Source organism: Pteronotus mesoamericanus, unplaced genomic scaffold (genome assembly GCF_021234165.1).
Source record: "Pteronotus mesoamericanus isolate MK-2021 breed Mesoamerican mustached bat unplaced genomic scaffold, CSHL_Meso_final scaffold_99, whole genome shotgun sequence".
Taxonomy (NCBI): Eukaryota; Metazoa; Chordata; class Mammalia; order Chiroptera; family Mormoopidae; genus Pteronotus; species Pteronotus mesoamericanus.
Window position 1 is genome coordinate 7,895,871 of NW_026555330.1, and position 65,903 is coordinate 7,961,773.

The following is a 65,903-nucleotide window of genomic DNA, read 5'->3' on the forward strand; positions in this document are numbered from 1 at the left end:
CAGAAAGTCATCTCTCTTTTTCCTCAGGAAAGAGAAAACAGGTGAGCCCCTTAGGGTCTGACTGCCAAAGGCAAATGTTAATCAGAAAAGTAAATTTCTTGGGACGGGGACAGGAGATATTAACCCATTGTCCCCTGGGCTTCATGCAGCTAAAGGAGCCCTAGAAGCAAAGGAACCTTCTGGGACCAGGAATAAAAGTGGTTTAGCGTGGTGCTCCCCAGGTCTCTCAGCAAAGGCGGAAATAAGGTGAGGGACTGTCCAAGTTCAGTGGCACCAACACAAGCTGTGCCATCAGGCAGATCCAGCTTTGAGTTCCAGGCGGCAGCCCGTGAGGACTTGAGGCTTTGGAAAGGCAATTCACCCAACTGCTCCAGGCCTCCCTCACCTCCTTCCATAAAAAGGGCAGAAAATCTACTTCGCAAAGTTGTGAAGTTCAAATTGGAATAAAGTAGCTAACATTGACAGCCGGGCTCAGCATAGGTGTTCAATGAATGTTAGTCTTACGGGAGAGGGGTAAAGGCGAGGGGAGGGGGGGATTGAGACAACTGTCATAGCATAAACAATAAAAAAGGTTAACTTTCAAAAAAAAATGTTAGTCTTATACTTCAGGTTAATTTGTGGCGGGCCTTTTGCTATCTTGGAAGGAGAGATTGAGGGATTATTAATTTCTCGGTCCCTGTGCATTGCACTTTTTCCCTTTCTTCTTTTCAGTAAAATGTTCTTTTAAAAAGTCCCAACTGCGCCGGCTGGGTGGCTCAGTGGATTGAGTGCCAGCCTGCAAACCATAGGGTCGCTGGTTCAATTCCAAGTCAGGGCACGTGCCTGGGTTGCCAGCCAGGTCCCTAGTTGGAGTAAACATTTATAGCGTGACTCTCACTTTGTCTATTAGGGGTGCTTTTCCAGCTCTCACTGGCACCACTGACGGAGTGCAGCTCCGACCCACGCAGAGCGCAGAGTCCCAGCCCCATGTCCCCCAGCGCACGCAGGGCCCCTCGCGGGTGAAGCCTCGGGGTCGCCCGACCCCGACTCCCAGGGATTGCAGAAGTCGCGCCTGCGCGTGGCCCAGCGGACCCTCGCGTTAGGAAGGGGACCAGGGTGGTGGGGGCGGAGCGAGGGCTCTCACGTTGGCCCCGCCCCCTCACTTCGGCTATAAAGCCCCACCCGTTGGCATAGAACTACCAGTCCAAAGACCCTGGAACGAGCGCAGCATGTCGTCGTCTAAGTCGGGTGTGGTTCTGGGTTACTGGGATATCCGCGGGGTGAGTGCTGTCTCCGTGGCCGAGCCGCAGGGTCAGGGAGACGGATGTAGAGGCAGCCAGAGGCGGCCGGGGACTCAGGGCCCGCCGTGCCCCAAAGGAGCTCTCCTCGGAGCCAGGCTTCCCTCGCCGCGACGCGGGTTTCCCGGCCGCGGAGGCCGACCCCCACCCAGCCCCCGGGATCCCGGGGCCCGCGGAGAGGGGCTGAGGACTGCCGGCCGCCGGGGCCGCTTCCGAGGGTGGCTTAACGACTAACTCGGCGGCAAGGGTCTCGGCAGCCCCGGGTGCGGGATGATGGCGGGTGGGGGACGATGGCGGGTGGGGGACGATGGCGGGTGGGGGACGATGGCGGGTGGGGGGTGCTGGGGTCGGTGGGAGCTGCGCAGGCGCTGACGGGGGTTGTCTTCCCCAGCTCGCGCACGCCATCCGCATGCTCCTGGAGTTCACGGATACATCCTACGAGGAGAAACGGTACACGTGCGGGGGAGGTAAGGCCGCTCTGGGTGCCGGGGGGCCGCCGCCGCCGAGCTCAGCCAAGCCGGCCCTCCAACGGTTCTTGTCTTTTGTGCCCCGAAGGTGGCATCACTGCAGAGTCGAGTGGGACTAGTGTCCCAATCACTGCGATGTCCTCTGTTGGGAGAAAGGCATCCTTTATCTGGAGCTGAGATTCGCCCTCTGGCGTAGCCCAGCCTCACCTTCCCAGTTAACCATATAGGCCCCAGAGATGAAACGGTTAAGCTTTGGGGGCCTGGGGATGTGAGCTCCCTGGGCTAGGTTATTTCTTTAGATCTTTCCACTGTCCTCAGGGGGGATGTTAAGGAGGTTGGGCCCCACTTCATTCTGTCTTACAGCTCCTGACTATGATAGAAGCCAATGGCTGGATGTGAAATTCAAGCTAGACCTGGACTTTCCTAACGTAGGTGCTTCAGCAGAGGAGGGGGCAGCAGGAAATGCTGTGAAATGTATCCTTGCTTCTTCCCTCTCTGGTCTCTGGGGATCGAGAATAGGGGCTCTTCGCCTGGATAGGATAAGTAGAATTCAGGGGTTCTGGAACTTCAGTGGAGAAAAAAAATGACATTTTCATTTCCACTAACCACTAACTGAAAGTTCACAATTTCTTGTGAGTATAGGCAATATATTGTGACTTTGCGACTAGGAGAAATCAGGCGTATTTCATATTGGATGTGTTGTAGATATTGTAAATAAATATTTACATTCACCATACTTTGAAATTGTGGTAGCTGTTACACCTGCTTGTTATTCACTGATAGCCACTTATTACTGTTATAATTTGTTTCTTAAGGTTTTTATAAATTGCATAAACATGTAATTTACTTTATGCATTTAAAAACCTTATTGTGCAAAAGGGTCCATGGCTGGCACACACACATATGGAGAGAAAGAGAGACAGAGAGAGATATTAAGGTCCCCTGTCTAAATTTGGGTGGGGACCCAGTTGCCACGTTCTACTAACTTTCCTCTTCCTCCTAACACAGCATCTTCTCTCTGCTGTTCACTTCCCTGCAAGTGTCACCTTCCCCAGGAGAGAGAGTCAAGTTGACCATTCACCCTGTCCTTTCCCTTCCAGCTGCCCTACCTCCTGGATGGTAAGAACAAGCTTACCCAGAGCAATGCCATCTTGCGCTACATCGCTCGCAAGCACAACATGTGTGAGTGGGGTAGGGCTGGGAGGGAGACGAAGCTGCCTGTTCACCTGGCAGTAGATATGCCAAGAGTGATTTCTTGTTGTTTGGCCTGTAGGCGGCGAGACCGAAGAAGAAAAGATTCGAGTGGACATCATGGAGAACCAAATAATGGATTTCCGCATGCAGCTGGTTCGAATCTGCTACAACTCTGACCACGTGAGTGTCCTTAGCAGGCAGGCATCGAGGAAAAGGAGCTCTTAGGAGTCCAAGGTTAAGTCTCCATTCTCCCGCTGCCGCCTTCCCACCAACCCAGCCTATCAGAACGCTTATCTTGTGGGGGTTGGTTTGGTGCGGAACCCTGGCGTCGGCCCCTCTTCCTCTCCACACCCGCCCTTTCCATCCCGCACCCCTGCCTGGAGGCAGTGAGAGGAAGGCGCCCGGAGGAGGGACACGCAGTGTCCATCACCGGCCCTTGCCCTGAACGTGATGGCTGCTCTTCTCATTCTCTCCCAGGAAAAATTGAAGCCTCAGTACTTGGAGCAGCTGCCTGGACACCTGAAACAGTTCTCCTTATTCCTGGGGAAATTCTCATGGTTTGCAGGAGAAAAGGTAGGAAGGAGGGAAGGAAAGGGAGAGCATGCCTTTCTCTCTGTGCAGGGGCTCAGGAGCCCCCAGAGCTCACCGTCATCTTGTCCCTCTAGCTCACCTTCGTGGATTTCCTCGCGTACGATGTCTTAGATCAGAACCGTATGTTTGAACCCAAGTGCCTGGAGGAATTTCCAAATCTGAAGGCTTTCATGTGCCGTTTTGAGGTAATGGATGTTCCCTGCAGCTTCCTCTTACAGAGACACAGGCTCCCCTGGGCCTAAAGGGATCAGTGATTGGACACCTCCAAACCTTTAAGACTTGGGAAGGGCCTGGCTTCTATACCCAACAGGTGCTGTCCACAGGAAGGGTGGGAAGGACAGGCAGCTTGTCAATGTCGCTCGTTTGAAATGGGTCTGCTGGGCTGTGCTAGTCTTTGTAAGGCTCGGTGTGCTTCCGCTTCAGGCTTTGGAGAAGATTGCTGCCTACATGCAGTCCGACCGCTTCTTCAAGATGCCCATCAACAACAAGATGGCCCTGTGGGGCAACAAGAGAGTTTGCTGAGCAGGAGGCCAGCGCACGCTGCTCCTTCTGTGCCGCCCTGCCTGCAGGGCCTGTGTGCTCCCTTCCCTGCTCTTTTCAATAAATAGCGCTTGGGCTGCTGGTGTCCCGCTGGATTTCTCTGGGGTGTAAAGGCCGGAGGAGAATGAGGTCGTGTGGGGAGTTACCAAGACGTGCTTCAGTCCCTGCAACACAGACACCCCCGCCCTCTCACGGTGTCCAGTGGGCCTTGCCCAGGCCTTGAGGGGAGCGCTAGAAATGAAGGTGAGGTTGCCCGGTTGTAGAGAAGGGGTGTGTTACACGGGACTGGAGCCCCCGTGAAGACTTGGTGACGACGTTGAGTGGAACTGTGTGGCAGTGTGGCCATTAACAGGACTGGAGTTCAGAAGCAGACCCTTCTCTAGGAATTCAGTGTGACGGAGACAGTATTTCAAACCAGTGGGCTAACCCATAGTCACGATTGGGACAACTGCTTAGCAATTAAAAGTAAAAGAGCCCTACCTCACACCGCCCACTACCATTAATGCTTCTGGAATCGAGGGCCCCGTATTAAAGCTGGAGAAGAATGAATGTGTAAGAATGTTGTGGTCAAAAGGTGAGAAAAATTCCAATAAGACCCAAAAAAAGCCGTAAAAGGAAAAGCTTAAAGAGTATCAAATTTTTAACACTTTTTATGATAGTGCACAAATAAGCAAAATGACAAGTGAGATAAAAACAAAGAACCAATGTAAATACTATATAAAGGACTCCTAGGAATCATTACGACAATTTGGTTTCCAAAAATGGACAAACATCTATGAATAATTTACAGGAATAGAGATATTGATGACCCCCTAAAAAGTTAGAGATGTTTATAATCCATGGAACTTCAAATTAGAACAGAGACCATTTTTCGGATGAACAAAAAGTTTACAAAGACTGGTGAGGTTTGGGAAAATGACAGGCGTTTCCTTCCGGGGAACTCACACATTGGTGCAGCTACTTTGGAGAACAATTTGTCAGTATCTTCTAAAAAATTAAGTGCCGTCCTGTGACCCAGTAATTCCATTTTATTAAAAACAAATCCCTGAGGTATACACGGGGAGTGTGAGACTGTAGTAACAAACGTGGAAATGGTGTCCATGCTCATCATAGTCTGGGATACCGGACGGCAATTAAAGGATGATACTGAACTGTACCATGGGAAGACCCGCCCCAAGGCAGTGTTGAATGTTTAAAAATTAGGTTGCATGTTAGTATGTACGATATAAAACCTTTATGTTTCAAGAAGGGAAACCTTGAGGTAAGCCTTTTCTGCAGGTACAGGATGTACATGAGATGCATAGAAAAGGCCTGGCACCCCAACCAGGCTGCAGGGACGAAGTTAAAGGAGACCTTAGAGAAAAGCGAAACACTTCTTTGTTTAGCTGGGGGAGTGCCTTCACGTGTTGCCTGGTCACAGGAACCAGAGTTAAGAAAAGAAAGCAAAGGGGAGGGAAGCTGACTGCTGAGGGGGAGGCTGAACCGGCACCACTCCACGTGCAGAGCGAAGTCTTGGAGTAGAGGGCCAGATTGTCCCCTGTGACCAGGAGCCAGGGCGCTCCCCGGGGTGGGAGGGATAGAGGGCTGAGTGGCCGGGGACCGGGGACGTCAGGAGGGAGTAGTACAGACAGGTGGGAGGCAGACAGCTCAACTCCCACCTTTCGCCAGCAGCGGTAGGATGTCCAGGGGAGGTGTGAGGCGGGGGGCTCCTGGGTCGTCTGAGGACTACTGAGGTGATCGAAACAGTGTGAGCCAGTGAAGTGTGTCTCAAGGGAAGGCCTCGTAGACCCGGGGCAGGCGGTGGGAGGGGTGGTGCAGGGAGGGCGAGGTACCTCTAAACGATAGAAGACGTGACCGGAAATCTGAAAGGGAATGCATTATTTATTGCTCTGTAACAATAGCACCACTAATCTAGCAACTTAAACCCACACCCATTAGCTCCCAGTTTCTGGGGATAGGAGTCACGGCACAGCTGCACTGGGCCCCTGCTTCAGGGTCTCATCTGAAAGCTGAGGTCAGCGTGTCAGCCAGGGCTCTGGTCTCATCTCAAGGCTCAACTGGGGAAGGATTGGCTTTCCGAGTTCGCGGGATTGTCGCTAGAGTTCAGGTCCTTGTGACCTGCTGGACAGAGGGCCTCAGGTGCAGCTGAAGGCCGCCCTCGGCTCCTTGCAAGGGGGGCTCCTTGCTTCATCCAAACCGGCAGGGGGAGGGCCTCTGGGAAGGACAGCAGAGCCCCATGCAATGGAATGGAAACGACACCCGCCACCTTTGCTGGCGTCCGTCAGGAGCGAGGCACTGGTCCTGCTCACACCCGAGGGAGCGGGTTTCACAGAGGTGTAAGGACCAGGACCTGGGCTTACGGGGGTCTGTCTGCTTGACACTGGGGAGGTGGCAGGGAAACAGGAAATCGCCCTGCACTCTTCTGTAAAAAGGACCTGGGAAAGGCAGGCGACAGAGGACAGCAACGTGGCAATTGGAAGGGAGAGTTTTAAAAAGCACATGTCTGCAGGTGAAACGTGCAGCATATAAATCCCGGCCAGACAAAAAGCAAATCGCGTGCTCCAGCTTTTTCTAGTTAATACATTTGTGAGCAAACATCCACTTAACAGTAGTATTCTAGCATTGGGTTTGTACAAACAGCATCAATGAGAGCTTAAAAGAAGAAAAAAAAAACAACTTGTGATAAAAGCAGTTCCCCAAAAAGTATTAGAGATGCTCATTTGTATTCCTTGCTGTAGGTTGAGCAACTGGATGAGGGTATTTCCAGCGCAGAAGGCAATCGTTTATGTGACTTGAGATGAATTTGTTGTAACATTATTTCACTGAAGGGGTGGGTGGAGTGGGGGCTACCAGCATATGTGGACATGGGTCTGCCTCTTGACCCAGCTTAAGGGTGCAGAAGACCAGGAGTCTGGACTTCGAACAGGAACTGCATGCCCCTCATCCTTCGGTGGCAGGAAAAGGTTGAGCGATGAGCCGCACTGATAAAAAGGAGACCGGGGAGCCCTCAAGATCAGCGCAGAATTCCTTCGCTGGAGAGTGGGTCGTATGAGTTCATGGTCTGGCTTGCTCCTGGCTTAGGCCAAATTGAAAAACAAGGAAAAAATTCTGGAATCAGCAGTATAGGCTCTCTGGGGGTTTTCAATGAAAATATTTACAGGTAACTCACATGCGAGATTTAATTCTGAACAAGAAATTAAATGGATGTGTGTGTACTTGAATTTCAAGTGAGTAGGCGCTGCTGTGTGGCCCCACACGGAAACAGAGGGCCAACCTGAGGTTATTAGAAGGGAGTGTTTCCCATGGTGCAAAGGGATGGAAATCCATCTAGCAGGATCGTGTTCGTGTTGTGTTAGAAGTCTGGGGAAAAATAGAATAGGTCCGTATTTTATTTCCTATGCTGGCAGGTTCCCATTGTATTAACAGACAGTCTTTTGAACTGTGACTGAAACCCTATCCGCTTCCTTCCAGTTTGCTTCAAGTGGATAGAGCCCCGGGAAAAGGTAGGAAACACGGGAGGCTTTCAGACAGGGCTCTGCCTTATTGGGGGATTGTTGGGGCTACCCCTAAAGCGGAGTCGGGTGGGAGCAGCCACACCTGACTATGGAGGAGGATGACAATTAGCATCGACAGGAGTTGTCCTGGAACCCACCAGGATTGGCCCCTCTTATTCTCTGTTTCCATGTCTCGAGTCACCATGTGGCAGCAGGCAGGTCCCTCTGTGTCTGTCACCAATAAAGGCTTCACTCACTGAGTCACAGGAGTTAGGAAAACATAGGCTAACGAAGTGGGGCGACAGCAAACCTGAAAGTGGGGTCACCAGAGGGACGGAGACAACAGCTAATCCAGAGACTAGCTGATAGCGATCAAAATAAAAGCCTTATTTTGCCACATCTCTTCTGAATCATCTCACCAAAGAACAGCATCCCAGGAGCATCTGAATAAACACAGAACAGCTTATCTGCAGAAGTGTATCTGCTTCCTGCTACATCACAGAGCTCAGCTAATTGTCCCCTTTTCCCACCTCCCGTTCCCTCCCCACTCTACCTAAGGTGAATGGGGAGCAGGGGGTGGGCATGGACATAATGCTTTGGTCTGTGCTTTTCAAAATATCCACCTGAATGTCACCCAGAAGTTCCCAAAGTTGGACGTCGGCGCAGTAGTTGATGACTCTTTGGCTTGTTCCTGCTTGGGGCAGTGAGGGTGGGCGTGTTTTGTTTGCACGGAGGCGGCCTCATTACCTTAGCGGTTAGATGGGAGGTTTTCTGGCGGCGGCTCTGTGGTGACTGTTCGGAAGAGCACCCGTGGAAAAAGAGTATGTCTGTGGTGGGCATCTGTCCTCTGCATCTTTGAAACGTGCTTCTCATGGGCGGGGACATTCTCTCGGGTTAAGTCCACAAGGTACCAGGCGGCTGCGACGACTCTCAGTGTTCACCTGCCCATCTCCTGATTGTCACGGCGTCTCTGTTTCTGCTGGGCATGTCACTTCCCAGGCGAAAGATGTCGTTTCCGATCTAATTAAGCTCTAGTCACTGAGATATATGTAGAAATATTACGTGTTCCAGGAAGTTGCCTTTAGAAGGGAAGAACAACCCCCCTCCCTCTTTCGGCCCCCTGCTGTTTGAAATGCAGACGCGATGGCCTCCAGCAGCCGTTTTGTGCTATGAGGTAATAGAGGATGAAGCCCTCACACTGAAGAAGAGGGAGCAGAAAGTTCAAAACCTGAGTCCTTAAGGCTCCTATGAAGCCAACATTACGGGTGCTTAACTGTCCCCCCTCCAGGTCTTTCCTTAGGAGAGACGTGAGCACCTACCCTGTTTAAGCCACTGTCATTGTTTAGTCACACCCAGAACTTAATCCTGTTCATTCACTCACTCTTCCCGGCCTCCCTGTGGCTCAGGCACTGCCAGGGACTCATGCTCTCTGAAGAACAGACAGCGGTGCGAGATTTCAGTCTTGAAGAGGCAGGCTCTGAGGGTTTGCTTTCTGGCCAGACCAGGATTTTGGAGGCAGCTGCGGTGAGACACTCGATCCAGTGTCCCAGCGTCCCCCGTCAGGGACAGGCCCGAGGCCGTCTGCGCCCAGCCAAGGCTGGGCGGCCTTCTCTGGAACAACCCCACAAGCAGTTAGGCCCATTTCCTGGCTGCCCAGCCCCCAGGGCCAACCCCCCGGCCTCCCAGGGGTTCCATGAGCTACCTAATACCTACAATAAATCCCTTCCGTTTCAGCAGGAGGAAGAACCAACCACAAATCTTGGGTGTGTATGAAAATCAAACCTTTAATGCCTTGGGCCTCTATCCTCCCTGCTTCAAACAGCTGGCTTAACCCCAGGGTTGCCTCTGGACTGGGGCTTTACTCGCCACTTTTCCGGGTGTGGGAGTGACCACCATTGACCCCTAAAATCCATTCTTTGGAAATTCGGGTGTGCTCTGTGACTAGGTAGAGCCGCATGTCTGAACTCAGGGATAGAATGTGAGCAGCTGTGCCGTAGACAGTTTCGGCCACATTTGCATGGTGGAAAGTTGCTTCCTTGGGTTTTCTCTGTTTTCCTTCTCATACTCAGGACACAGCTTCAACCAGGGGATGAGGGAGCACCCTAGCGGATGTCAGAGCCATGAGATCGGAGGCGCCTGAGTCGCTGAATGACTCCATGGAGCAGGGGCGGCCTGGACTATTTCCCATGGAACACAACAGAAGAATAAACTTCGAGTTCCTGTAAACTGCCGTCTTGGGGTCTCTCTCAGCTTTGCCTTTCTCTGCTAATACAGTAACAACGGAGGAATACTGGGCAAGGACTTAATTTTAATTAACAACAGGTGATGACACGCCGACACACAGCCCCCATGCCACGTGTTCGCGCTGGCAGGGGAAGAGACCCCCTGCACGCTGGTGCACGCTGGTGCACGCTGACACCAGGCACTGGAGAACCCCACGTCTCAGGACCTGGGCTGGGTCTGGCCACAGTCACGTCGTTGTCCTGGCCACCCCAGGTTGAAATCCATACTTTCTACTGTTTCTGCCCCAGACTTGACAACTTATGTTTTCAGCTTTTGTAATTTTGACCAATGTTTAGGAAATTGTTTTCACTTGCAACTGTCTTTGTTATCACATCTTCCCTCCTTTTAAAGATTGAGGTTTTTTTCTTTTATAATCACCTATTACATTTTACCTCTAATACTTAGGCTTTACTATAGCTATGTCTTTTTAACCTGAGCTTCTACATCAGGAGTCAGAAGTAGGCCATCTATTTTTGAAATCCTGCTGGAACAAAGCCCCACCCATCATTTGCATATTCACGCTGCACCGATGAGTGATTGACAGAGACCACATGACCCAAAAAGCCAGAAATATTTACTGACTTGGTCTCTACAGAAAGCATTAGCCAACCCGTGTTCTGGACCTGTGCCAACCTGACTCTGACTTAGTAATTTATTCTCTCTCTTTTTAATCATAGTGCCACTCCTAGTTTCCACTACTTTTGTATTCTTAACCTTCCTACCTTTAAGTTAATATTTAATAAACTTTTGACTTAACTTTTATCTTACCAGTTTCATAAACTTTACTTTGCTTTGCTTAACTTTTGTCAGTTTAATCTTTTTAATCATTTATTTCTCAATGACCTTTAACCCCATTCCCAGGGCTCCCTTTTTATTTAATAACTGCAACAAGTACAGGCGCAGGCAGAGGTCACCAGGACGGCTGCTGGACAAGACTCTTCTTCGGATCTTCTCCCGGTAGGAGCTGGGTCTCAGGCTGTGACTCAGGGGACCCAGCTCCGCTACCCAGCCACTGTTTGAGGAGCATGCTCATCAGCCAGCTATCTCGAGTCCCAAGCCTCTGCAAATGTTCTAGCACCCGATGCCCACAGCACCTCCTGTCGACACAGATCCTTGATCTCTAGCCCCGCCCACTAGGCCTGCCCAGGTCAAGTTATTAAAGCACAGCAAAAGCCTATTAAAGGCTAACGTTAGAAACGGCTAATGGCTCATCCTCCCAGACCTGTGCATTTAAAGTCATTTGAGCTTTTTGTGTCTCTGGTGGCCGATATGAAGTATATCCAGAGCTCAAAGTCCCAAGAGTGGCTGCAGAATGTGCCAGGGTCTTACCCAGGGAAAATTCAGATTTCAAACTTTTGTTGAATAAGCGTTCAGGAAGTGTGATGGATATCAGAGATAAAAAGTCCAGTAAGACATGGATCCTCTCCTCAGAGAATTTCTGATTGAGTTGGAGAGGAAAACAAGTAAAAAGGACAATCATAACACAGTGGGATGTATTTTACTGAGATGCGTTGGAAGAGCACAGGGAGCAGGGGACACGCAGCGGGGAGCCTTCCAGGAACGGCATCAGGACGGAGACCCCAGGGATCCCACAGTGGGTGGCTCAACACCCCCAGCCGCCCCAGAGAGCCCTGCGGACTGTAACTCAGATACTACAAGTTTGAGTGGGGGGGTCGGGGGGGCCTTCCACGACACTGAAATGCAGCAGAGACAGAGGCACCGAAGGCCCCTCTTCCGTAGGGACCCCACACCAAGGCATGCGTATATGAACAGACATTCACATGAGCAAGAAACCTTGTAATCCTACTTGTCACTCTCTCGGCCACTACTGCCACATACATCCCCAGGCACCCGCCGCTGCACACAGCACAGGGAAAGTGGCCAGCCCCCCAAACCTCCAACACAGTCAGTCCTGAGTCCAAGGCCAGAGGAGATGACAAGATCAGCACCGTGACTCAGCGTCACCAGGGATGAGTCAGAGGAGCAGAGCCTGCACCCTCGCACACTGGTCTTCAGGGCGCTGCGGGGAGCGCAGGGCTGAGCTCTAAGGCCCGGGATCTAATTGGACTCCTCAAAACAGGGCAGTCACTGAGGGGAAGATCAGTCTCATTGGCTTTGAGGCCAGAGGATTAAGGTGGGAAGGGCAGGAGGGCGGCTGAAGGAAAGGGGAGGCTGTAGCTGTACAGGGTGAGGACGAGAGGGGCTCGAGGCAGATCAGTAGCCAGTTAGGCATCTAGTGAGGGAAGGGGGATAATGGAAAGGAGTTAAAAGAGGAAAGAGAAAGCAGAGCAGATGGTCCTAAAAATGTAGATACGTCCAGCAGTGCTCCTATCCCCTCTCCTGCACACGCAGCCCCTACTTGTTGCCCCACATGGCAGGCTTCGAGTACACAGGTGTCGGGAGGAAGCGGCTGGACTTCATGTACGCAGAGATCTTCTTCAGGCCCTGAGGGTGGAAAAGGCAGGCCAGACATCAGGGTCGGCTGACCATCCACCCCGGGCTCCGCCACCCCACCCCAGACACCCCGAGGTCCGGACCCCGGCTAGGCTTCCTTCCGGGGTCGAGCACTGGGGAGAGGACACCGTTCACGGGCTCCCCAGCTCTCCTAAGCGGACTCCCCAGTTTCCCCTAACGGACCTGAAATCTGAGCAAGAGTTGCCACCTCGGAGGATCCACGTTGAGCTCGGTGCTTGATCTCCAGTACAGATTATCATGCGTGTTTAGAATCTCCATAGAACCCCCACAGGGTGAGTTCTACCATCACCATCTATCACAAGGGCAACGGACGCACCCAGAGCTGAAGCTCCTTCCACGTCGCCCACGGCTCATTGGTGAGAAGGGCTGGAAGGCAGCCTGGCTCTCTAATCCTTTCCTTTCTGAGGCACCTCCCTCCTCCCACACAGGAGGCCTGGACCCCCGCCCACCCCGCCCCGATTCTGCACACACAGTGTGCCGTTGAGAGGGAGGCTCCTGGCCGCCCAGGGCCACCCAAGGAGGGACCCTGCGGGAACTAAAGCGCCCAGGATGTGCCTGTGCAGCTTGCACACGAGGCCCCATCTCCCCCAGTGACTCAGCAAAACAGGGGTGAAAGCCGACAGGAGGGAATGGAGCGAGAAAGCCCGGCCAACCCAAATACACCAGCCAAACAGGAGAGTCCAGCTCCTTGGCCTGGGACCTAAGTCCACTCTCACTGGGCCCACCTACCCCATCCCCGCCCGCTGCGGCCGACCAGGCCTCACACACACAGCATGTGCGAGCGCCCTCGGCCCAAGACAGGGAGCCCGGGACATCCTACAGGGCTCAAAGGTCGCGGGGCTGCCTCTGACAAGGCCTGGCCCGGCCCAGCAGGCGGCCCACTGCAGCCCACAGCTGCCCCCAGCCCTCCCAGCCGGCCCCTCATCCCAGCCCCTGCTGACGTCCAAGGCTGACCACCCCGGACCGGAGCCAGAGCTCCTGAGAACTGGCTCACTAAGCAGGTCTCTGATGGGGACGGGAGAGGGCACAGGGCGGAGCCTGAGCAGCCCCTAGCCTCGTATCGCCTCCAATTCCCCAATCAGCCGCGCAGCGGACTCTGCTGATGCCCTGTGAGTTGACTGAGGGTGACGGGTGCAGGGCTGTGAGGCGAGGTCCAGGCCGCCCGCCCCCAGCGCCCAGGGGGAACCACGGGACCGCACAGCGGGGGACGCCTGGGCCTCTCCAGCTGCATTAAGACCCAGGAGCGGGGCTCCACACCTGGGTCCCCTTTGCGTCCCGACATCTGTGTCTGACACCGTGTCTCCCTCATACAGAGACGGACAGGACAGTGAATAGGAAAGACAATAAAAGGGAAGTCCTAAACACTCCACTGTTGTAAGAGCAATGTGTGTGAACTTGTCTCTACTGAAACAATGCTCTAAGCAATTGGGAGCAATGTGGTAAGAGTAAATTTCACCCAGTGCTGCTGCACAGAGCCGTTGACAGAGCCTGGCATACAGCCAGCGCTCAGTTAAGCTCCGTGAGCTGTAGGACTAGGGAGGCATCGGGCATGAGAGATGAGAGAGAAGAGGTAAAATGTAAGGGAACCGGTGAAATCACCTCAAAGCGGACCAAGAAGTCCTTCAGGTTCGGGAACGCATCCAGGCACTTGGGCTCGAACATACGCAGTGTATCTAGGACGTCATAAGCTAGGAAGTCCACATAGGTGAGCTGCAGACACGACAGAATGAGTGGGTGCCAAACGCTGAACCAGGAAAATGTCACCCCCGGCGCCAAAGCCAGAACCAAAGCCTTCCCCTTACCTTGTCCCCTGCAAACCAGGACCTCTTCCCCAGGAACTGGGAGAACAGCTTCATCTTTTCAGGGAGCATGGTCAAAATGTCAGGCTTCAGTTTCTCCTGAGGCGCAAAACAGCTGTCACCACCCTCAGAACAGACGACCCGCACGCGAGACAGGCTCCCCGGGCTGTTCCCGACCCCCACACCCCGCAGAGGAGCAGCCCTGGGCCCCAGTGCACTCGGGTCGGTGCCCGGGTTACAATTCAATCCAACCTGTGAGCATCCGACACCGGCTGGCGCTGACCGCCCACCTGTGCCAGGCAGCGGGGAAGGCAGAGGACACCACACCGTCCCCGAGCCCGTCTGCACCCATCTGCAAACACGCGCTCACGGCCCAGCCCCCGGAGCGCTGGGACTGCCTGGCGGAGCCCGCGACCCAGACATCCGGCAGAATGAAAGGCGCCAAGAACTAAATCGTCCGAGGGGGAGAGAGGAGGTGTCCCCGCTCGAGGGTGACAGGTGGACACCGGAGCACTCTCTGGGACACGGGGAGAATCTGAGAGGCTGGGAGGAAGAGGGAGAGACACAGAGGCCCTGCAGGCGCCCCGCGCTGCACCCTGGGAGAATGGGCTGCCACCTGTGGGTGCCGGGGAGACGGTACAGGGCTTTGGGATGGACTCCCTGTTAGGAACGGAGCTTCCATCCCTGAGGAGTCAGGACTCTGTGCTAAGGCTGACGAGAACTGCAACCCAGAATTCATTTCAGCCACTTGGGGGCTGTGTGGGTCACAGCGCTGACACTATCGGGACCCGCGTGGGGCACCAGAAGCTCCACGGAGTTCACACGGCGAACAGGACCAGCACAGAACACAAGTGTAGTCTCCTATCAAAATCTATCCACCCACAAAGTCAGGGCTGTAGCAGATCCGGGCCGTGTACAATCGGACATCCATAATCTCGTTCTCCAACATGTCCACGCGAATCTTCTCCTCCTCCGTCTCCCCACCTACAGCCACAGGACAGAGACTCTCCCTCAGCACCCCACCCCTGCCAGCCCCGGGGCACGCCCGCCCCTAGGCCCCCGGCACTCCCCCAGCCTCACTCACACAGGTTGTGCTTGCGAGCGATGTAGCGAAGGATGGCGTTGCTCTGGGTGAGCTTGTGAGCCCCGTCGATCAGGTAGGGCAGCTGGAAGCGCGACGCAGGGGGAGGTCAGCGGGCCACAGGCTCCCCCGGACCCCCTCCCGGCATTTGGGGCAGAGAGGAAACCTGGCCTTGGGCGCCTGGCCATGGTCGGCACTAAGCAAATACATCAGGAAGAAGGAGCTGGAACACCAGCATCCCCCGAAAGCAGCGCAGAGAACCGGGAATTCGAGGGGCTGCACTAGGGCCGGGACTGCGAAACCCCTGTGGAATTGGGGACGGAGACCTCAGCAGAGACAAGGTCACGCGCCCCTGTCCCCCGGCCCCTGCACCTACATTGGGGAAGTCCAGGCCCAGCTTGAACTTCTCGCTCAGCCACTGGCTTCTGTCAAAGTCCGGAGCTGCGGTGGAGAAAATGGGGTGAAGGAAACACCCTCCCAGGCCGGCCCTCTTCCCTGGCGGCCAGGCCCTGAACACTGGAGTCTGGAGTCTGGACACTACCTCTCTCGCCCACGTGTCGGGAAACAAGGACGAAGGTCCAGGACCCACAGGGCGAAGGCTTCCATGAAGTGCGGACAAGCCCCAGGGGAAGCCCGCGCAGCCACTCACACAGGCGCCCAGCAGTCCCCTCTCCTGGGCTACCTGGTAGCCCAGGGTCCACCCATAGAGGATTAAGGAAGGAGCCAGGCCCTGCTCCACGCTTTGCAGGGCGGCAGGTCAGCTCCAGGTATCCAAGGCGCGGGGACTTGGTATCCAATCAGCAGGCGGGGGCCGAAGTGGCACGTGACAGCTTTGTCCTTACCATCCCCCATTGTGTACCTCTTCTCTTCATAGCTGGAGTCCGTGTATTCCAGGAGCAGGCGGATGGCGTGAGCCAGCTGCGAGGGACGACCGGTCAGCTGTTAAGGGTCCAGGTGGCCCGACCCCAAGACCCGCTCTCCTAGGGGACCCCTCCCCCAACACACAGACACCCGTGCCTCCGCCCCGGTCGGGTGCGGGGCTGGCTCGCCTCGGGCAGCCCTGAGCAAGGCCATTCCGGTAGGTCCGCCACAGCTGCCTGGCCTCTCCCCGCCCGCCGGTCCCATCCCACTCGCGTCCCCACAGAACCCTGCTCACCCCACGGATGTCCCAGTAACCCAAAGTCATGGCCATGATAAGCGTTTTGTGGCTTCAGGGCACGACAGCCAAGCCCGGTTCTAAGTTCACGCAGAGATTGCGCAGAGCGCAAAGGGGCCTAGAGGAAGCCACACCCCGCCTCTCTCTATACCCCGCCCCCCAGGACCCAATCTGCTGGAGCTCCGGGCGGCGCTGCACGCGAGGCTTCCCAGCGCGGCGTGTGGCCCCAGGGTCCGCGGGCATAGTGCTTGCTCGCCACCGAGCCGCGGGGCTTGGAGTACTGAGGTTGGGCGCCAGAACGCCCACGGCCGCCGGGCCGGGCTCGCGTGGGTGCCCCGGGCGGCTCCGCGGCCGGGCGGCAGCACTCTGACCTCTGGTGGCTAAGAGGGAGAGTCAGTGCTCCCGGCAGACAAAGCTGACAAATCCGAATCGCAAACAGCAAAGCCCCTCTTGCTCCCTCCCCCTCCAGGCACTGCTCTGCTTCGCCCTTGGGTAGCAGGGTTCCCAAGGACTCAGGGAGGCCCAGACTGTCCCTTGAAGCCAAACATCGGCCCCTCAAATCGAGTGTCCATCCGCACCTCTCGAGGGAAGTCCCGCCAGTCTGAAAGCTCCTCCAAGGCCTTGAAATGCCTGATGGCGATGTCCCTGAAGCGGGACAGGGACACCCGGGCCGGCGCAGACAGGGGCGCCTTGGTCTCAGCGTTCCCCTTCCCTGGACTTTAGAGGACCCAGCTCCTAAGTCATGTGTCTAAGAGTGATAGGAATCAGATGCAAATTAATCAATTAGCGTTATGGTCCAAGTCCTCGATTAAAATGCAGAACCAGCTCCTGCAAAGACACTTGGTACTGAGGTGCAGCCCAGAAAACGGCCTGCCAGCCAGATGTCTTCTAGATGTTCCTGGTTTTGACCAGAACAGTGCAGGACCCTGGTGGTCTCATGGGGCGTGTGAGGGAAGGGGGAAGCTGTCCTCGGTGGGCCAGGCGCCTGTACTGCTGCAGAGGGCCCCGGACCGGGGGGTGGGCTGGCCAGCAGGAGCCTGAGGGACGCCTCACAGGACCACCGCCAGTGTAGGCCCTGTGGACCGTCCTGTGCGGGTCCACGGGGGACACCCTGACCCTGGCCCCTGACACACCTGTGTTTGAGGTATGAGCGTGCGGCTCGATGGCCTTTGAGGTCTCTCTGTGATCTGTGGCCTGAGGAACAACCTCTGAGAATACACCCTTCCTGCCAACTTCCACTCTGAGGGCAGAACATCCATGAAAACTAAGAGAACAGGACGCATTTGGGCTGTGATTTTTTCCTTTCTTTAAAGGATGTTCCATGGTTGAGTGCATACATGAAAACAGATGGTGGGGACTTTTAGAAAACAAACGCGCTCACAAGTTTGAGGGCCATTCATGCCGGCAGGGAGGTAGCCAGAGCACTGGGTCCCGTGGCCACCCCACCGCTGACAGGGAAGGTTGTGCACAGGGCAAACCTGGAAACAGTCCTGCCCTTGGTCTGTCGCCACCAGCACCAGGCTGCAGATCAGGGTCAAGACCAGGAGACTCCGGCAGGAAGGTGGTCGGACGGGCCGGCCAGCCTGGTCCTCCAGGGTTCTCGAGCCATGTCATTCTGCGGGACACCAGGCCCCTAAGGCTCCCAGACACTGGCCCAGGGCCAGGCATGCTGAGGCCTGCCCCTGGTGTGGGGAGAGACAGAGACAACAAACGTGCAAGTCATACAACACACAAGACTATCAGGACATGGGAGGAGCCATTAAAGCAAGGTCATCTGACACGTGCTGCTCTACAGCTTGTTACATGTGATGCTCTCCTGAGTCACCGCCCAGAATGGAACAGAGAACATCGCCATCCTTCACAAGGCCCCTCCAGTGAGCAACCCCACAAGCACAAGGCCGCGATTCGGCTGACTTCGATCACCTTGGACTCATCTCACATGTTGACTTGCAGGTAAATATGACTATAAAGCATGTTTTTTGTATCTCTGCCCATGTGGTCAATGTTGCATCAGTGAGCCTTCCATGATGTCGTGTGTAGGAGCAGCACATTTATTTCCATTATAGTATTGTATATTCCTAGCAATGCAGTATTCCCTCATATAGACCATGGAATCATAGCAATAAGCCAAGTTTCTCTCTTCTTTCTTCAACTGATAGCCCTGTGGATTATTGCCAGTTATTGGCTGTTTCCAAGGAAGCTGCCCAGCTGACTGGATATGTCCCTGCAAGACACAGGCACTCGTGCCTGTCGAACTTTACCATGGAGCGCGACTCCTGGGGCACAGGCTAGATGTGTGCGTGATACCAGTACGACTGCTGGTACGTCAGAGTGGTTGTGCCACCAGCAACGAATGACAGTTCCAGGGACGCCATAAAGTCAACAACTGTCGATTCCTTTATTTACTTTTTTAAGATTTTATTTATTCCTAATGAGAGGGGAGGGGAGGGAGATAGGGAAACAGGTATCAACTGGTTGCCTCTCTTCCACACCTAACCTGGGGACCAGGCTTCAATGCAGGCACGTGCCCTGCCAGGGAATCGAACCTGCAACCTTGAGCTTTGCAAACCAATGCTTAACCAACTGAGTGATGCCATCAGGATTCGCTGTCAATCCTTCTAATTTTAGCCTGTGGGAATATGGAATAGGATTCAACTGCGTTTGTAACTTCTCCAATACGTAATGATGTTCAGCAGATTTGTATATGCTTCTTGGCCATCTGGATGAACTCTCTCAGGAAATACCTGTTCCAGACCTTTTTGCATTGGGTTGGAGTCTCGGTAAGAGTTCTCTGATGGTTCGCAATACTTTCTCCCAGCTGAGCCGGCCTGCATACCGGCCTCACAAAATGAGCAACGATCTAGAGTGCCACGAATTGGGAACCCCTGGGCTCCAAGAAACACCCCCTGAAGCCACACACCTTACAGCACGATTGAAAATCACTTGCAAAGCACGTGATGCCGATGGGGGAAGGGTGGCTGGTGGACGACAGCGGAGGAAAGCCAGACTCAGCACCTTTACGCAAGGCTGGGACCTGGGAAGACATCCCCTGGCTCCCCCCACAGGACTTCGCTAGCCCAGAAGGGCAAGAAGAAACTCAGAGCTTCTTAGGTTTAAGGAAAAGCGACTCTGTGATCCAAATGACCTAAGTCAGGCGGGCATCCCAGAAGCAGAGCAATTCCGCCAGTGGTCTGTATAATGCCATACCTGACCAGGTTACTAGTTCGCTGCACACCAGGATGGACGTTTTTGAGATGTGCAAGGACTAAACAAATTTATCCCATGGTACCGATGATAAAGAGGGAGGCAACCAAGACACACAGTCCTAACAGCAGCTGTGCAGCAGGCCTGCGGAGGGTGCCTAGACGGCATCTGAGAAAGGAAGAGACGTGGAATCCTAATCTTACAGATGCGAAAAAGCCAGACAGTGAGGGAGGGAAAAGAGCCCTGGTCCTCCCCACCGGGGATTCCGAACGCCTCTGGGCCCCGCTCACTCACACACGGAGCTCTGCCCAGTGAGCCCGTACTATAGAGGATGAAGAAGTGAGAGAGCCAGGTCCAGAAACAGGCCTCCCTTCCACAGAGAGCCCCGGGAGGCGTGCCACTCCAAGGGGGTCAGACATGGGAACAAAGAGTCTCAACACACTACGACCACCCAGGACCTCCAAGGACCAAGCCACCGCCAGCATCACCAGTCACCGCCTTGGAAGCAGCGGGGCGCATTGGGGAACTCAGGTGGCAGGAGGGAATGAGGACAACAGTGTAATGAGGCTTCCCTGGAGATCACGCAGGGCTGAGAGGGGCCATACTGGGGAGCAGGCCCAGCCCTGCCCTGCGGCCGCAGAACTGCTCATTGGGCACTGCTGGGCGCCCGGGGCAGAGCTCTACAGGCCGGGGGTGCCGTCGGGCTCCTCAGAGCAGAGAAACCACTGGAAGGAAGGTCTGTCCATCTGGCTTTAATTTAGTGCAGTAACGAGAAACTTAGGGACAGATTGTACTGAGCAACGGGTGTTAGAGAGCTGGAATGTTACGGGTAGACAGGGACTGGGAAGGGAAGGTGCCGAATAGCACCTGAGTGTGGGTGAAGGGAGAACGGGAGACGACAAGGAGGCAGCAGGTTCCGTGGGACCAGAGAAAAGCTGCCATTTGCGAGACCCTCTGTGCTCCACGCTCCGGTCGCCTGCACACGCAGCCCCTACTTGTTGCCCCACCTGGCAGCCTTCGAGTACACAGGTGTCGGGAGGAAGCGGCTGGACTTCATGTACGCAGAGATCTTCTTCAGGCCCTGAGGGTGGAAAAGGCAGGCCAGACATCAGGGTCGGCTGACCATCCACCCCGGGCTCCGCCACCCCACCCCAGACACCCGAGGTCCGGACCCCGGCTAGGCTTCCTTCCGGGGTCGAGCACTGGGGAGAGGACACCGTTCACGGGCTCCCCAGCTCTCCTAAGCGGACTCCCCAGTTTCCCCTAACGGACCTGAAATCTGAGCAAGAGTTACCACCTCGGAGGATCCACGCTGAGCTCGGTGCTTGATCTCCAGTACAGATTATCATGCGTGTTTAGAATCTCCATAGAAACCCCCACAGGGTGAGTTCTACCATCACCATCTATCACAAGGGCAACGGACGCACCCAGAGCTGAAGCTCCTTCCGCGTTGCCCACGGCTCATTGGTGAGAAGGGCTGGAAGGCAGCCTGGCTCTCTAATCCTTTCCTTTCTGAGGCACCTCCCTCCTCCCACACAGGGGCCAGGACCGCCCCCCCCCCCCCCCCCCCCCGCCCCGAGTCTGCATACACAGTGTGCCGTTGAGAGGGAGGCTCCTGGCCGCCCAGAGCCACCCAAGGAGGGACCCTGCGGGAACTAAAGGGCCCAGGATGTGCCTGTGCACCTTGCACACGAGGCCCCACCTCCCCCAGTGACTCAGCAAAACAGGGGTGAAAGCCGACAGGAGGGAATGGAGCGAGAAAGCCCGGCCAACCCAAATACACCAGCCAAACAGGAGAGTCCAGCTGCTTGGCCTGGGACCTAAGTCCACTCTCACTGGGCCCACCTACCCCATCCCCGCCCGCTGCGCCCGACCAGGCCTCACACACACAGCATGTGCGAGCGCCCTCGGCCCAAGACAGGGAGCGCGGGACATCCTACAGGGCTCAAAGGTCGCGGGGCTGCCTCTGACAAGGCCTGGCCCGGCCCAGCAGGCGGCCCACTGCAGCCCACAGCTGCCCCCAGCCCTCCCAGCCGGCCCCTCATCCCAGCCCCTGCTGACGTCCAAGGCTGACCACCCCGGACCGGAGCCAGAGCTCCTGAGAACTGGCTCACTAAGCAGGTCTCTGATGGGGATGGGAGAGGGCACAGGGGGGAGCCTGAGCAGCCCCTAGCCTCGTATCCCCTCCAATTCCCCAATCAGCCGCGCAGCGGACTCTGCTGATGCCCTGTGAGTTGACTGAGGGTGACGGGTGCAGGGCTGTGAGGCGAGGTCCAGGCCGCCCGCCCCCCAGCGCCCAGGGGGAACCACGGGACCGCACAGCGGGGGACTCCTGGGCCTCTCCAGCTGCATTAAGACCCAGGAGCGGGGCTCCACACCTGGGTCCCCTTTGCGTCCCGACATCTGTGTCTGACACCGTGTCTCCCTCATACAGAGACGGACAGGACAGTGAATAGGAAAGACAATAAAAGGGAAGTCCTAAACCCTCCACTGTTGTAAGAGCAATGTGTGTGAATTTGTCTCTACTGAAACAATGCTCTAAGCAATTGGGAGCAATGTGGTAAGAGTAAATCACCCAGTGCTGTTGCACAGAGCCGTTGACAGAGCCTGGCATACAGCCAGCGCTCAGTTAAGCTCCGTGAGCTGTAGGACTAGGGAGGCATCGGGCATGAGAGATGAGAGAGAAGAGGTAAAATGTAAGGGAACCGGTGAAATCACCTCAAAGCGGACCAAGAAGTCCTTCAGGTTCGGGAACGCATCCAGGCACTTGGGCTCGAACATACGCAGTACATCTAGGATGTCATAAGCCAGGAAGTCCACATAGGTGAGCTGCAGACACGACAGAATGAGTGGGTGCCAAACGCTGAACCAGGAAAATGTCACTTCCCGGCGCCAAAGCCAAAGCCTAAGCCTTCCCCTTACCTTGTCCCCTGCAAACCAAGACCTCTTCCCTAGGAACTGGGAGAACAGCTTCATCTTTTCAGGTAGCGCGTTCAAAAACTCAGGCTTCAGTTTCTCCTGAGGCGCAAAACAGCTGTCATCACCCTCAGAACAGACGCCCCGCACGCGAGGCAGGCTCCCTGGGCTGTTCCCGACCCCCACACCCCGCAGAGGAGCAGCCCTGGGCCCCAGTGCACTCGGGTCGGTGCCCAGGTTACAATTCAATCCAACCTGTGAGCATCCGACACCGGCTGGCGCTGACCGCCCACCTGTGCCAGGCAGCGGGGAAGGCAGAGGACACCACACTGTCCCCGAGCCCGTCTGCACCCATCTGCAAACACGCGCTCACGGCCCAGCCCCCGGAGCGCTGGGACTGCCTGGCGGAGCCCGCGACCCAGACGTCCGGCAGAACGAAAGGCGCCAAGAACTAAATCGTCCGAGGGGGAGAGAGGAGGTGTCCCCGCTCGAGGGTGACAGGTGGACACCGGAGCACTCTCTGGGACACGGGGAGAATCTGAGAGGCTGGGAGGAAGAGGGAGAGACACAGAGGCCCTGCAGGCGCCCCGCGCTGCACCCTGGGAGAATGGGCTGCCACCTGTGGGTGCCGGGGAGGCGGTACAGGGCTTTGGGATGTACTCCCTGTTAGGAACGGAGCTTCCAGCCTGGGGAGTCAGGACTCTGTGCTAAGGCTGACGAGAACTGCAACCCAGAATTCATTTCAGCCACTTGGGGGCTGTGTGGGTCACAGCGCTGACACTATCGGGACCCGCGTGGGGCACCAGAAGCTCCACGGAGTTCACACGGCGAACAGGACCAGCACAGAACACAAGTGTAGTCTCCTATCAAAATCTATCCACCTACATAGTCAGGACTATAGCAGATCCGGATGTTGTACATTCGGACATCCATAATCTCGTTCTCCAACATGTCCACGCGAATCTTCTCCTCCTCCGTCTCCCCACCTACAGCCACACGACAGAGACTCTCCCTCAGCACCCCACCCCTGCCAGCCCCGGGGCACGCTCCCCCCTAGGCCCCCGGCACTCCCCCAGCCTCACTCACACAGGTTGTGCTTGCGAGCAATGTAGCGAAGGATGGCGTTGCTCTGGGTGAGCTTGTGAGCCCCGTCGATCAGGTAGGGCAGCTGGAAACGCGACGCAGGGGGAGGTCAGCGGGCCACAGGCTCCCCCGGACCCCCTCCCGGCATTTGGGGCAGAGAGGAAACCTGGCCTTGGGCGCCTGGCCATGGTCGGCACTAAGCAAATACATCAGGAAGAAGGAGCTGGAACACCAGCATCCCCCGAAAGGAGTGCAGAGAACAGAATTCGAGGGGCTGCACTAGGGCCGGGACTGCGAAACCCCTGTGGAATTGGGGACGGAGACCTCAGCAGAGACAAGGTCACGCGCCCCTGTCCCCCGGCCCCTGCACCTACATTGGGGAAGTCCAGGCCCAGCTTGAACTTCTCGCTCAGCCACTGGCTTTTGTCAAAGTCCGGAGCTGCAGTGGAGAAAATGGGATGAAGGAAACACCCTCCCAGGCCGGCCCTCTTCCCTGGCGGCCAGGCCCTGAACACTGGAGTCTGGACTCTACCTCTCTGGCCCACGTGTCGGGGAAACAAGGCCGAAGGTCCAGGACCCACAGGGCGAAGGCTTCCATGAAGTGCGGACAAGCCCCAGGGGAAGCCCGCGCAGTCAACGACACAGGTGCCCAGCTGCCCAGCTGTCCCCTCTCCTGGGCTGTCTAGAAGCACCAGTCCACCCACCCTCAGGCAAACGGGGCGATAGAGGGGAACGACACGCGGCCTTGGCAAGGGTGCTTGGTCCCAAATCAGTAGGAGCGGGGTCCAAGTGGAAGGCGACATCGTTGCTCTTACCGTCCCCCATCGTGTACTTTTTCTCCCCGTAGCTGGAGTCTGTGTATTCCAGGAGCAAGCGGATGGCGTGACCTAGCTGCGAGGGACGGCCAGACAGCTGTTAGAGGTCCAGGGCCCGACTGCGGGACCCACTCGGCTAGCGAACCCCTCCCCCAACACACAGACACTCCAGTCCCCGCCCCCACCCCCCAGGAGCCCACTGGCTAGTGGCTCTGAGCAACACCCTTCGGGTAGAACCGCTAGGGCTGCGCACACTCCGCACTCCGGACCCCACCCGATCGCGCGCCCCTCGGACCCCTCGCTCACCCCGCGGATGTCCCAGTAACCCAAAGTCATGGCCATGGTGCTGGTTTTCGTGCCTTGAGCGCTTTCTTCCAGGCTAGGCTTGGATGCCGCGGTCTGTTCCAGACGAGCACAGGCACGGAGCTCAGGTTGGGGCAGCCTAAGTGTTGCTCTACCAAGTCTCCGCCCCTACGCCCCGCCCACAGCCCACTCCGAGACCCCGTGACTGAGGGGCGGTCCCATCCCCGAGCAGAAGTAAACAGCTCCTCTCTGCCTCTAGCTGCGCGCTTGAAGCTCCCAAGCTTCACCTGGGTTGACTAATCTGAGTCGTAAACAGCCAAGCCCCTCTCGCTCCCTCCCCTTCCGGGCACCGCTCTGCTTTGCCCCTGAGAAGCAGGGTTCCCAAGGACTCAGGGAGGCCCAGACTATCCCTTGAAGCCAACGGTGGACCCCTCAAATCGAGAGTGTCCATCCGCACCCATCAAGGGAAGTCCCGCCAGTCTGAAAGCTCCTCCAAGGCCTTGGAATGTCTCATGCCGCGTGCCTTCCAGCCCACGTTATCAGCGGGACAGGGGCACGCTGGGCCAGCGCAGGCAGGGGTGCCACGGTCTCAGCGTTCCCCTTCCCTGGACTTTAGAGGACCCAGCTCCTGTCATGTGTCTAGAGTGATAGGAATCAGATGCAAATTAATCAATTAGCGTTATGGTCCAAGTCCTCGATTAAAATGCAGAACCAGCTCCTGCAAAGACACTTGGTACTGAGGTGCAGCCCAGAAAACGGCCTGCCAGCCAGATGTCTTCTAGATGTTCCTGGTTTTGACCAGAACAGTGCAGGACCCTGGTGGTCTCATGGGGCGTGTGAGGGAAGGGGGAAGCTGTCCTCGGTGGGCCAGGCGCCTGTACTGATGCAGAGGGCCCCGGTCCGGGGGGTGGGCTGTCCAACAGGAGTCTGAGGGACGCCTCACAGGACCACCGCCAGTGTAGGCCCTGTGGACCGTCCTGTGCGGGTCCACGGGGGACACCCTGACCCTGGCCCCTGACACACCTGTGTTTGAGGTATGAGCGCGCGGCTCGATGGCCTTTGAAGTCACTCTGTGACCTGTGGCCTGAGGAACAACCTCCGAGAATACACCCTTCCTGCCAACTTCCACTCTGAGGGCAGAACATCCATGAAAACTAAGAGAACAGGACGCATTTGGGCTGTGATTATTTTCCTTTCTTTAAAGGATGTTCCATGGTTCGGTACCTCTGTGAAAACAGATGGCGGGGACCATTAGAAAACAAACGCGCTCACAAGTTAGAGGGCCATTCTCGCAGGCAGGGAGGTGGCCAGAGCCCAGGGCAGAGCTCTACAGGCCGGGGGTGCCGTCGGGCTCCTCAGAGCAGAGAAACCACTGCAAAGGAAGTTCTGTCTGCCGCGCTCTAATTTAGTGCAGTAAAGACAAAGTTAGGGACAGATTGCACTGAGCAATGGATGCTAGAGAGCTGGAAGGCCCCGGGTAGACGGGGACTGGGAAGGGAAGTCGCTGAACAGCACCTGAGTGTGGGTGAAGGGAGAACAGAAGACAACAAGGAAGCCGGTTCCAGGGGACCAGGGACAAGCCGCCATCCTCCAGGGCTCTCTGCTCCGCGCTCCGGTCGCCTGCACACGCAGCCCCTACTTGTTGCCCCACCTGGCAGGCTTGGTGTACACAGGTGTCGGGAGGAAGCGGCTGGACTTCATGTACGCAGAGATCTTCTTCAGGCCCTGAGGGTGGAAAAGGCAGGCCAGACATCAGGGTCGGCTGACCATCCACCCCGGGCTCCGCCACCCCACCCCAGACACCCCGAGGTCCGGACCCCGGCTAGGCTTCCTTCCGGGGTCGAGCACTGGGGAGAGGACACCGTTCACGGGCTCCCCAGCTCTCCTAAGCGGACTCCCCAGTTTCCCCTAACGGACCTGAAATCTGAGCAAGAGTTGCCACCTCGGAGGATCCACGCTGAGCTCGGTGCTTGATCTCCAGTACAGATTATCATGCGTGTTTAGAATCTCCATAGAAACCCCCACAGGGTGAGTTCTACCATCACCATCTATCACAGGGGCAACGGACGCACCCAGAGCTGAAGCTCCTTCCGCGTCGCCCACGGCTCATTGGTGAGAAGGGCTGGAAGGCAGCCTGGCTCTCTAATCCTTTCCTTTCTGAGGCACCTCCCTCCTCCCACACAGGAGGCTTGGACCCCCCTGAGTCTGCACACACAGTGTGCCGTTGAGAGGGAGGCTCCTGGCCGCCCAGGGCCACCCAAGGAGGGACCCTGTGGGAACAAAAGGGCCCAGGATGTGCCTGTGCACCTTGCACACGAGACCCCCCCTCCCCCAGTGACTCAGCAAAACAGGGGTGAAAGCCGACAGGAGGGAATGGAGCGAGAAAGCCCGGCCAACCCAAATACACCAGCCAAACAGGAGAGTCCAGCTGCTTGGCCTGGGACCTAAGTCCACTCTCACTGGGCCCACCTACCCCATACCCGCCCGCTGTGGCCGACCAGGCCTCACACACACAGCATGTGCGAGCGCCCTCGGCCCAAGACAGGGAGCCTGGGACATCCTACAGGGCTCAAAGGTCGCGGGGCTGCCTCTGACAACGCCTGGCCCGGCCCAGCAGGCGGCCCACTGCAGCCCACAGCTGCCCCCAGCCCTCCCAGCCGGCCCCTCATCCCAGCCCCTGCTGACGTCCAAGGCTGACCACCCCGGACCGGAGCCAGAGCTCCTGAGAACTGGCTCACTAAGCAGGTCTCTGATGGGGACGGGAGAGGGCACGGGGCGGAGCCTGAGCAGCCCCTAGCCTCGTATCGCCTCCAATTCCCCAATCAGCCGCGCAGCGGACTCTGCTGATGCCCTGTGAGTTGACTGAGGGTGACGGGTGCAGGGCTGTGAGGCGAGGTCCAGGCCGCCCGCCCCCAGCGCCCAGGAGGAACCACGGGACCGCACAGCGGGGGACTCCTGGGCCTCTCCAGCTGCATTAAGACCCAGGAGTGGGGCTCCACACCTGGGTCCCCTTTGCGTCCCGACATCTGTGTCTGACACCTTGTCTCATACAGAGAGGGGCAGGACAGTGAATACCACTGAAGTCAACGTACCGCCCCATCTCCGAGACAGAATGCTGAGTAATTGGAGAGAATGAGGAATGAGAGACAGGAAGGGAAGCAAAGTCCCACCACAGAAGATTCAGATAACATCCTTCTGGAGCGGAGCCCCCACATATACTCCGATCCTGGCACCCACCACCGCCCTGAAATCTCAATGCTGCCCAGGTGCAGCCCGGTTCTGCAGAGCTGTCTGGAGGCAGGGAGCAGACAGTGCCTGTGTCTTTAGTACCTCACCACTACTTTCGCTACATGCAAAGTCCTGGATGGTCTGCTTCTCCCCCAATGCATGGAGCTGTGACCCCAGGCTGGGGGACCTGTTCTCTTCTTTCAAGCACAGGAAAGGCAGAGCCACTGGCTGCTGCCCATAGAGGGCTACGCTGACTGGAAGCCCAGCTCAGCTTGGGTACTGGGACTGTGACCTTGAGAAAATGACTTACCCTTTCAGCCTCACTCATTATCTGTAAAAGGAAGGTCATAAATCTTCCACCTGGACCAATGTTGTAAGAGTAAAATCACCCAGTGTGTGCACAGTGCCGTTGACAGAGCCTGGCATACAGCCAGCGCTCAGTTAAGCTCCGTGAGCTGTAGGACTAGGGAGGCATCGGGCATGAGAGATGAGAGAGAAGAGGTAAAATGTAAGGGAACTGGTGGAATCACCTCAAAGCGGTCAAGGAAGTCCTTCAGGTTCGGGAACGCATCCAGGCACTTAGGCTCGAAAATGCGGTGCAGGTCGAGGATGTCATAAGCCAGGAAGTCCACATAAGTGAGCTGCAGACACGACAGAATGAGTGGGTGCCAAATGCTGAACCAGGAAAATGTCACTCCCTGGCGCCAAAGCCAAAGCCTAAGCCTTCCCCTTACCTTGTCCCCTGCAAACCAAGACCTATTCCCCAGGAACTGGGAGAACAGCTTCATCTTTTCAGGGAGCGCGTTCAAAAACTCAGGCTTCAGTTTCTCCTGAGGCGCAAAACAGCTGTCACCACCCTCAGAACAGACGCCCTGCACGCGAGGCAGGCTTCCCGGGTTGTTCCCGACCCCCACACCCCGCAGAGGAGCAGCCCTGGGCCCCAGTGCACTCGGGTCGGTGCCCGGGTTACAATTCAATCCAACCTGTGAGCATCCGACACTGGCTGGCGCTGACCGCCCACCTGTGCCAGGCAGCGGGGAAGGCAGAGGACACCACACTGTCCCCGAGCCCGTCTGCACCCATCTGCAAACACGCGCTCACGGCCCAGCCCCCGGAGCGCTGGGACTGCCTGGCGGAGCCCGCGACCCAGACGTCCGGCAGAACGAAAGGCGCCAAGAACTAAATCGTCCGAGGGGGAGAGAGGAGGTGTCCCCGCTCGAGGGTGACAGGTGGACACCGGAGCACTCTCTGGGACACGGGGAGAATCTGAGAGGCTGGGAGGAAGAGGGAGAGACACAGAGGCCCTGCGGGCGCCCCGCTCTGCCTCCTGGGAGAATGGGCTGCCACCTGTGGGTGCCGGGGAGGCGGTGCAGGGCTTTGGGATGTACTCCCTGTTAGGAATGGAGCTTCCAGCCTGGGGAGTCAGGACTCTGTGCTAAGGCTGACGAGAACTGCAACCCAGAATTCATTTCAGCCACTAGGGGCTGTGTGGGTCACAGCGCTGACACTATCGGGACCCGCGTGGGGCACTAGAAGCTCCACGGAGTTCACACGGCGAACAGGACCAGCACATGGGATACAACAGTGTCCAAACCCTGAGAAGGGCCTGAACAGCCCAGCTCAGCAAGAAGCGACTCACGTAGTCAGGGCTATAGCAGACCCCTGCCAACTGATTGGACGTGTCCATGGCCTCGTTCTCCAAAATGTCCACGCGAATCTTTTCCTCCTCCGTCTCCCCACCTACAGCCACAGGACAGAGACTCTCCCTCAGCACCCCACCCCTGCCAGCCCCGGGGCATGCCCGCCCCTAGGCCCCCGGCACTCCCCCAGCCTCACTCACACAGGTTGTGCTTGCGAGCGATGTAGCGAAGGATGGCGTTGCTCTGGGTGAGCTTGTGAGCCCCGTCGATCAGGTAGGGCAGCTGGAAGCGCGACGCAGGGGGAGGTCAGCGGGCCACAGGCTCCCCCGGACCCCCTCCCGGCATTTGGGGCAGAGAGGAAACCTGGCCTTGGGCACCTGGCCATGGTCGGCACCAAGCAAATACATCAGGAAGAAGGAGCTGGAACACCAGCATCCCCCGAAAGCAGCGCAGAGAACCGGGAATTCGAGGGGCTGCACTAGGGCCGGGACTGCGAAACCCCTGTGGAATTGGGGACGGAGACCTCAGCAGAGACAAGGTCACGCGCCCCTGTCCCCCGGCCCCTGCACCTACATTGGGGAAGTCCAGGCCCAGCTTGAACTTCTCGCTCAGCCACTGGCTTCTGTCAAAGTCCGGAGCTGCGGTGGAGAAAATGGGGTGAAGGAAACACCCTCCCAGGCCGGCCCTCTTCCCTGGCGGCCAGGCCCTGAACACTGGAGTCTGGAGTCTGGACACTACCTCTCTCGCCCACGTGTCGGGAAACAAGGACGAAGGTCCAGGACCCACAGGGCGAAGGCTTCCATGAAGTGCGGACAAGCCCCAGGGGAAGCCCGCGCAGCCACTCACACAGGCGCCCAGCAGTCCCCTCTCCTGGGCTACCTGGTAGCCCAGGGTCCACCCATAGAGGATTAAGGAAGGAGCCAGGCCCTGCTCCACGCTTTGCAGGGCGGCAGGTCAGCTCCAGGTATCCAAGGCGCGGGGACTTGGTATCCAATCAGCAGGCGGGGGCCGAAGTGGCACGTGACAGCTTTGTCCTTACCATCCCCCATTGTGTACCTCTTCTCTTCATAGCTGGAGTCCGTGTATTCCAGGAGCAGGCGGATGGCGTGAGCCAGCTGCGAGGGACGACCGGTCAGCTGTTAAGGGTCCAGGTGGCCCGACCCCAAGACCCGCTCTCCTAGGGGACCCCTCCCCCAACACACAGACACCCGTGCCTCCGCCCCGGAGGCGTCCTCGGGTCGCCGACTTAAGAAGGTCGGGGGCGGGGCTGGCTCGCCTCGGGCAGCCCTGAGCAAGGCCATTCCGGTAGGTCCGCCACAGCTGCCTGGCCTCTCCCCGCCCGCCGGTCCCATCCCACTCGCGTCCCCACGGAACCCTGCTCACCCCACGGATGTCCCAGTAACCCAAAGTCATGGCCATGATAAGAGTTTTTCGGCTTCAGGGCACAACAGCCAAACCCGCTTCTAAGTTCATCCAGGGCCTGCGCAGGGCGCAAAGGGGCCTAGTGGAAGCCACACCCCCCCTCTCTCTATACCCCGCCCCCCAGGACCCAATCTGCTGGAGCTCCGGGCGGCGCTGCACGCGAGGCTTCCCAGCGCGGCGTGTGGCCCCAGGGTCCGCGGGCATAGTGCTTGCTCGCCACCGAGCCGCGGGGCTTGGAGTACTGAGGTTGGGCGCCAGAACGCCCACGGCCGCCGGGCCGGGCTCGCGTGGGTGCCCCGGGCGGCTCCGCGGCCGGGCGGCAGCACTCTGACCTCTGGTGGCTAAGAGGGAGAGTCAGTGCTCCCGGCAGACAAAGCTGACAAATCCGAATCGCAAACAGCAAAGCCCCTCTTGCTCCCTCCCCCTCCAGGCACTGCTCTGCTTCGCCCTTGGGTAGCAGGGTTCCCAAGGACTCAGGGAGGCCCAGACTGTCCCTTGAAGCCAAACATCGGCCCCTCAAATCGAGTGTCCATCCGCACCTCTCGAGGGAAGTCCCGCCAGTCTGGAAGCTCCTCCAAGGCCTTGAAATGCCTGATGGCGATGTCCCTGAAGCGGGACAGGGACACCCGGGCCGGCGCAGGCAGGGGCGCCTTGGTCTCAGCGTTCCCCTTCCCTGGACTTTAGAGGACCCAGCTCCTAAGTCATGTGTCTAAGAGTGATAGGAATCAGATGCAAATTAATCAATTAGCGTTATGGTCCAAGTCCTCGATTAAAATGCAGAACCAGCTCCTGCAAAGACACTTGGTACTGAGGTGCAGCCCAGAAAACGGCCTGCCAGCCGGATGTCTTCTAGATGTTCCTGGTTTTGACCAGAACAGTGCAGGACCCTGGTGGTCTCATGGGGCGTGTGAGGGAAGGGGGAAGCTGTCCTCGGTGGGCCAGGCGCCTGTACTGATGCCGAGGGCACCGGTCGGGGGGTGGGCTGTCCAACAGGAGTCTGAGGGACGCCTCACAGGACCACCGCCAGTGTAGGCCCTGTGGACCGTCCTGTGCGGGTCCACGGGGGACACCCTGACCCTGGCCCCTGACACACCTGTTTGTGGTATGAGAGAGCGGCTCGGTGGCCTTTGAGGTCCCTGTGTGATCTGTGATCTCTGGTACAACCTGTATAAGAAAATGTCCTGGTCCCGGACACATAGCTCAGTTGCTCAGAACATCATCCTGATAGGCCAAGGTTGTGGGTTTGATCCCAGGTTAGGGCACATGCAAGAAGCAACCATGAATATATGAATAAATGGAACAATAAATCAACGTTTCTCTCTCTCTCTCTCTCCCCAGCCCGTTCTCTCTCTCTGAAAACATTGAAAAAAAGTCCTCTGTTGAGAATTTAAAAAATATAGAAAGATTTTTGGGGCAAAAAAACACATTTACAGAGTTCCTTAAGAACAGTACCATTAAAATGAGTGCCTGCCATTTTTAGACAGATAAGTAGAAATCCCCCAGGTTGAAAAACAGAATCAAGAACTTTTTTTTTTTTTTTTTTTGGAGGGCGAATAGTTAGAGACTTAGACCTCTGACAAGAAAAAGCTCTTATCTACTCAGAGAAGAAAATAGAAAATAACCAGAAATTATTTATAATCCATTGCAAGAGGCCTTTGTATCAAGCCCTTCTGGAAGATGAAGGTCCCTCAAGACTTCGGTCCTTGACTGCACTTCAACTTTACAGTTGACCAGGATCATTGGCAAGAAAACATGCTTTAAAAGCCTCTTTGGCAATACCTCTAATGTTACCCAACCCATGTTGTTTAATGTTGCTGCCCGTGAATCACTGTTCTTATGAGTGATATCATGAAACATTTTTGCTAATCTCCATTTGGAAATATTTGTTGGTAAAGCAACCCTTCTGAGAGCACCCAAAATCATCATTCTGCAACCTTTCCTACCTCTGCATTTTTCCACTTTCTAGTTTGCCAAATCAGGGGTTTAGGGGAAAAAATAGCCTCTTTGACTTCTTCCAGGGCCTCTCTCTTGTGTGCGACTACAGCAATGGTCTTAGTTCGCGTTCCTTGTGTAGCAGAGTGGTCAGCTAAAGCTTTCTGTCTTGTCGGATGCCCCGGCCACGTCGCTCAGCGGAGAGCATGCCATCGGGTAAACCAAGGTTGCAGCTTCCGTCCGTGACCGGGATGCTCCGGTATTAAAATAATGTTATATTATTTTATTATATTAATAAAATAAAATAAACATATAAATGTTTATAAATAACATTAAAATATAGTTCGCTTATCAGTATATTAAATAAAACAATATGTATCATACTAATTGACGATCTGAATAAACTTTCATCTTTTTCCTAAATAAACAGAAAATCACATCTTATTTTGCATGCATACCTGTATCTCACTGCAATTATTATATCCAGTACAATTAACCATCTCTACTAATTTTTATCTATAATTAGGGTAAGCAGTCTTGTCTTTTTTTCCTTTGGACACAGAAACTCAGAGGGAAGTTTAGAAGCTGGCCGGCTATTTATTCATCTCATGGTATGTCATTTAGAAAGGCCAAAACCAATAGACATGTATTATCATCCAAAGGTATTTGTCATCCAAAGGTGACAAAAAACATATTTTGTTACTCTACTGGCATTTTAAGAAATAAGAACAAATTAAAACGATGTTTAGTAACCATGTTTTTGTATCCTCCCCTCCCCTCTTGGAAACTATCATAGTTCCGTCTGCCTGGAATCAGGAGGTCTTGTCTGGTCCCTGATGGGTGATACCTGGTCTTTGACCATGTTCCAGAGACACAGGTCACCCAGAACATTCTATGAGTGATCATACTGGAGTCCTCATGGGGGCTTTGTGATCTGAACTTCACCCTCTCTAAGCCCGACACCCACTTTCTTCATTCTTTCCCACTATAGTGCTACTAGCTGCTGTGTATATTTTTCTACCTGGCCCATCTCACCTATGACAATCTGAAGTGACACTGCCACTTTTGCAGGGCAAATTGTTCATCTGAGAGGCACCTTAAAATGAAACAAACAAAAAACCCCAAATGTCCGAAAAGTCGGCTTTCTTTCATGGGTATTAGCCAGCATCTAAATGCAATTCAGACTTAAGACTTGCCTCGATGAAATATTCTTTAGCCATGAATACATAAATAAATGGAACGAAAAAGAAAACAAATTTCTTTAGCCAAAGCAATTACAAAACATGGCAAGTTGTCTCCTGAATCATCCCCCGAGACGTCAGTTGGAATGGGCCCCCACTGTTTATTTCGATGCCCTTTCCACTTTTTTGGTGACAGTTTAACACCAAAACATAAGCACTGACTGGCAAGGCGACCACTGCGGGGCCGTTAGCAGTTTAAAGACACTTTGAAGATCCCAAACCGCAGAGCTGTCAAGAGGAATCATCGGTGCCATTGGTCCGAGGAGGTCATTTTGTTTCATGCGGGAACATCCTTTCTTTGTTCGCACACTTGGGGGATTAATAAGCGCTTGCACTTGAGCCCTGGCTGCTGTGGTTCGGCTGGTTGGAGTGTAGTACCATAAACCGAAAGGTCGCGGGTTCAGTTTCAGGGCAGGACACACACCTGGGTTGCAGATTCAGCCCTAGGTCGGTGCACATACGAGAGGCGAGGGATTGATGTTTCTCTCACATATCAACGTTTCTCTCTGCCCGGCACCCCTCCCCTCTCTGAAAATGTGCTTGCACTTTATTCTTATGGCTGGTTTTTGTGTCCCAGGCAGGGCAGGGCCTCAGACCTGGGCTGGGGTGTCTCTCTTTAGTGGTACTCAAGCCCCCAGTCCAGACCTTCAGAGAAGTAATGGTCACACCTGTCAAATCTGAGTCTTTGGGGTCAGACTGTTACCAAATACCTTTATGGCTGTCTGCTGTGACAAAAGCCAATCCTCGTGAGACAGTTCTGCTGAAAAGGAAAGGGCAACCTGAGGAGATTGAGGACTCTTAGCCTAAAAACTATCTTAACATCTCTGGTCAAACGGTGGCTATTTTGAGAGGGAAGGGATATGGGGAAGTGTAGACGTGCAAGCAGTGTTCTTGCTGGTTCCGATATGGGTCTCGGCATCAGCCAAGTTCATGTGACCCATCAGCTCCTTTCTGGACAGGAACTGGAACTACTGGTCCCTGCAATGCACTCAAATAAAAACTAAAATGGAGGTTGTTAGCAAAAAAATTTTGTTTCTGTTTTTGTTCCAACAAACTCATCAGTTTGTTAGTACATTTAATTCTGGTTTGCACAATATTGTATAAAGATGATGTGCTTTTCATTCTCTGTTAGAAGGCCACACGTGAGGAGGGAGAGGGAAGTTTTCCCCAAAGGGGACAGACATCTGTTCTCACAACTGGCAGTCTGAGAGGTTTGTCTCAGGCTGGAGAGAAGGAGGGGAAGGGAAGCCATTGGACCTGGAATCTGAGGTACAGGGAGCCCCGAGGTCCATGTTCACAGAGACTGAGTCCACATCTCCCCATCGGGGTGCTCTGGGGCTCACCTGGAATTCTTCGTACAGTTTATGCCTGTGGCTGCTGACAGGACATGCCTCTAGGACACATAGCTCAGCTCAGCTCAGCTGCCTGATGTTGGGAGGTCAGTTTTCTCATCTGTAAAACGGGGTCAGCAACAGGCCCGACATCATGGGGTCGCTGTGAGGATTAGATGAGGTGAAGCAGTTGGGGCTGCAGGAACATGGTATTAGCTATGAAGATGATGACGATGGTGGCGTGGCGGAGTTTGTTTCCAGCCCCGTAAATGCTGCTGATGGGCAATGAGGGCTGGGGGCCCCAGCCCGGAGGAAAGATCTCCAAGGGGGGCACGGCACCGCCCCAGCCCGCCGGGCTCCAGCGACAGCAGAGAATGAGCCTGCGGTGGTGGTTAGGCCGTGCGGAAGGGGCACAGAGGGGGAGGGGCGGAGAGTAAAGCACCTGAACCAAGACAGAGAGATCCAGCCACACTGCCGGCCACTCCCTCCCTTCTCAGCTTGCCTCCTTCGTTTCTTTCCAAGTTCCTTCTCCCACGGGGCATGCCCCCTAGGATGCCAGGAGGAAGGGCCTGTTCAGACACCATCACGCCATTCCTCACATGCTTGCTAACCAGGCACAACACACTTGGAGAGTCCAGAAGGACTTTCTGATGGCATGTATATGCACAGGCCTTCCACCCTGGAAATCTTACTCCCTTCAACACCCTTGTCATTCATGAAGAGTTTGGAAACTTGCAAGTCAGGCACTTTACTGAAATATGTGAATGCTTACTCTTTGTGAAACTGGAAAATCAACAGTGGGCAGAGTAAAGTGCCCCAGAGGTATTTTGCCTGAGTTATACAAATAGCTGCAGATGGCCCACGTAGGAAAAGCTGCAAGTAAGCAGATCACAGAAGGAAAGGAAACTGGTCTGTGAAAACCGGGAATCTGAGGCTCTAAGGCAGCTTCTCACTGTAGCCCAGGTTCAAAGCCTAAATCTGCCCTTTACTAGCGGTGAGGGGGGGACAGGACCCGGAGCCATTTACTTAATCGCTCTGTGCTTGCATTCCCTCCTCTGATTGCAATAGTATATCCATACCTCATGGGGCTTCTTCATCCACCAGAATTTTATCAGGCATCTAACATGTGTCTTGTGAAACTCAGCCCTGGACGAAACAGACGCCGCTGAGGCTCTGCTAGTCTCTGAGACCGAGTCCACGTTTGGCTGCAGGCCTTCTACCTCATTCCTCTGAGAACAACGCTGCCACAGCTTCTCCCGGCCCAGAGAGAGGGCCCAGCCCCCCAAGCCAGCAGAGGCCAGACACAATCTTCCTTTTTGCCCAAGGGTGCAGGTCCCTGGCACCAACTGGCAGCCCCCTCTCCCCTGCACACTGGAGTACCCCTTCCCTCGGCCTTTGCTCCCACATGTCTTGAAGAACAAGCGCTTCTTAGCCCTCAGTTTAAGGTGTTTAGGAAAGAGCTATGTTTCTCTTTAGGGGAGGGGCCTGTCTGCTTTTACTAATGATCCCAGCCAATATTCACTGAGTGCCTATTTCACGTCTACTCCATAGCCTTTCTCGCTGAACTCTCAAAACGTCTCTTTGAATTACCTATTTCTTGCCCCGTTTTATGGATAAGGAAACTGAAGCTCAGAGAGATTAAGTAACTTGCTCAAGAACACCCAGCTGGTAAGTCACACAAGTGTATTTGACGCCATCCAGTCAACCCTCAGGCTCTACGCAGGACTCCACAGCTGCCTGCAGAGCGAAACCACAGGACAGGAAAAGCCTACAATAATGACAATGCAAGACTGTTTCCAAACGCTGTGGGAGCTGGTACTAGACACACTTGGCAGGGTGCATGCATGTTTCTTAGAAAACTTTGTGTCCTTTGTATTCATTATCAGTGAGAAACAAAAACTTTGCAAGGCCAGGATGTTCTGATGTAATGTAGGCCTTACACACACTTGCAGTGGTGTAAGCAAAGCAACAGATATGCCAGAAAGAGACCATAAGCCAGAAAGAACGTGCTGGAAAGCTTCAGAATGGTGCGTTGGGATGCAAAACTGTCACCGGACTGTAAAAGCCCTTTGGAGTGGAGCTTTGGGCTTTAGGCTGCATGAGAAGATTAGTGAATCTCTAAATTCAAGGAAATTTTAAAAAAATGTTCAGAGAAAGGGTGGGGCCAGGTAGGGGAGGCAGTGCAGGAGGTCTGGCAGGAGCCCCGAGCGGCTTGTTCACTGGACCCCAGGAGACAGGAGCCGGCCCTTGTACGTGTTCAGGTCTGACAGAGTAGGGGAGAAGCAGGGAGCCCAGGCAGCCATGATGGCGGTGGTGGTGTTTGCCTGGGCAGCGGGGCTCTGCCAGGGGTGGAGCATGGGGGAGGGGGGTTCCCAAGGGGACCGGCGATGAGACCTAGGGTCTCAGTGAGGATCTGAGGTTGGGATCCTGGGCAGACTGCAGGCTGGCCACGAACTGCCCGATCAAACAGGAAGCAGAGGTGAGGCGGGCTCCTGCATACCTGCCAGGAAGGTATGGCTGTGGCTTCATGGCACGAAGGGGTCAGCACACACCCCACACCCCCAGATCCCAACCCTTCAGCAAGGAGGCCAATCCCGACCCACGAACTGCGGGGCTGGAGCCTTCTCAGGCTCGGCCTGCCTCCCTGCATCAGCTGGGCCCTGAAGGCCTTGGCAAGACCGGGCGGTGCACATCTTGGGGCTGGCTGAGCCCCCTGAGCGCACCACCCTAACTGCCTCAGGTGCAGCACTCTCTCGAGAGTAGAGGGGTGCAGGCAAGGGAAGGACGGGAGAGGAGCCCCGAGGGATCCCCTGGCCATGGGTCAGCACCGCGAGAAGACTGGTGAACTGCGACATATCCCACATTTACTAAACTGCCTGGTTACCCTGAGGGATGCACGTTAAAGTAATCGGTTCTAAGTCCAAAGTCCATGCTCTGTTCCCGAGGAAGGACGCTCCAGCAGCGCACCCTGGCGACCAAACGTGCAGCCCCCAGGCGGAGAAAGGCCGGGTCCCTCCGCCCCGGGGACGCCCCTGGGCCAGGTTCACCGAGGCGGAGGCTGAACCCCAGCCACCCAACCGCCGGCCCACCGGGCTTCCCACAGACCCCTGCGCCACTCCCACCTGCCGCACGGATCCTGCAAGAGACACGCTTCTGTCCGCGTGGGAGGGACAAACCCTTGGGAGCCATCTTGGTCATCAAGATGGTCTGTATTTTCATCTAAAAGGTTTATGAAGTTGGAGTCAGCATTTTTTTTCTGTATGCGTATCTAGCTGGCCGAGCGCAGTTACTGAAAAAGCCACCCTTTCCAGACCCCAGTTTGGGGGTAGGTGGTGACGGCGGTTTCTCTTTGACGCGGGGCAGGACCGGGTAGAAGGCTTTCATTCTGCTTTCTCTCAGCCTTGGGACAGGGTGGCACTTAGGACTGTCTGTGTCACAGGCCTGTGATTAGCAAATAGTCCCTGGGAGGAAAACAGCCAGGAGGCAGTAAGGAAGTCAAGGAATGACCCCAGGGAAGAGGAGGTGTGTCGGCGGGGCCTTCACAGGGAGGCCAGGGTTGCAGCCTGGGCACGGCTGGTGTGAGACAGGAAATGGAGGGGAAGAGTTGGCCCGCGCACAGCGAAGAGGCGGCAGCTGCGTCTGTCCTGGAGAGCAGGAGTCGCTCACTAGGTCTCCAGGCTGCAGCCACAGTCGGGGTGTCCTGTTCGTGGAACTCCACTGAGAGGCGCTGCTGAGGCCCAGGACACAGCCAGCCTTCCCTACAATTGGGGGGACCAGCCCCTTCCCTGCCTGGCCAAGGTGGGCCCCTTGGTCACCTCGTTCCTAGAACACAAAGGAAGAGACCGTGGGGCCCCACAGACAGACAGAGCATCGCCTCTGGAGCCACACCTCCTAGGCTGGCATCCTGGGCCCACCACTTACTAGCTGTGTGGCCCTGGGAAGGTTGTGTAACCTCTCTGTGCGTCCATTTCCCTCTCTGTACATGGCAATAACAATAGCGCCTACTTCATAGGGCTGGTTTGAGGATTAAATGAGGTTAGACAGGCAAAGTTCCTGAAACAGTGCCTGGCAGATGGTAAATGTTCAATAAATGTTGGCCATTGTCATCATTATCCCCGATGGTTAAATTCAACGCCCTGCCAGTGCCGTTTACTGAGCACCCATGGGGAGCGAAACACTGGACTCCACATCATAGGACCAGCTTCCCGGGTCAGCAGACCCAGCCCCTGTCCCCCAAGGGCACTGCTGTCCTCCTCTTCCCCTGTAGCCTTTGAGACACTGACCCTATGCCAGAAGATGAGGGGGAGACACCCCCAATCCAGCCCCAGCTGCCTTCCTGCCTCCTCCTCCTCCTCCAGGCAGGTTCTCCCCACCCTTGCAGAACCTGGTCAAAGTCCGCCTCCTCTTTGGAGTCTTGCCCAAATGCCCAGACCCCAGCCTACAAGAGCCTCGTCAAGAGCTCTTAGCAAGAGGCCCCACCTCCTGGACGCCGACCGGGGGGCGGAGCAGTTAGACCTCCCTCAAAACTCTGAGGGTTATAGGGAAATCCAGTGGGAAGAGACAAAGTGAATTCCTGCAGAAATCACCTTAGCACCACTAAGAGGGATTCAGAGGAAGAGCTGGAGCCACCGGGAAACCCAGTCAGGATCTGCTGAATGCAAACGACATGGCAAAGCCCATGTGGCCCACAGGCCTGAAGGAAGACTGTGTGATGAGAGAATGGGGTGGTGCCACCGAAGGGCCAGCGCAGGACTCCCCTGGCCTGCCCGGGAGAAAGGGCGTTCACGTCGGCTGGCCCATGAGCAGCGCTCCTCCTGAGGGAGTTCCGGCTCAGCCCGAGCCATTGCTCTCACTGGGGGTGTTCACGTGAGCCAGCCTGTCCCATGGGCTGGGCGGTGGGACCCCACAAGTGCTCACTGTATGAGATAGTGAGCATGGATGCCTGGAGAGGGTGTCCCTTCCGTCCCCAGCCAGGAACTATACAGCAGAAGCTGAAGTGGTTCCCACGAGTCCCAGTACCGCCACCCTAAGGACAAGGTGGGAACTGCAAAGGACTACCAGTCAAGGAGCAAGTGGAAGCTTCAGCCTGCACCCGGGAGCTTGACTGAGCTCTGCTGCCACCTGGAGCGAGGGCCACTTTCCCCAAATATTTCCTCGGTTCTGTGAGCTAACAGGGCTGTGTCTGCTCAGAGGGTCCACCTTTGCCTAACTCACGCAAAGGAGGCATGCTGGTGAGCATCGGCCCTGGCTCTGTACGGGACCCAGGTGTCCAGGCAAGGTCCCTGGTGCACAGGGACAGGGTGTGCAGGATGTGGCAAGGGAAGGGGGCGAGAAAACCATGCATCTGAGTGCCTCGCAGGGGGCGGGAGGTCCAGCACCCAAGGCAGGCCGCCCTGGGGACACCTGGGCACGAATGTGCGCATCCCCCAACAGCACCGAGGCAGCCAGGCAGCTCTGGGGACAGGACTGGAAAGGAGCAGGGGCGACCATAGGTCCGTCTGATTTGGACGCCCCTGATTTGGACGCCCCTGATTTGCACGCCCCTGATTTGGATGCTGAGAGCTCCCAGATGCGAGAGCCAGTGCGTCAGAGACAATGCACCTCACGTGCACCCTCAGGCTGCAGGCACTCAGGACCCAGGGCCAGGCCGCCCCCTGCATCCCGCAGGGTCGGCACTGACAGGAACACCCGGGTGATCAGGGACCACAGGCCAGCCTTTCCTGTGCTCGCCCAGCTGTGCTCTGCAGCGGGAGGCCGTATCCACACAAGAGGAGGGGACCTTTTCTAGACACACAAAGGCACCCTGTGAGCCAGCAGGGCTCTGCCCAGGTCACGTGGGGCAGAGAAGGTGGCCCAGGGCCAACACAGGCTGTTCAGCACCCTCGTCCCAACTCACTGCTACCAAGCCGCTGCTGGAGGACTTCTGAAAAAATCCTGTGTTCGGAGTTTTGATGCCCAGAAGTCAGCTGTGAGTAGCTCCCCAGGCCCACGGCGCATCTCCCAGGAGCTGGGTCAGAGGGAGTCGGTTTCGGGGCGCTGGTCATCCGGGGACCCTGTGACAGACCAACGGTCTGGCCTGCAGGGCTGCCTCCCTCCCCCAGCAGCCCCTTGAGCACCATCTCCATGTCTGGCTCAACCTCTGCTCATCCACTTCCCCACCGAGGCCCTCACCACGGGCTGCCAAGGAGCCCCCTCCTCCCTCCTCCCGCCTCTGTCCCGCACAGGCCTCTGTCCCAGCCAACTTCCCCACCTCGGGGACGGGGACAGGAGCACAGGGCGTCAGCGGGCACTGGCCCCCACGGCGGGGGGTGGCAGGAGAGGTGGAGACAGCGAGGAAATAGGGCCACTGGGAGTGGGGTCACCCACGCCAAGAGGCAAGAAATTTTCTGGAGAAAGGAGCAGTTGACAGGCCTCAGACGTCTCAGAGAGAACACAGGGGAGGCCCCTGGGGACAATCTGGTCGACGAGGCAGAAGCCCAAAGCGGGGCGGGGGAGGGCGACAGTCTGATTAAGAGGCGGAGGCCAGGACGGCGCAACCACTTTATTAAAAAGTTACTCAGGTTTGCCCCTCAGCGGGTGGGCAGTGCCAAACACAGGATGGTCCTGCCGTCCCTACAGAAAGAAAATGCAGGCGGCTAGTCGAGACGGGTCACTCAAAGGGCTGACCCAGGCAGCCTGCTGTGGGGACTGTCCCAAGTGCTCCTCTTCCCCTTGACAAGATCTGTCACCTCAGCGGCCGGAGGTCGCCATGCCTCAGTGATGAGGAATTCGGATCTCCCAGGCAGCGCGGCCTCTCAGGATCCCGGAGTTCGCCGGTCCTCCAGAGACGCTCGCCTCCGCTTGCGCTTGGAATTTGGGGTCAAAGAGATGTGGCTTTGACTCCTGGCTCTATGTGCAAGACTGGGGACAGGTTGTACTCTCTCTCCTTTGCACAGCACCCCAAACCTGCGATGGCAGAGCAGGGGGGCTCACCCCAATAATAAATGAAACGCTCAGGTTTCAGATCCAGGTGTTTATCTGCTAAATGGAGCCAGACCCTCCAGCCACACAGTCAGTGCACAGATGTCTGAATACTAGACACTCTGAAGCTGTCCAGCCTGGTTAGGGAGGCAGGGGGTGTGCCGGGGGCAGGCTGGACCGCAGGCTGAGCTGGCCCCGGCCCCGGCCCCGGCCCCGAGAGCTGAGGACAGCCCGTGTCAGCCCTTCACAGACCTGCCTGGGATTCTCCGAGGTCCCGCCCCCTTGGAACAAAAGTTAAAATGTACCCACATTCCCTCATTAAATATAACTCTTCTTGGCTCTCAACAGAAAAGGGCTTTTATGAATTTGCACGATGAATAACTCATTTAATTTACTGTGGGCTACGATTTCTTGTTTCTCTCTCGCTTTTTTAATTTTTCATTTTTTTGTCTTATGATTTCTCTTCAATCATCCTGCGTACTCTGGAGCTCTGGCCAAAAACCCAATTTACAAATTGTTTTCCCATGTGACATTTCTGTGGATTCTCAACTTGACAAATATTACAGAAGGCATGCAGCTTTCAGAAGGCATTTAAACACTTATCCAGCGTGATGTTGTCCTTTTCCTATTTTGCGGCCCCCAGAGTTTTCCTTTCAGGGCTTCATTTCCCAGGCCTTGGCTGCAGCTCTGCCGCCCCCCACAGAAGCTGGGGCACTTGGATCCTCACCAGCCCCCTGGAGGCACAGAGAGGGGAGGTAACTTGCGCAAGGTCACACAGCCACCAAGCAGAGTGGCTCCGGAGCGAACACTGTCAGTCACATTAGGGCCGTAGTTGCTCTCAACCAAAAAGGGCTGTGGGTGCAGGTCACGGTGAGGCCCACCATGGGACAGTGAGCCGCAGGTAAGAGTCATATTTATAAACACTATTGCAATGACATATGGAAAGATGTTAAAATATTTTACCACCACAAAATTATACATATATCTCAACTCAAAAATGCCTTTTTAAAAAAAGAGCTGAAAGAAACATAGCCCTGGCCAGGGTGGCTCAGTTGGTTGGAGCATCATCCCATTGGCGGACAGTCTGCGGGTGGTTCAAGTCCCCGTCAGGACACATAGCCAGGTTGCGGGTTCGATCCCCCACGTACATGAAGGCAACCACTTGAGGGTTCTCTCTCCTTCTCTTCCTCACTCTAAAAGCAATGAAGGAGTGTCCTTCGGTGAGGATTTAAAGAAAAAAGAACTGAAAGAAATATATATGTATGTTTTTACCCTCTCCCAAGGGCATTTTTCATCGCTTTTTAGAGAGGAAGGGTGAGAAACACCAATGCGAGAGAAGCACCAATTGGTCACCTCCTGTATGCGTCCACACCAGGATCACACTCACCGCGTGTGGGCGGCTCAGACCGGGAATCGAACCCACAACCTTTCAGTTAAGGGACGACACCCAACCAAGCCACACTGACCAGGGTTATAAATATATTTTAAAACATGTATCTCAAGCATGCAGATGATCAGCAAATATTTGTTAATATTGCTCGATGAGCAGAGTTTTTGGCTTGTTCCAAGTTTTGTTACTATTTTCCAAATTTCTGCAATGAAAATTACTCTTTTTCAGATAAGAAAAAATATTAAGGCCATACTGTTTTAAAATTACTTCCTCTCATAAACGTCTGAAGGAGAAATTTCAGAGAACCAAAAAAATCCAGAATTTTTTTTTTTTTTTTTTTTAAAGCAAGGAGTTTGCAAAGAAACTCTTTAAATCAGTAGTGTTCCTAGGGCGGGTCTCAGCCCACACTGGGAAGACCGCACAGATGACGAGGACGAGGACGTGGCACGAAGCTTTCCATGCCACGACAAACTCAATGAGTGAATACAGGGGTCCTTGTGGTCCTAAGTGCTGGCATGGGAGGCAGGCAGTTCTTGCCGCCTTCTAGAAAGATCCTCTAATCCTCTTCATTGTACAAATGAAGAGGAGACACAGCACGTTTTTATTGTTATGGGCAGAGACCTCCTTGAAAAGTGAGTTCCCTGCACCTTAGAAAAGTGTGCCCTTCAGACGGAGGAGCCCTGGGTGCTGAGCTCCCCGGCCATGCGCCATGTGCGTGCGCCTCCTGTGTCCCCAACAGAAACCAGCCAGCGCTGTACAGTCTCCAGCTCCTCATCCAGCCCTAACACTCCGTTCTGATACGTAAATGGCTACAAGAAATCGGCAAGAGGAGCCTTCTGCAGACTGAAGGACGCTGGGTCTTGGCCAGAAGCAAGCCTGACCCTCTGGGAGCCCTCAGGAAGCAGGAGCATCCGGAGAGCTTCCACGGGGGGCTGGGGGGGCACACAGAGCGAGTGTCACAGCAGGAGCTAGCGCAGGGACCCAGCAGGCTGGCCGAGCAAGCTGACAGGACAAAGGGGCCGGCTCCCTCAGCAGGCCCTCAATTACTTAGGCTCAGGCTGTTCTAGGGCCAGTCGCTTCTACAGCAGCCAGCCTGGCATTCACCGCACACGCCGCAGCGGCCGCAGGCTTCTCGGTGCCAGCCGGGACCCAGGACGCTCTCCACTTCCCTCCTTGGAGGTGAGCCAGAAACCGTGTACTAACCATGGGACGGAAGCCAAGTTGGTTGGATCCCTGCACCACACCGTCCCCTCACTGAATCGGAGTCTGAGGGCATTTTAAACAAGCTCCCAGAAGCTGGTGACATCCACAGAGTGTGACAACCATGGGCCCAGGTCTGCCTGTAAGTGCAGGCAGGGCGGTCCCTGTCGAGGGCATGTGTCCCCTTCAGAGGGAGCAGGCTGGGTGAGGGCCCCGGGCCAGGAGGCGGGCCGCCGGTGGGCCTCTCCCCTCTCCCGCCGCTTCCACGTGCACAAGCCCGCATCAGCCAAGCCCAGGGGCTCCCCTCAGAATCCGCTGTCCCCCGCACCCAAGAAGCTCCAGGCCTCAGCCTCAGCGCCCCCACCCCGGCTCCCCCTCTCCCAACAGAGACCCCGCCTGCCTCATTACTTAAATAATCTTTATTTCTCATGCACTAGGAAAGGTGGGATTGTATGAAACACTGCATTTCACAGCAAAGGCCTCGGTCCGGAAAACAACACAGTGGACCTGCTGGGATCCAGGTCTGGTTAAAACTCTAGGGACCACGCTGGGGACACCACCCTGAGGGCTGGTGGCAGATTCGGGACCCTCCAGCTGCAGTGCCCCGGACGTGGCGCAGGGGCGGCGGCGCAGGGCGGCTGCCCCCTCCCACAGAGGCACAGGACGCGGGCCCCAGGGCACGCGGACAGGAGGAAGGACAGCGAGGGCTGCCGGGCAGGGACCCGGCAGAGGCGGCAGCCCAGCACCTCCGAGGCCCAAGTCCAGGGCGCCAGCGCTACACCCGCTCTCAGCCCGCCCCCTGCCCTCACAGCCCCGGGCCCTCAGCGGGTGGACACAGGCCCCCCTCCGACAGTCCCTCGGCTGCGTCAACGAGACGGGGGCTCAAACTCAAGCCATGGCTGGAGCTCAGACTTGCCTGGGCACGACTCCACAGGCTGGAGGGGCCAGCCCCTCACAACCACCCTAGCCAGGTTTCAGAAGCTCTTGGGACAGGGCCACCAACAGGGCGGCGCTCAAACTCAGGCCACCGGGTGCCACCTGAGCCAAGAAAGGGTGGGGCACACCCTGGGCCCGGCTCTCCCTGGGGAGGCACAGAGACAGATGGGGGTGAGACATGCAGGACAGACAAAGGAGAACAACACATGCAGAGACCACATGGGGCAGGAGGGTCCAAGGACAAAACGCGAGCGATGGAGGAGCTGGGGGCGGGGGCGCCGCGGGGGCCGGGCTCACTGGGGCCCCGGGCTCACGGCGGCGCCGGGCTCCTCCGGGATCGTCTCCAGCGTCTCGCTCTGGACGGCCTGCGTGATGAGGGCCAGCTCCTGGCACAGGGTCTCGTGGCGGTAGCCCACGCGGATGTCGGGCACATTGGTGCGACGGATGTCATTGCCCTCGGGGCCCTCTTTGGTGTAGTTAGGTCCCAGCCAGTGGCTCTTCACCTGCGGGAGAGGGTAAGGGGCAGGCTGCAGCGGCTCTGAGGGGCCATGTCCCTAAGCCCTGGGGCCTTCCCAGTGCAGAGGCAGGGAGGTCAGGGAGGGGGTACCTTGTGGGAGAAGCCGCTCATGAGCACACTGTTGCGGGCCAGCTCGCACATGTCACAGGAGCTGAGCTTCCACACCTGGGTGGCGATGCTGTATTCTTCCATCAGCGGCTCCTGCACAGGCCAGGTTCCCTCAGCCAGGTGCACCAGGCACTGCAGGGCCGTCCCTCCCTCGGAACGCGCCCTGGCATGCTGCACTCCGCCAGCAGGGGGCAGCACCAGCCCCGGGACCCCTGTGCCTGGGAGTCCTTGTCCGCTGCCCATGGGTTCTGACCTTGGTGAAGTGGAACTGCAGGGGGTCGTCGGTGGAAAGCGAGACCATGAGGCCGCGGGACAGGTACTCAGGCAGCGGGTTGCGGTGGTAGCTGAGGAAGAGGCTATTGTTGCTGAGCGGGGACATGGCGATGCCAATCTGGGCCAGGTAATACAGGTACTGCAGGACTGGGGCCTGGGCGGGCGACAGGGAGGGCAGGCCGGTCAGGCAGCCTCGGGGCTGGGGGTCACAGCTGGTTCTGGGGGTACCGGCCACGGTCGTGTTCAGGGGAGTCCCAGCTGGGCCTGATCTGTGGAGGGTCCGTCACAGCCAGAACCCGAGCTAGGGCCTTGGCGTGGAGCAGTCCGGGCCGGAGCTGCGTGAGGAGGATGCGCTGCTGAAAGGCCCACAGGGTCGGGAGGAAGGGGCCGGCCGGGAGGGAGGCAGGGGTGCGGCCCTGACCTTGCGCAGCAGCAGCCCGTGCGAGATGTTCTCGGCCAGCATGAAGGCCGACACCAGGTGGTGGACGGGCCCGGCCTCCCCGCAGTGCGGCCGCAGTACAAACGTGTGGAAGCCCCTCTGCCTGGGGGGCGGGAAGACAGCATCAGGCCCGGCTCGCTGGGCTCCCAGTCCCCGCCCCGTGACTGTGTGGGCCCGGGTCAAGGGGCAGGGCTAGATCCCTGGCTGTGGATGCCAGTCATGCAGGCCCGAGGACACAGAAACAACATCAGGTCCGTGCCTTGGGCAAGAGGTGGGTGAGTGGGTGAGCGTTTGGGGGGCCCAGCCCCAGGGCAGGCTTCTGGGGGAGACGGCTGGGCGAGCACCTGCGCAGGTGGTTCAGTACGGCCATGTTGGCAAAGGTGTAGTATAGGTAGTAGGCGTAGGGGGGGTTGTCCTCCTCCACCCAAGCCTCTGGAAGGGGGCTCTCCAGGTTGAAGACGTGGTTCTCGGGCTTGGACTCATCATCCACACTGTCAAAGCCATCCACCTGGCACGGGACACTGGGGTCAGACCAGACGCTGCCAGCGGGCCTAAGGCAGGCCGTCCCCCCTACACCTGCCATGTGCCGCCCCCTCACATGCTCCAGGAAGAGGTGCAGCTCCGGGTGACTGGCAGGGTGCACAGTGGCCTCGAACAGCGGCAGGAAGATATTCTCCAGCATCTCCTGAAAGTTGGCCAGCTGGCCCTTGGTACGGTACACGTCACTGCAGGTGAGATGTGGGTGCACAAATGCATGCAGGTCAGGGCCTGTGTGAGGACACCAGCAGGCCAGGAAGGGTCGGAGCTTGGCCCAAGGCCACAGGAGCACTTGTGAACCATACTGGGTAGGCCCGGCTGGACAGACCATGAGTGGAACCGGGAAGGGCCCCTCCTCCTACTGAGAGGACTCGGCTGGGACAGGAGATGGTCAGCCATCGCAGGAGGGCAGAAGGCAAGCCCTGGCCCCGTGAACTCTGCCCGCCAAGTTCCCTCCCACTTCCAAGGACACTCACAAGAGACGAGGCACCTGCACGAGCCAGCGCACGTTGGGGGAGTGTACGCGGTGCGTGACAGCCCAGCGTGCCAGCTTGTCCCACTCGTCCCTCGAGCGCCCGTAGATGGAGAGCCGCAGCTCTGCGTTCTGGTACTTGCTCTCCTCCAGGTCCGACATCACCTCCTAGAGACACAACAGGGCAACTATCACACTCAGCTTCCCAGCCGCCCCATCTCGGCACCCACCACCATGTGTGCTCAGTCGGGTCTCCTGATGTCTCTGACCCTCCCTATTCGCCCGCCGTCGAGGCCCCCAGATATCCAGGCTCTCGCTCAGCAGGGCGAGGGCTGTCCCCATACCTGGGCCCCAGCAGCCACACCTCCTCACCTTGATGATGTGAGCAAAGTACTTCCCAGAAACCCTGTTGTCCGTCTTGATGAAGATCTCTCTGAGGACAGACTCCCCGATAGGGTTGTATTTGGCGTTGAACTTGTCAAAGCGATGGAAGGTGTTCCTGTCCTGGGGGAGACGGGCAGGTCACCCCTGACCCCAAGCCTGCACGCCGACCCAGCCCCTCAGCCCCCCTAGGACGGACCGCGTGCACGTCGAGTGTGTCCACACTCAGGTCGTAGGCGGTGAGGTTCATGCTCTGGAAGACCTCACGCAGCGTCTGCTCGCGGCCCTGCTCCACGTGCACGATCTCCTCCAGGTGCCGCTTCATCGCCCGCTTGATGAAGCGCAGGAGGTGCTTCTGGTTCATGCAGGATGAGGCGTGGATGTGCGTGTCCACCTGGGGTGGGGCAGAGGCTGCTGGGTCCAGCAAGGCTGGGAGGGTGGAGGGCGTGGGCGGCAAGATGGAGAGGCCGCTCCAATCCGGTGCTGGGTCGGGGGAGGCTGGGCTGAGGGACAGGCCCAGCCAGGGGGACAACCCACCTTTCGGATGTTGTAGAAATCCCGGTGCGGCACCTTCTTCTGGGCGGCCAGCTCCTTCATCTCGTTGAGCAGCACGTGCATCTGGAACTTTGAGCTCAGGTACTGCAGCCGGCGGTAGCAGAATGACTTTCTGGCAGGATGAGAACCAAGTGGGGGCTCAGGGCCTGCGGGGAGGCACCTGGCGGGGTGCAGGGCTGTGGCTGCTAAGGGGGCAGCAGAGGGAGGGAAGTCTAGGGCTCGGTGACTTTGAAGTGGGGAGAGACTGGTGACAGGTGTCTGGGGCAGGGCTGGGAAGGGACCAGTGAAGACTCACATGGGGCCATTGATAATCAGGGCCATCAGCACATTGACGTCAGCCACAAACTCCTGCAGGTCAGGGTATGGCAGCTCCAGCTCGGGGCAACTGGCACGTGGGGGGAGCGTGGGTGAGGAGAGCAAGCCGGGCCCTGCAGCCCCCCTGCCCGTTTCCCCCAGCACATTCCGCCCCCGCTTACTGCTCGTCGGGCTCCCTGCGGGTGTAGACATGCACCACGCCGCGCACCATGCGCAGACCCAAGCCCAGGTCCCCAGGCATGGCGCTAGGCTCACAGTGCTCGTAGGGGTGCTGCTCCAGCACCGGGGGGTGCACCGGGGCATCTGCAGGGAGGGGAGAGTGGAGTCAGGGCCAGGGCTCTTCGGGGCCGCCGCCCACTGTCCAGCGCAGAGGCCCCGCAGGATGGGCCCTGCCGCCGCTTCCACCCCCGCGCCAGGCGGCCAGAAGGAGGCGGGTGCAGGGAGAAGCAGGCAGGGCAGCGGTTCCAGGGCTGCGAGCTCAGGGAGGCTGGGGCACCAGGGCACTTGGAGCTGAGCAGGGATGGGGGCCCCACCGGCGGACACAGGGGTGTCGGGGCCCAGCTCGTAGGCCCGCGTCTCCAGGGGCTTCTCGGCCAGCTGCTGCAGGTAGCGGCGGGTGGTGGGGCAGAAGCTCTGCAGGGACAGCGCCATGTACTTCTCCCGGATGAAGAGGGCCCGCACCACACTCTTGGCAGCGTCCAGCAGGTCTGTGAATGGCACCTGCAGACAAGGACACGTGATCACTGTCCTTGGTCTCGGGCTCAGGCCAGGCTCACTCTCACTTGTTCCCTGAGGCCGTGACTTCAGAAACCTCACGGACAGGCTCCCAGCCGGACCCTCTGCCCCTGCAGCTTCCGGAAAGAGAAACACCCTCTCCAGCCTCACCCCCAGGTCCCCAGGCTTGGAGCCCACTCACCCCACACTTCTCCTCCCCGGAGATGGTGACCCGCTGGAATTCCCGCTCCAGCACGTCGCGCTCCCGCAGGCCCCGGTCTCCCTGCCCCTCACCCTGCTCCTTGTAGAGCCTGCCAGGGGGCGGGGAGGCACAGGGAAGAGGTTGGAGCCAGCAGTGGGACAGGCCCCAGCCGCATGTACCCAGGGCCCCCACGCCCCTCCGCCCTCCTCACTGGAGGTCCGAGTCACTGTCCGTCTTCAGGAAATCTTGCTTGGCCCGAAGCAGGATGTCCGGCTCCAGCCTAGAGGTGAGGGGTGAGAGGTCAGGCAGGTGAAGAGGGACGGCCCTTGCTCCCAGGTCGCCGCCCTGAGCTGGTGCTGCGTGTGTGCTGTCACCTCACAGGGCTGCAGAACCCGCGCTGCGGATGCTGTGGGTGCCCAGCGTTAGCGATGGAAAAGCACACCAGACGTTAAGCACCATGTGCCAGGCCACCCGGGCGGCAGGAGACAGCCCCGGAACCCAGCGGCCTGGCCCCAAGGCCGGTGTGTCGCCCCACTGCCCTGTGCTGCCTCCCCGTGGGCCCCAAACAGGGACGAGGTGGGAGAGTGACAGAGACAGAGCTCTGAAAGCATCCGGTGGTGACAGAGGGATGCTGGGCAGGCAGACCACGCTGTACCCCCTCCCCACAACCCCGCGGCTGCCTGCTGTGCGCCCCCCCGCGCCCCTCCCACACAGCTGCCTGCTATGACTCTCCCACCTGAGGCTGCCTGCCTGCCTGCCTGCCTGCCTGCCTGCGGGGCTCTGGGGCCCAGGGCTCACTTGACATCCTGGCTGATCTGCCGCTCCAGGCGCTGCCTCCGCTCCTCCAGCTGCTCAATGGGGCTCTCCTCGGGGAACTCATACGGGGCGCTGCGGAGCTCGCTCTCGGCCAGGGAGCGGCTGAACAGCTCCTGGCAATGGAAGGAGGGGTCGGTGTGGCCTGGTCCCCAGCCCCGGGCCCTCCCTGGCAGAGTCTGGGGCGCCCAGGGGAGGCTAGGGGCCAGGACATGGCCCAGCATGCAGTCAGGGGACGGGGAGAAGAGACGAGGCGTGGGGACAACATGGGGGACAGAGGGTGAGGTGCCAGGCACTACCTCAGCAATCTCCTTGCATTTGCCATCCATAGACGTGCGCAGGTCCAGCGGGAAGTGCTTGAGGCCGGGGGCGGGGCCTGGCAGGGATCGGGCGGACTGCAGTGGAGGGACCCCCAGCCCACCCCGAGCGTCTGTGGAGAAAGTGACACCAGGGTCAGAGGGTGGAGAGCAGGACCAGGGGGCACTGGAAACCCTAGGCCCCTGCCTGCCCCAGGCCGGCCCCGGAGAGAAGCCGGCACCTGGAGGGTGGGCAGCCCCTTCTCAGAGGTTGAGGGGTAACTGAGACTGCATGTGGCTCCCTAAGGACCTCACCCTCACAGTCCAGCACGGGGACCCCTCACCCGCGCCAGGCTCGAGGGTGGGAGGCCCAAGTGTGCCCCTAGAACAAGCAATTCGTTCACTCCAGGAATCAGAATCTGAATCCAGGACTGGGGCCCCACCCTCAGGCCATGGGAACCTCCACGTGAGCGCCTCCTACAGACAGGCACAGTGTGTCCCCACACACGCTCTAGGAGCACACTAGGGACCTGGAGGCCACAGCTTCCAGGGCCAGCAGTCCAGGGTCAGACCGGCCTCTGGACTAGTAGGTCCTCCTCTCTGGGGCCTGGGCCCGCATCGGATGTCCTGGACCTGCAGAGCACAGGCGGCCACAGCTGCCGCTCAGCTCGGACCTGGGGACCGGCCCCCGAGGGAAGAGGCGGCGAGGGCATGGAGGGGCCGGTTGGCAGCAGGAACCCCACCACCTCCCTGGAGGCCCGCCCTCTCCCCCAGGACCCCGGGGCTGCCAAGACGTGGCCCGGCCACCTCCTGACCCTCCCACCGCTGGCTGCCCCTCCAAAGGGAGCTGCCACAAACAGCCTGTGCCACGCAGAGGCCCCAGGGTCTGGGCTGGAGGCCCCAGCAAGGGCCCGGGGAAGGGAGGGTCAGAGGCCAGGGTCTCTCCCCACGGAGGGCGGAACTCAGGTGCACCACCCGACGAGGCGCACCACCCGACGAGGCTCGTCTAAGGGGCTGCCCAAGCTCCGGGCGCATCCCAAAGGACCCTCCCTGGGCTCACAGCCCAGCCGCCGCAGCGGGGGCTCTCCACGCCCCGCGGGCTCCCCCAGCCAGCTCCCAGCTCCCAGCTCCCGGCTCCTAGGGGTCCCTCTCTCCAGCACTCGCCTCACCCCCTGCGCCAGGGCTGAGGGGCAGCCCGCGGACTCTGTCCACAGAGAGCGCCTTCAAGTCTCCAGGCCCCCTCCCCGATGCCCCAGAGCCGGTCCCAAGCCTGGGCAAAGGGAAGAGGAGGAGCCTGCCCCAGATGCAGGACCCAGCACCCACGGGTCTTCGTGCCTGCCTGGGTCCTACCTGCAGAGTTCAGGCAGCGCAGGCCAGCGGCCCAGCGCTCCTCGCCTGCCTGTTTGCTGAGTGGAGCTGCTGCCAGTCCCCCAGGACAGCTCAGGGGCCGGCACGGGCTGTACCAAGTGCAGCGGCTTGCAGGGGAGACCCTGGGTGACAGTGAGCAGGGGGCTGGGGGAGCTCGGGAGCCCAGAAATCAAGGGAAGGAGCATCAGAGGTCAGGGATAAGAGGAGCCCCAGAACTGAACAGGGACTTAACCTCTACAGCGCCAGGGCCTGGCCCAAAGTGGGGACCCCGAGGGGGAGAAGCAAGGTGGGCTGGTAGGGGCAGGAGAGGCTGGCAGGGAGGGGCCGAGTCTCCTTAAAGCGCACTGCCCCCGGGGTAGAGTGAGTGGGTAGGACCTGGCTGCCCAAAGGCAAGGGCAGAGGCAACAAAAGGGGGCAAGCAGCCCTCCTCTCCATACCCAGAGGCCCGGGCCAGCCTCCTATGCCCGGTGGCCTTGTTTTCCTTACCACTGTCCTCTGGGGCCCTGCCTATGGGGTCCCTTGGGAGAGATAGGCCCTCTGTCTGGCAGCCAGAGAAGCAGCTCAGTCCAGGTGGGAACAGTTGCCGAGCCTCCCTGATGCCCAGGGGGCTGGTTCATGGCCCCCCAGACCCCCGATCCCCTGTTCGCAGCCTATCGCCAGGGAAAGGTTGCTCAGGAGGGGAGAGCGGTTTGGAAGAAGGGGGACTGGGATTTGGCGGACTTGAGCCTGACTCTGATCCCACTTACTCACAGCCTCTACCTCCCAGAGGCTTTGGGTCCTAATTGCCATGAGGTCAGAAGCGGGCGGGGTCCTGCCCAGCCACCGCTGCCATAAGGCTCACAGAGATACGGCTCTGTGTGTATTCTGTAAAACACCGCAATCTGCGATTATGAACTGAGACCCTCCAAACTCGTCCCACATACAGTCCCAGCCCCTGGGGAGGGCGGGGGTTCTTGAGCCCGGCACAGGCCAAGGTAACAGAGCCGTGAGCGGCAGCAAAGAGAAGAGAATCCGGCAGGAGTGGGGACGGGGTGACACTACCTCTAACTTGGAAGAAGGCAGAGCAGGGAGATGAGAAAGAACAGGCACCTGCTCTGCCCACTGGGTGTAAGACAGAGCCTGAGGTCCTTGCTTGCCCAAGAACTCTGACCCTACACAGCTGTCCACTTCTAACGCCCTGCAGGGGAGGCCGCCCACAGACCTGCAGGGGCGTCTGACGGAGTCAGCAGGAGCTGAGTCAAAGGCCCCAGCCTCAACCTCCTCTCCCAGGAGAGTGGCCCAGGGCCTCCGCAGAAATGCGGGGCGACCAGCGCAGGTTCCGGCATCCAGAGCCACCCCCCAGCCTGCCAGGCCACCAGAGGTGACAGGCACAGCAATCTCCACACTCCCTGAGGCCAGGCCTGGAAGACGGGGCTGCCTGCGGGTCCGCCCTCCCAGAGTCTGCGCCACAGCATCCCCCACCCTCACACGCACAGGGGATGGGGGTCGACTGAAAGCCAGCCAGCCGGCCACTGCCACCAACTCCGAGATTCCTGGCACCCTGCCTACCCTCACTCACCGCAAGGACTGCCTCAGCAGGCAGAGAGGCGCACAAGGCTTTGATCCACAAGTAGCAAGTGACAGGTCTAGCCCCAGGAGAGGCACCCTCTGGATGGCACAGAGCTGAGCACAGAGAACACGAACCCTCGGGACAGTACAGGCCAGGCCAGCATCTTCAGTGTCGTAAGACAACACAGGAGGCGGGTGACCGCGGCTATCGGCACAGACAGCTGCTGGGGCAGGGGGGCACTGACTGGACCTGGTCACCAAGATGGGGGTGGTCTTTACTTAGCCACAAGGCCTGCGGACAGCAAATGGCAAGTAGATATCCCTCAGCGAGCACAAACCCAGGCTGCGAGCCCTGAGGGAGTTGGGTGCAGCGCCCCACGCTGCCTGCTCCAAATGGTGCAGAGATGCCTACCAGAATGGGAGCCACACCTAGGGTGCAGGAGCACAATGGATGGGCCGCGGGCCCAGCCCGAGCCCCGCACGGCCAGGCCCAAGGGCACCCCACACTCCTGAGGCGGCGCGCCAGGCGGACCGAGAATGAGCACACAGCGAACGATCCCCACGGCTGAGCCCCCACCCTGGGCCTCCGGCGGCAGCGAGCGCGCCCTAGCATCCGACCCCCGGGAGGGGGCCTGAGATCTGAGGTCCTGGAAAGAGGAGCTCGCCTCAGGAGGACAGCCTGAGCCTGCCTGGCAAAGGCCCAGCCGCCAGCAGTGTGGCCAGTCGGTCCCACACACCCCCACTCCATTCACACACCCCACTTGCTAGCAGTCTCAGCACACCCACACGCCGACACGTGTGCAAACACACCTCCTGCTGCACCCACGCCCACGCCCCATTACGGAGGACAGAGTCCCTGGCACAGGAAGCTGTAGCCCTCCACCCCACCTCTCTCCTCACACCATCTCCCAAGCCAGCTGTCACTGGGGCCGAGGACAAGGAGCACCACGGCACAGAGGGTGCAGAAGAGGCCTCCCTCTGAGGGGACCAGTGGCGGAGCTGAGCCAGTGTCTGGCCCAGGATGCATACACTCACCTGCTACCGCAGAGGACGCCTGCTGACTGGTACGCTTCTTAAAGGGATATTTGGCCTTGGGTTTGCCTGGGCCGGAGGGATAGGATGCCATGGCTCTGGCCCAGGAGTCAGAGCCGCACCAGCTGGGCCTGCCTCTGCCACATCCAACCCCTTCCTCCGCCCCGCCCCCAGCGGGAGTGACTGATTCAGGAAGCAGAGGCCCCGCCAGCGGAAGAGGCCCTGGCCACGATTTCTGAAGTTGTCTAGGCAACCTCCTGGAGGGGAGCCGCCATCCCGCCCCAGATCCCTCTCACCCCTCCCTTCCTCATCCCTGGAGTGACGTGGGCCTGCGGTGAAGAGGTGAGAAGCAGATAGGAAAGGGCCTGCGCCCAGCACGGCACTAATCCTCCCTGGAGCTCTCGGCCCCTGCCAGGGCTCTGGGGCCAAGACTCAAAGTCCAGGCTAGCTGGTCCAGCCAGCCTGGGAGAAAAAAACAGAATAAACAACAGGAATCCAGCCCGAGCCCAGAACACATTTGGCTCAGGGCAGCCGCAATGCGTGAACACCCAGCCCCTCTCGGGCTGAGTCGCGTTTTTCTTCTCTTTTTGAATGATCCCCAACCCCGGGGCAGGCCAGCTCTGGGAGGATGGGGTAGAACCGAGAACCGCAGCCCGGGAGGGAGGAGCCTGTATTGGGAAAATTCCACTGTCCAGCCGAAGCTACCTTCTAGGAAGGCAGGGAAGCCGGGACGCAGAGGCTTCCACGGGGTCTGGCAAAAAGAGACGCCAGTGCCTTCGGGCTCTTCCCTCCGCCTTTCCACACGCAGGCTCAGCTCTCCCAAGCCTCCCCAGGAGGAGCTGGTCGCCTTCCCTAGGGCTGCTGGCTGTGCTCAGACCCCCACCGTCTTGTCGCCCTGGCCACTGCACCTCTCCGTCCCAGAGACCCTCCCCCGAACACAGGCACACCCTCTCACCTGAGGCCATGCTGCCCGAGCCCTGAAGGGGATCGGCACAGCTGGGAAGCCCGGGTCGCGAGGGAGGGGATGAGGGCTGGAACCTAGACCCCGGCCGAGTCGTTCCAACTGCCCCTGCCCTGGCACACAGATGGGGGAAGTAAGGCAGGTCTTTCAAAATTGCCGGCTGGCAGGATGCGGACCCCCGCTGACCTTGGCCGCCGCACCGGCCCGGAAGACCCCCAGCCCCGCACTCGAGAGGCGGGCGGGCCACGTGCTCCCTGTAAAGTGGGACCCAGAACGCTCCTGGGCTTCGCTCCACACTCCCTGGGCGCTCGGGGTCGGCTCGCCGCGGCTGGATCGCGGGGATGACACGCAACAGGTGCGACCCCCGCCGAAAGCTGGCCAGCACCGCCCCGCGTCCCGGCCGCCCCAGGCCCCGCCCCTACCCGCCGGCCCCGCCCCCGCCATCTTTCCGCTTCCCGGCGCCACGTGGGCTGCGGCCCCTCGGCGATCTGCAACGCGGGGTCCGGTGCACGTTCTGTGCGTCAGCTTCCTCATCAGAAAGTGGGATGGGGCAATCGCGCTGCGTCACTCAAAGGAGCTGTTGCACAAAGCGCCCAGTGAGAGATAGCTATTATTACCGTCCCAGGGTTCACTTTTAGCCGAAGCCCTACCCCCGGCATTCTCACTCTGGGTGTCTGTTTCCCCCTGGCAGGCGTAGGTAGGCAGGGTGTGCCGTGCATTCCCACGTTTATTTCTATATTTGTTGGTTAAGTGCTTAGGCTCTGTGGCCGGAATGACTGGGTTCAATTCCAGACTCCCCCGCCTACTTCCTGACGGACTTTGGGAGAATTACTTAACTTGGCTGAACTTCTGTTTGCCTGCAAAACGAGTGTAAGAGACCCTGCTTTATATGGTGGTGCTTAGGATAAATGAGCTAAGATAAGTGCTTAGAACAGTGTCTGGCCTGTAGTTACTGCCCCATTAATATCTGCGTTTTATTGCTTTGGCCTTGGCGTTGTTCCGTACTAATACTCCTACAGGTTGTTTCACCTTGCAGCCTACAAAGGCTGGGGCTGGGCTGTTTTGGGGATCGCGGACACCCCACCCAGCCAGCACCCTCTCTCCTACGCGCCCGAGAATCCTACCTAAAGATAACTTGCTGGGGAAAGTCCCTGGGACTCCATTGAACATAATTGCATTCGCAGCAATTAGTCTTTTTCTGATTTCTCCACCTTGTGGGAGCCCTTTGCCCCCCACGCCCAGTTGCACTAATGCTGTTTGTCCACTGCCTCCCAGGTCTCACCGCCCCCACAGCCAAATTCCTTACCAAACTCTGCCTCCCCCGTCTCTCCTTAGGCCGGATTCTGGACCCTGAACCCTATTCTCTACCTGCACCTGTTGCCCCTCCGTTGATCCCTGCCGACTGCTCCTCCCACTGGACAAACTAAAAAAAAAAAAAAAAAAAAAAAAAAAAGGCCTCCATGAACATTCAGGAAAAAGTTCACCTCTCAAAGAATCAATGAAACTAAAAAGAGGACAAGGAGGAGATACCACGTTCACCCATTCAATTACCAAAGATTAAGGGGAAAACGTCCTAACGCAGACAAGAGGTTAGTTAGTAGCTGGGACCCAAACGTACGCTACTGCAGGGCATAAACAGTGACATCATCATTCTGAAAACCACTTAGTAACATGAGAACAAGAATCTTTTACAAATTCCTCTTATTTGACCCAGTAATCCCACTTGCAGGAAGTTGTTCTTCTAAAGAGCTGCCAGGAAAAGGTGGACGGAGTTGTTCATTACCGCAGCGTTCGTCACATAGAGGGGCCTGGCAACTTAAAGGGCTGACAAGAAAGGGATGTTTAAATATGTCACACATGGACAATGAAATGCAGCCATTAAAAGTTATTCTTGGAGAATTTCTCTTTTTTTTTAAACTTTTCCAATGTTAGATATATCGATTTCTGTTGTTCTACTTGTTCATGCATTAGTTGGTTGATTCTTGTATGTGCCTGGACTGGGGATCGAACCCACGACCTTGGTGCATCAGGATGATGTGCTAACCAGCTGAGCTACCCAGCCAGGGCTAGAGAATTTCTTACTAAGGTGGAAATGTTTACAATGAAAAGTGAGGTGAAAAATGAATGTTAAAATCTGTACATACACTATGGCCCAATTGTGTGACATATATACATAGGAAATAAATACACCAAAACGTTTACAAATAGTTACCTGTGAATTATGGTTTATATTTATTTTCTTCTTTATACTTATCTGTGTTTTTAAATAGTCTACAATGCATATTCATTCCTTTTATAATCTAGGGAATGGAAAAACAAAGTCTGTAAAAACCTTTAATAGCCTCCATACCCCACCCCCAACAGACTCTCCTGGGCCTTATCCCCAGACTAAATTGGTCTTGGAGCCCTTAGTTATTTAAGGCTGTTGGGCTGTTGAGATAATAAAATAAATCTCAAAATTAAAAATCAAGCACCAGGTAACCACGTAGAATGTCAGCTATGTTCTGATAACATGTAAATTTTGACATAGTTCTAAGGGGTGGTGTCTTGCGTTGGGCCAGCTCTCTGTCCCTTCGTCCAGACCGACCTACCTATTTTACCTAAGCAGCCCGCGGTCTGCAATCCCTACCCTCCGCCCTACCCAGGCAAGCCGGTTCACTAGCCTCTCCACGCTTCTCCTAGTCCCAAGCACAGCAACACACCCTTCACCACATAACCCTCCCCGTTTCCAGGCGATATGGCACACTGTCCCCGCTGGGAAGCCTGCCCTGATTACAGCTAAGCATCAGTCTCCCACCTACACAACACCTGCAGGAATCTCGGTGGGGCTACAATGGTGTCCACGTAAAACAGACTGGGAAATGAGGGAGTGAGTCATCCCCTGTGGCCTCGGAGGCTTTTTTCAGTTGGGCCTCAACGTTGTCTGGGAGCCTCTGGGCTCTTCCCCCAGCTCTAAGCGCAGCCTCGTCCCTTCCAGCCCGACGGCCAGCAGTTCCTTCAATGGCCCTCCCGGAACCTGGGCCCCCGCTGACTGGGCACTCCCGCCTCTCTGAGCTCTGGCCTGAGCCCCCTTGCGATGCCGGCCTCCTACCTCAGCCAGACCTCTCTCTGCGGACGTTAGGCTCGGAAGAGAACACCTGCAGCATCAAAAGGATCCTTGGGTGGTCGGGGGGGTGAGGGGTGGAGGGAGGTGGATGGAGGGGGAAGAGGGTGTAGCAGGGATAAATGATGGGGAAAAAATTGTTTTTAATCCGTGGCCAGGACAACCTCTCCAACCATATTCTATGCCTAGAGCCAAGGTACTCAGCTCGTTTCTCAGCGTGTCCCAGCAGCCGTCCCCCTCTTGCTGCCACCCAGCATTGCTCATAGCATCGTGCAGCCGTGTCCACCTGTACTTGTTTACAAGTCTTCCACGAGTTTTAGCCAGACGCTTGGTCATTCAAGGCCCCTCACCGGCTAGCCCTGTTTTCCTTTCCTGTCCAAATCTCCCCGCCCTCCCTTCCACACGCCTTCTCTCGTTTGCTCCCGACTGGCCACGGCAGGCCTCCTGGGCTTCTCGGAGCGCGCCTCGTACCTCTTGCCCCCATGCCTTCCTTTTTTCCCGCTCTTTCCTCTGTCGAAAATGCCTGTCCCCCAGTTCTACTGCGTTCTGTTCATTTTACAATCGTTCCCTCCTTGCTTTGCTATGGAACCGATCCATCAGACGGCAAGCTGAGTGAATCGCTGCCTCCCCTGCCGGGCTGGAGGCAAGTTTTAAACAGCCGAATTCTCCTGCACTAGCACAGTGTTCCTGAGCTTAGGTTGTTGCTCTGTGAATTTCCCCCACTTCTTTCTTTGGACCTGAAGGCCGGTCCCCATTCTTCATTTCCACCCCCTTCCCACTCCACCTGGGACAAGGCTTTACGCAAGTCCCAACCCCTGGGTGTACGACAGATCCTGAGATCTCCCCTTAGGTCAGGAAACAGGATCAAATTCTTTGGGAAATGCTGATTCGTTTTTTACTTAAAATGATTTGGTTATAAGGGCTGTGAACTGGAACACCTGAGCTCAGGCTGATGCTGATGCTAAGTTGTTTATTAATATGGAGACAGTATAGGGATTTGGGGCCAGAAATGGAAAAATACCGGTGGCCAGGAAGCCAAGTCAAGACCAGGTGGCCAGAACATGTCAAAACCGCTGTTCCACATGTGCCGTTGATCCGGGTTTGGCCGCTGCAGGACCTTCCTGGGGTGGTGGTAACCAGCAACACCACCATCTTGCCCGCACAGCACAGGCGCCAAGCCACCCAACAGAAGGAGAGAGCAACCTCACTCTGACTTGTTGAATCCCATTCCCAGAAACCTTCGCAAGCCCGCCTTTCCACACAAGCCCACGCAAGGCTGTGTTGCCTCAGCCTGTGAAGGCGGCCAAGCAGACCAGCCCCCCAAGCCAGCTCAGAGAGCCTTTCTCTCCTCTATGCTGTGTCCCTTGGGCTCGGCATCAGCTTCATAAAATCTGTCTGGACCTTTCCCTGGGGTGTCCTTTCAGTTTTTGTCTTGGGGAACTCAGGAACCTGAACACCAGTAACCTTTCGTGGCAACTCAGGTGGGACCCCCTGTGTCCCTATAGCAACAGGACAGAGCCAGAAGAAGACAAGTCACAGCATCAGCACCTTTGGTGAGTCTGTCTCCGACCCTCTCCTCCCACCCAAAGAGATTTTGTTGCCTGGCCAAGTTGTCTTTTTCTCTCCTGTGATTCTTTGTCTTGCCCTTGTGTCCCTGAAAGCGGGTTCAGCGCCCCCTGCAGTTACACCAGCGGACAGACACGGGGTGCTCCCCTCTGACCCGCCCCGGGTAGCTCAGGTTAAAGTCCTGAGTCTGGGGGGCGGAAGTCTTGTGGCAGAAGTTCCCTAAACTTGAGTTCGAGTTTCACCACAGATGTTTTGTGTTCTGTTGCCGTTTTGCGTGTCTGGTTCCGCTCGATGAGACTGACTGCCGCCCTGGCTATTGGTTGGGCTACTCTCTTCAAAACCAAAAAAATTAAAAATCGGTTTTCTTTTGCAGTGTGGCCTGGCCCCAATATTGTCCTGGGGATCAGAGAGTGATGACGATGAAGGGACTTAGCCCTGCGTGGGCTCTCTGCCGGCAGTTCCGTGACCCTCACACTGACTGTCCCAGAGACGGACTTGGCGGCGCTCTCAGCCGACCAGGCGTCACTGACCGGGTGTCGCTGACCAGGCGTCGCTGACCAACAGTGCTTTCATTTTACAGTGAGAAAATTGGGTAAGTGATACTGGAACTGTATCTGTTGTTTGTTGAGTCTGTGTCCCGACCGGGTTGTAGAATTTTGTTTTTAATTTGAAACTGGTTTTGAATTTGGTCTAGAGCTGCCAAATCCAATCTGAAAGCATTGTATGTTTTGGTGGCAGTGGGGGCGGGGGGGATGTATGAACATGTGGACGTGAAATATGTTGTTTGTTGATGTTATTTGTTTTAAATGATTTGACTTTTAGGAACTCCACTTCTTGGCGACCAGAGCGAACCCCTGTGTGAGAGCCTTTGGAGCCCATAGAAGAGGCCCCTCCTGGGCTTTCACAGCGCAGGGCGAAGCAGCGGCCAAGGCAGCCTGTTGGGGCTGCCCTTGTTCGAGCCCGAGAGGAATCCACAGGGCATGTGGTCAGGGTCTGACGCCACCTCCCCGCGTTCTCACGGTGCTCTCACCGTTGCAGCCCCGGTTCGGTCTCCCGTCGGAGTTTATGCTGTGACTTGTTCACAGTGCCACCCTGAGAGGGAGACAAAGCCCTCTCCTTTCTGCAGCTGGCCCCCATTGAGAGGGTCAAAAGTAGGGGTAAAATGGCACCCCAGGTCTCTCCCGGCTCCTTCCTCATCTGCACGCCCAAGGCAGCTGCCACCCTGTGCTCCAGCTCCGTTCCAGTGCCAGCTTCCTCTGGGAACATCGGCCACCAGGAGTGCGGGTGTTCGGAGCCCCCTCTTCTCACCCCCGGAGCAGTCCGCCTTGACTGGCACACTCGCTCTCCATTTTCTGTGGTCTGTGTGTGGTGACAAGTCCACCCACGGGGCCCACTTGAAGGAGAGGACCCCAGGCCTCCCAGAGATGAGAGAACACATTCTGTGATTGGCTACGATTTAAAAATGGCTTTAAAGAAATTCCTACAGCCTGCAAAGCTTTGGTCAGCTGAGCAAAGCCTTCCCTAAATAACAGGCTAACCCAAATACTTTTATCAGTTTATATTATCTCTGCTATAAAGTTGTCAGCCAGAAAAATAACTTGATGTAATAAAATTTTCATAAACAATCTAAACTTAATTATTAGAAATAAGTATATTAAATAAATGTAAATGGGATAAAAAGTTTCTTTTGGGTTAACTCTTTAGCATAATTATATTTAAGTTAAATGGTTTGATTACATCTCTTTGGTAACTTGAAACTTTGAAGTTTTACCAGCTAAAGTTAATGATCAATAGTCATTGACTGTCTAGACCATTTCTAAATAAGATAAAATAATGAAACATTAATTACTGAAATAGGTTTATCTGGTTTCTTTTTATTATAGAGAAACTAAATATATTTATGTCCATTAGTAAACATGTCCTATGCCACATTTTAAAAAAGTGTATGTACTATGAGGAAATATATTTTTTTAAATTGTGTTCATAAATCTATCAATTTAAAGAACACTAATTGCTTACCTTTTAGTTGTCACTAGAAATTGAGTCTTCTAAGGGTTAAGATTTCTAATCAAGAAACTAGCCCTGGCTGCTGGGGCTCATTGGACTGAGTGCCGGCCTGCAAACCAAAGGGTTGCTGGTTCGATTCCCAGTCAGGGCACATGCCTGGGTTGCCAGGACCAGGTCTCTGGTTAGGTGTGTGCAAGAGGCAGCTGATCTATGTTTCTCTCACTCTTCGATGTTTCTCTCCCTCTCTTTCTCCTTTCCTTCCCCTCTCTCTAAAAATAAATAAAATCTTTTTTAAAAAGACATATTGAAGAATGTTGAGAACCTGAAGAATTCATCTAAATTGGTAGGTATTACAGGAAAATGCTGATGGCAACTATGTGGCTTGTCCTCTTAGCCCTGGGAAGCTAATTAAACTTCAGTCTGGAGATTACTTATGAAAGCTCAGCAAAGCAGATTTTAAAAGAGCCTATTTGATCAACTGCTCTTCTTGTCATACTTATGCAAACATCAGGCCACATTTATTAAAATGAGACTTAAACAATGAATTAGTTTAAACAATGGAAATAATTACCTTGGCTCTCTTTGATAACATGAGGGTGATTTTAGAAAGAAAAAAATTATGTCACAATAGAAACTATAATATTCCTTTGTAAATATCAGATTCTAGTGCTGTTCATCATCTTTTGGGTTTTGTTTTGCTTTCCACTTATAAACTGGACTAGATCCTGAATTCTTCCAGTTTCCTCCAATACCTGCCTATGACTCTCCAAATATATTTCCATTCTTTTCTCCTATCCTTTGTTTTGCAATTATTGAGAACGCACACTATTTTTTTCTGAGCCTCGCCGTTGCAGACTGCAATTAGACAGCATCCTGTGAACTTCAGAGGAATCAGCCCAACAGGCTGCCTGGTGACAAGGGGCCCACGCTGAGCACCAGAGCGCAGCCAGAACACAACGTGGCTGCGACTGCCGAGACAAGGGGGCTCCAGGGCCGATAAGCGGGTCAGCAGCGAGGACTAGCCAATGTAAACCTAGAGGTGGTTTGAAAACTTGAGTGTATTTGGTTGAGCCTCAAGCAAGCGGTCACTCAAAAGTGAAAATAAATGCAAAATATTGCTCACAAAAAGGAGTATACCCTGACAACCTAAATCAAATCTGGGAAACCATGAAAGGCTACCTGCCATCTGGTTCCTTCCCCTTTGGGGGGCTCCGATGGTCCTTCTACTCCTACTGTTACTTGGTCCTTGCTTCTTTGACCTTCCCGTAAAGTTGTCTCTTCCAGACGCAGCAGTTCCACATTAAGCCCAGGGTCATGCAAGGCTTCCAGCCCATCCCAGACAAGGAAGACCTGGGCCCTTACTGCTCTCTAGGTCAGAGAGTGAGAGAATTTTATTCTTTCCAAGCACAGGGACAATGGTCTTGTTCAGCAGGAAGTAGTTACAGAAGAAGAGACCTCTGCCTCTAATCCCTTTAGAATAAGGATAAAAATCTCTGGGTGGGGGTGGTGGGGGAGGGTAATGAGACAGTATGGGGACTTGGGCCTCGGAATGGAAAAATACCGGCTGACGAGGAAGCCAAGTTAAGACCGGGTGGCCAGAAAAATGTTGAAACCACTATTGCACATGCGCAGTTGATCAAGGTTTGGCCTCCATGCAACCTCCCTGGGGTGGCGGTAGTGAGCAACACCACCGTCTTGCCCCCACAGCACAGGCCCAGAGATAGTTGCCAAGCAACCCCAAAAAAGGAGGAAGTAACCCCACCCTAAGCTGTTAAATTCCGCTCCCTGAACACTTCACAAGACTGCCTTTTTCTGCAAGCCCATCTTTCTTCCCACACAAGCCCGCTCTGTCCCCAGCTTACAAAAGCAGCCAAGCGAGGCAGCCCCTCAGCCAGCTCAGCGGATCTTTCCTCTGTGCTGCTTCCCTTGTGCCTAACCTTACTCTTTAAAATCTGTCTGAAAATGTCTCTGGGGTTTCCTCTCGATTTCGACCTTGGGGAACCCAAGAACCCCCATGTCATTAACAGTAGGAGGATCTCCTTTCTGTGCTTCTGTTCACTCACCTCTAAAATGGGAATGGCACTTACGTGCTTCACCTACTCCCCCAGGACCTGGAACCCAAATGCAGTAATAAAGTGGAACCGTCACAGGCAGGGCACAGGAGCTGGAGACGGACACGGGTCGCTGGCATCAGGACAGTGCCTGCTCAGCAGCGTGTCTGTGCAATCGGGTCAAGTGAGGGTCAGGGGTTCCCTTGCCCATCTTAGTCATAGGAAGGGGGAGGCAGCAGGCTGGGGAGCCGCAGAAGCGGTGCAGAAGTTTGCAGAGCTGTTAGCTCAAAAGAACAAGCTCAAGCAAATCAGGGGTATCTGCGGGGGTTTAACCAGGCTAGTGCTGCTGTTACCTAGCTCATGCACTTGCCAAGTGCTCTTTCTCTGGCCGCTTACGTGGAGGTCATAGAAACACCACCTGCTATTTATGACCTTGAACAACTGACTTAACCCTCCACTCTTAGTGATCCGGTCTGTAAACTGGGGACAAGAGCGTTCAGCTTGAAATCACTGTGAGAAGTCATGCATATGAGCCCCCCAAGTTGTCGCGCACATGCCCTGGCAGCCCCTTGTTAGGAGCGGTGCAGGCTGCGGCATAGCTCTGGCCTCGCGGTAAGTCGCTGATATTGTAGGCAGTTGGGGCAGGTGTTTCTGAAACCTCATAGCCAAGATTGCAAGACCGTCGCA

At 56.6% G+C, this 65,903-nt stretch overlaps 5 protein-coding genes across 9 annotated transcripts; 1 reads left to right on the plus strand and 4 right to left on the minus strand.

Moving 5' to 3' along the window:
* Window positions 1-1,183: 1,183 nt before the first annotated feature.
* On the plus strand, window positions 1,184-4,148 carry LOC129063886 (glutathione S-transferase Mu 3). Its single transcript, XM_054564982.1, has 8 exons — window positions 1,184-1,259; window positions 1,669-1,744; window positions 2,108-2,172; window positions 2,845-2,926; window positions 3,018-3,118; window positions 3,416-3,511; window positions 3,604-3,714; window positions 3,953-4,148. The coding sequence occupies exons 1-8, from the start codon at window positions 1,209-1,211 to the stop codon at window positions 4,049-4,051; spliced, it is 681 nt and encodes a 226-aa protein (XP_054420957.1). The 5' UTR covers window positions 1,184-1,208; the 3' UTR covers window positions 4,052-4,148.
* Window positions 4,149-10,691: 6,543 nt separating this feature from the next.
* On the minus strand, window positions 10,692-16,462 carry LOC129063750 (glutathione S-transferase Mu 1-like). Its single transcript, XM_054564811.1, has 8 exons — window positions 16,358-16,462; window positions 16,044-16,119; window positions 15,578-15,642; window positions 15,205-15,286; window positions 15,004-15,104; window positions 14,124-14,219; window positions 13,921-14,031; window positions 10,692-12,291 (listed from the first exon to the last, which is right to left on the minus strand). The coding sequence occupies exons 1-8, from the start codon at window positions 16,391-16,393 to the stop codon at window positions 12,202-12,204; spliced, it is 657 nt and encodes a 218-aa protein (XP_054420786.1). The 5' UTR covers window positions 16,394-16,462; the 3' UTR covers window positions 10,692-12,201.
* Window positions 16,463-20,293: 3,831 nt separating this feature from the next.
* On the minus strand, window positions 20,294-24,850 carry LOC129063749 (glutathione S-transferase Mu 1-like). Its single transcript, XM_054564810.1, has 8 exons — window positions 24,682-24,850; window positions 24,376-24,451; window positions 23,935-23,999; window positions 23,564-23,645; window positions 23,363-23,463; window positions 22,484-22,579; window positions 22,280-22,390; window positions 20,294-20,642 (listed from the first exon to the last, which is right to left on the minus strand). The coding sequence occupies exons 1-8, from the start codon at window positions 24,715-24,717 to the stop codon at window positions 20,553-20,555; spliced, it is 657 nt and encodes a 218-aa protein (XP_054420785.1). The 5' UTR covers window positions 24,718-24,850; the 3' UTR covers window positions 20,294-20,552.
* An 806-nt stretch (window positions 24,851-25,656) lies between these two features.
* LOC129063751 (glutathione S-transferase Mu 1) lies at window positions 25,657-31,161 on the minus strand. The gene is made up of 8 exons (XM_054564812.1): window positions 30,930-31,161; window positions 30,586-30,661; window positions 30,120-30,184; window positions 29,747-29,828; window positions 29,546-29,646; window positions 28,641-28,736; window positions 28,437-28,547; window positions 25,657-26,403 (listed from the first exon to the last, which is right to left on the minus strand). The coding sequence occupies exons 1-8, from the start codon at window positions 30,963-30,965 to the stop codon at window positions 26,314-26,316; spliced, it is 657 nt and encodes a 218-aa protein (XP_054420787.1). The 5' UTR covers window positions 30,966-31,161; the 3' UTR covers window positions 25,657-26,313.
* Window positions 31,162-42,042: 10,881 nt separating this feature from the next.
* Window positions 42,043-56,860, minus strand: AMPD2 (adenosine monophosphate deaminase 2). Of its 5 annotated transcripts, none has more exons than XM_054565080.1 (19): window positions 56,484-56,860; window positions 54,507-54,746; window positions 51,584-51,714; window positions 51,270-51,400; window positions 50,683-50,751; window positions 50,472-50,580; window positions 50,089-50,275; window positions 49,717-49,858; window positions 49,536-49,625; window positions 49,223-49,352; window positions 48,885-49,079; window positions 48,677-48,808; window positions 48,309-48,472; window positions 47,894-48,020; window positions 47,640-47,803; window positions 47,278-47,398; window positions 46,837-47,010; window positions 46,566-46,676; window positions 42,043-46,461 (listed from the first exon to the last, which is right to left on the minus strand). In XM_054565080.1, the coding sequence occupies exons 3-19, from the start codon at window positions 51,611-51,613 to the stop codon at window positions 46,252-46,254; spliced, it is 2,286 nt and encodes a 761-aa protein (XP_054421055.1). In that variant the 5' UTR covers window positions 51,614-51,714; window positions 54,507-54,746; window positions 56,484-56,860; the 3' UTR covers window positions 42,043-46,251. The 5 variants fall into 5 exon arrangements, with proteins under 5 accessions (XP_054421055.1, XP_054421056.1, XP_054421052.1 ...); XM_054565081.1 differs by having other exon boundaries at window positions 54,507-54,788; XM_054565077.1 differs by lacking the exon at window positions 54,507-54,746 and adding an exon at window positions 55,532-55,597.
* Window positions 56,861-65,903: the final 9,043 nt, after the last annotated feature.

What these genes read in the sequence shown, in the direction of transcription:
- LOC129063886 (XM_054564982.1), top strand. Translation starts at nt 1,209, where the DNA reads ATGTCGTCGTCTAAGTCGGGTGTGGTTCTGGGTTACTGGGATATCCGC. An exon ending in CGCTCGCAAGCACAACATGT is followed by an intron (nt 2,927 to 3,017) that starts GTGAGTGGGGTA and finishes TTTGGCCTGTAG; the next exon opens with GCGGCGAGACCGAAGAAGAA. An exon ending in CTTTCATGTGCCGTTTTGAG is followed by an intron (nt 3,715 to 3,952) that starts GTAATGGATGTT and finishes CTTCCGCTTCAG; the next exon opens with GCTTTGGAGAAGATTGCTGC.
- AMPD2 (XM_054565082.1), bottom strand. Translation starts at nt 55,622, where the DNA reads ATGGCATCCTATCCCTCCGGCCCAGGCAAACCCAAGGCCAAATATCCC. An exon ending in ACTTTGCTCACATCATCAAG is followed by an intron (nt 48,473 to 48,676) that starts GTGAGGAGGTGT and finishes TTGTGTCTCTAG; the next exon opens with GAGGTGATGTCGGACCTGGA. An exon ending in TGAGCGGCTTCTCCCACAAG is followed by an intron (nt 46,462 to 46,565) that starts GTACCCCCTCCC and finishes CCTCTCCCGCAG; the next exon opens with GTGAAGAGCCACTGGCTGGG.
- LOC129063751 (XM_054564812.1), bottom strand. Translation starts at nt 30,965, where the DNA reads ATGGCCATGACTTTGGGTTACTGGGACATCCGTGGG. An exon ending in GTTACTGGGACATCCGTGGG is followed by an intron (nt 30,662 to 30,929) that starts GTGAGCAGGGTT and finishes CGTCCCTCGCAG; the next exon opens with CTGGCTCACGCCATCCGCCT. An exon ending in CGCTCGCAAGCACAACCTGT is followed by an intron (nt 29,647 to 29,746) that starts GTGAGTGAGGCT and finishes CTGTGGCTGTAG; the next exon opens with GTGGGGAGACGGAGGAGGAA.
- LOC129063750 (XM_054564811.1), bottom strand. Translation starts at nt 16,393, where the DNA reads ATGGCCATGACTTTGGGTTACTGGGACATCCGTGGG. An exon ending in GAGGTACACAATGGGGGATG is followed by an intron (nt 15,643 to 16,043) that starts GTAAGGACAAAG and finishes TCTCCACCGCAG; the next exon opens with CTCCGGACTTTGACAGAAGC. An exon ending in TCTGCTACAGCCCTGACTTT is followed by an intron (nt 14,220 to 15,003) that starts GTGGGTGGATAG and finishes TTTGCGCCTCAG; the next exon opens with GAGAAACTGAAGCCTGACAT.
- LOC129063749 (XM_054564810.1), bottom strand. Translation starts at nt 24,717, where the DNA reads ATGGCCATGACTTTGGGTTACTGGGACATCCGCGGG. An exon ending in CTTGGTTTGCAGGGGACAAG is followed by an intron (nt 22,391 to 22,483) that starts GTAAGGGGAAGG and finishes TCGTGTCTGCAG; the next exon opens with CTCACCTATGTGGACTTCCT. An exon ending in ACTTCTTGGTCCGCTTTGAG is followed by an intron (nt 20,643 to 22,279) that starts GTGATTTCACCG and finishes TTCCACCCTCAG; the next exon opens with GGCCTGAAGAAGATCTCTGC.